The following is a 72,089-nucleotide window of genomic DNA, read 5'->3' as shown; positions in this document are numbered from 1 at the left end:
ATAAAACATCTTTTGCTTACAGTAAAACTACATGATGCTACAGGAGTCAGATGCGTGTGTGTGTGTGTGTGTGTGTGTGTGTGAGAGAGAGAGAGAGAGAGAGAGAGAGACTCAGAGAGAGAGAGACACGCACACAGAGAGAGGTAATTTGAAGTTTCAGGTCTGTTTGATTGCCACTCTTTCTTTAGCACCTTGCCCACAACGGGCCTCTGCTTCTTCAAAGATGGTGCTCCTTTGCTATCCAACCATAGTTTGCTTAGTATGCCATAGAGTCTAACTTGATTCCAAGGGGCTTGTACAATGAGTCTACGCATACTTCCTGTATCTTTCCAGCGAAATAATCAATGTGCACATCTGGCTCTGGCCCAAGGTCTTTAAAGCTAGGTGTCTTTTTTGGCATCCTCTCTTACTGTCATTACCATTTTATTTCTCCTAGCACCCCTTATTTATACATTGTGGTTTGTAGTTATAGGTGTTCCATAGACTCATCAAAATAGCATACCCCTTTCTGTTTTATGTTCTCCTTGTTTGCTTCAGTTCATTTTATAGAGGAAAAAGAAAAAAAGTTATGTTAACTTTTTCCATCTAAAAACTGGAAGAGCAGTGGCTTATGCCTGTAATCCTAGGACTTTGGGAGGCTGAGGCAGATATTCTTGAGCCCAGGAGTTCAGGACCAGCCTGCAAAACATGGTGAAACCCTATCTCTACAAAATAATAACACTAATAATACAAAAATTAGCTAGGCATGGTGGCATATGCCTGTAGTCCCAGCTAGTTGGGAGGCTGAGGTGAGAGGATCGTTTGAGCCCAGAAGGTTGAGGCTACAGTAAGCCATGATCATACTACTACACTCCAGCCTGGGTGAGAGAGCATGATCTAAAAAAAGTAAAAAATAGATAAAATAAAAAATAATAAAAACTGGAAGAAGCCTCCTAAGTAATAATGCTTTGACCATGAGGAGCTGAGTACTATCATGTGTGGTGGCCCATTTTCTAAGAGTGATGCCAACTTCAAGGCCTTTACTCAAGGTCATGTCCTCCAACTCCTAAAAAATATTAGATGGAGATGAACATTATAGTGAGGAGCTCTTCAAACTGTGTCTCTCACTCAAGGCAATTCTTATCCTTTATTCAGGAACCACATTTATAAGCTGAGTACAAATTATCAAGCTATAGTCATTTGAAAATGTTAGTCTACTTGTGTGTCCCTTCAAGATGATCAGATCAGCCAAGTCACAAGGTAAATGAGCAACACTCTGATAGTCTGGCCTTTTTTGTTTGTTTCTTTAGGCATATTTATTGTTTTGTTGTAATCTTTGTTGGTTATTTAGAGCAGATATGATCACCATACCCCAAGTATTCTGGAACACGTGAGTCTCTCCCATGGACATTTGTTCCATTTCATTGCATTGACTAGGGACTAACTAGGGGACAGGGTTGAAGTTGTGATTATATAAAAGATCCTTCGATTGTGTACATTCCATTTGAAGACAGCAATTAGACACATAACTAAAATAAGAAGAAAGTACCTAATCACTAACTAGTAAATTTATGTGGTTTAAATAAGAAAATTGCCTGATAGGTAGAAAACCACTAATACTAGCTGTTTTATTGATATTATTTTCTATCATCATCGTCATCATCATCATCACCATCATCATCAGTGCAAGGAGGTAATGACATAATTCTATGAATTGACAGAGGTGGATGAATTTGATTTGTTGCTAGATTGATTCCATGGATATTGACAATGACCACAAATATGGTCCTTGGATAAAGGATAGGTCCTTGGATAAAGGAAAATCATTAGTGGACACACAGGGAGAACTGAAAGTGGAGAAGCAGGAATGTTTATTGTGCTGCTCTGTCAGGGTGCATTGTGGCAAAAAAAGAAAAAAGAAAACCAAACCTGTTTCAGTATTGGGGCCCATGCATTGACCTTTTGGTTCTGTTTTATTCTCTCTATTTAGCTCACTTCAACTTGGTGTGTTTTCTTTAGCATTGCGTTTGGCATCAGCCTGGTCCCAGTATAACAATTTTGAGAGGATGAGAGACATGGATGGAAATAACCCCTCTAAAGTTACTATGACTTTCTCCCATAATGTATTGTAATGTGGTGGTAATGATAGGTACACTAGCTTCTGTACTTGAAGTTAAAAGAAAATTCAGTTCTGTTTTCTTTTCACCATCCACAAACTGTTATTTGTAATAACAGAGGGAAGAGTTTTCTATAGCTAGCCTGTCAGTGGTTCCAAACTGGAAATAACATCCAACCACTAACTGCTGTTTAATTTTTTTTTCTTTTTACTTTATTTCATGCATAACTATGTTTGCACAGCAGGGCGGCAAACATCTGAGGAAATGTCACTTGGAATAGCAAATAAGCTAGCAGTGCCATTATCTCTGCCTAAGGTTTTACCTTTGGTGTGTGTAGTTCTTATTTACTTTGGTGGGTTAATAGTCCCAGTTCACCAGAAAGACTTAATTTAAATAAAATGAAACCTGCGGAAAGATAAAAGGTAGCAAATGGCACTACTTGCCAAAATGTCAATTTCATACTTGTGGTACTTTATTTCTCTAGAATGGAAAGCACTTCTAAGAGAAACCCCATCACCAAGAGCATTGTTGGCCGCTGAATGACTGAGGGCAGGAGGGAGGCCTGGTGAGAATTCAGCACAGGGCGGGGCCAGCAGAAGCCTAGATGCTCAGTGTATAATCTTTATATGTAACTAAACCCCAGACAGACTTCTTGTGTTTCTGAGGGATGCTCCTGTTTTCTCTCAGGGATTTCTATTTTGGGTGGTTGGCACAAAGAGACGTCAGCGGATGTTGGCAGAAACCATGTTTCTCTCCAGCTGCTCCAATGGAAATCATCATGTTACAGTGAGTCATATTTTTTCCTTTGCCAGTAGGGTTTTATACACCATCATCCCTACTCTAAGACATGCCTAGTGACCAGGAGCAGGAGGAATTCTTGGACCTCTGAGTTCATGGCCCTCTCCTTAAAGGAAGGGCCCAAACTCAAAGAAAAAGCTAGAGATTAAGACAGAATCATACTACTTCCCTCCATGAAGTTGATAGTTTTCTTGTATCAGAGCAGGATAGGGGCACAGATAATGGTATAGGGGTTCTTTTCTGGCACCTTCTATCATATTATTTGCCCTTTTCCTCTCCAGCTAACTCCTTGTACCAGAGAGAAAAGCAAAGCATTTAAATTTATAAGTACTGATATAGTTCCAAGTCAGCATTTTAACTACTTTGCGTTTCAGTTTACACATCTGTAATACGTGAATAGTAACCACTTCCTCAGGATTGTTGAGAAGATGAAATTAGATAATTGAGTTTAGTGCATGTAAAATGTTCCCAGCAAAGTTCTGCTGGAGCTAAGCCTTTATAGATCCAAGATTTTCAACCTAAGATTTACCTCCAGAAGTATTTTGCTGGGAAAATTTTACATGCACCAAACTCAACTGCTGTATTCATAATAGTAATTTTTTTGTATAATATCTTTCTTCAAAGATACAATGGAGTATCTGACGAAAATTCAACTCAGGTATATTTCTTTACCCATCTTTCTTTATGCAAGCATGTAATTTCTTCCTATGATTTACTAGGCATAGGCATAATGACATTTCAGAATTATGCTCCAGTTACCATGATGGCGACAAGACTGGATGATGTAGCACTTAATCAGGCGTAGTTCTGCCCTTTTAAATAGCTCACAGTCTGATAATATAATTTAATAAAACTATGTGTAATTCAAAATAAACTAGCTGAAGTAGGGTGGAGGGGAGTGGTGAAGTGGGATCGAATAGGGGTTTTGAAGGAGCTAGTCTTTTGGATGGGCCTTGAATTACTTGGGGGCAATACATGTAAATATATAGATATAGGAAGAAGCATGGAGATTTGGGGGAGTAGGTAAGTGGCTGGATACACAGGGCATTTATTCTTTAGGTCTCTATTGAATTTTAGTGAGCATTCTCAATGAATGAGATCCATGAATTGAGACTCAATCAGAATTTTGAAATAGAAGGAAACAGTGAAAATGCCAAATTTCTAGTAGTCATTCTGAGTTACTTTACCAATCACTAGTGCTTGACTCAGAGCAGAGGACACAGGTTAGCTTATGTCCCAGATAAGGAGGTTTTGCTAACCTTATGCAACTTTATTAGATGTGATTTAAGTGGGTAGACCTGGAGATCCACAGTACACATTTTAAACCATTTCATTGATGTTCAGAAGGTGATTTAGACAGGTTTCAAAGAGTTATCAAAAGAAATCAGATCAATCCTGCCTATCCTAGAAGTACTTAGAAACCTGAGGAAAGGAGCTAAGATGACAGTTCTTTTCTGAAAAATGCAGAGAGGGGCTATGCATTCTTTGGTGATGTGCTCCAGAAAAATGTTAACAAAAGGATGATTTTTACTCTTAAACCATCAACTGACTTTGGCCTGCAAAGCACCAGATGGCTTGCATTACTTGTAATGTGCTTTGGTGTGTCTCTGATGATAAATATGAAGGGTCCTTTAAGATACACAGAAATATTAAGCAACTAAACATGCTTTTTCCCCTCCCTTTGAAAATTTAAGGAGTTGAAAGAAACATAAAGGCCTTTTAAACATAGGAAAAGTTATGTATGGTGAGATCAATTTTGCTTCCACTACAATAAGCCAATGACGACCTCTTCTTAGGGGAAAGAATAATTAAGTTTGAGCTCCAAAGGTTAGAACTCTAGCCTGGCACAAGAAAACAAAACTGAAATCACCTTTCACAATTCATCCTCAGTTCTCAGTTTGTGCCTCAATGGTCTCTCACAGTTTTGTTTGTTTTGTTTTGCTTTCCACCAAAAGTCATCATGTAGCAAGACAGGTTTTTTTCTGTTTGTTTGTTTTGCTTTTTGTTTTTTTCCTGCTGTAAGCCAGGCATATTCTTATCACCAATTCTTCCCTTACTTATTCCGGGTGCAAAGCCTTTCATAGCCACTCTAGTTAATATTGATGTCTACTCCCTCCGACCTCCTAATTCCAGGTCTCCTGCTACCCAACCACCCTATTTATGAGCTGAAACCCAATGCACACAGCTTCTGGGGTGGGTGGTCTTTAAGTACAATCTGATCTCATAACCAATGATGTATGTGCCCTGTAAATACCTTATTTAACTGATGCTGTCTTCCCTTAACATGAAGCAGAGAGCCTGGTAAAAAGTGAGAGCCCTGCAATATTTTCTGTTTGGTCCCTATGGCCAATGGGCTACGCTTAGAAATCACCGCTGTTTTCAACTGAAGCAGATAGCATATGACAAAGAGTTTCCCAGCATACTCTCCAAACTTGACCTGCCTCATAATTGTAATGTTGGTACAAAAAATTTAAAGAATCCCTTTATTTGTTGACTGAACAAGTATTTTATCCCAGGCTCTGTCCTAGGCTTTGGGGATAAACTAATAGGACAATACAAGTGATAGGCGTAACCAAAATTTCAAACAGTAACTATAAAAAAATGATATAAAAGAAAATAAATGATCCCTATTACTTTTAACCTTTGTCTTCAGATTCCTGGGCCCGAGAACACTCTGCTTTTAGAAGAGCAGCAAAAGATTGACTTAGAAAAAAAGAAATAGGTAGAGCAGAGACAAATTATTTTAGGTGAATTCTGTGGTCTGTGAAATTGATGGCAAACAGAAAATCGGGTCTTCCCTTCAGGAGCAAAGACCACATAGACTAGAGCAGAGGAAATTTATCTGAGCAACCAAAAATACTCCTCAAAATGAGGATGGTCCTCAAAGGCAGAGTGTAATCAATCTACTTCTGAAGTAGATCAGTATGTCTGGCAAAGTAAAATAAGATGTAAGTCTTTGTCTTATCCTTTCTTCTCTGAAGTTTCCATCTTCCAGGGAGCCTCGGGACCTGGAATCATTTAGTAGAATAATCTCAGAATTCAGGGCCACACTGAACTGGGTTTTGCCCCGGCTGCAAATCCCTCTTCTACTACTAGTAGTTGTGCAGCTTGGGAAGGTTATTTATTATCTCTGAGACTCATTTTTCTCATTTATTTTTAAATAGCAGGTACTAATATTTAACTTACAGAATGATTGCTCTCTGTTTCTTCCAAGAAACCAGAATACTAGAACTTATGTCTGTAATGGAATTCCAGGAACCAGATGTCCCCTAGAAAGAGGGAGGGGCTAATCCATTTTTGCAGAATGCAGACTGAAGAGAAGGCGTGAGGGTAACCAGGTAACCAGGGGAAGTACCATGCCCTAGGAGGCAAACAGAGCACGAGCACTAAATACAAAGTCAGAAATCAAGGAAAGGTAAACCAGAGATTATGGGTTTGGGAAAAGGGACCTGGAAGCCTTGCAGTTGCAACAGAGAGAAAGTTCTGTACCTTCTGTTTCAAGCAATCATGAACATTGATGGTTGAGAAGGTGAAGTACAAAGGAGAGTACATGATATGACACTCAAAACTACTTCCTTACCTACAGAGTTGCTGGTGCAGCCACTAACATTACAGACAATGTAAACATCTTTAGAATTTAAAATACTTTTACACACATAATCTTTTGTGAAGTGTGGCCTTGGATGGTGGCCCAGATATCATTAAGGTTCAATTTCCCTCCATCTATAGTATGGAGTATAAAGTTCAGAAATTCAACTTGATTTTCCCAAGCTTCCACAATTAATATGATAAAAAAACTTCATAGTTGAATAGAGTATCTTGTGTAAGTAGAATATTCTTCACACAATCAATCGTTTTGCAAAGCTGAATAGCAGAATATCAGAAGGAGCTATAAATAAAATAAAGATTTTTGAACCACTCAAAAATTGCTGAAATCTGTGAGGTTAGAAATAGGAACCTATATTTAAATGATCACCTCCAGTAATTTTGAGACGGCTGCCTTGGAGTAGAGGAGAGTCATCTGGCTACAACTGTTTTACTCCACACATGTATCTGCACCGTGAGACCATGTTATAGAGACTAATTACTCACCCAGTTAGAGCTAAGCTGGGGCTGTAAAAGCTTTGAGTTTCCTTTTTAAAAGGCTATAAAAGTGACCTTGTTTTCACTCCTGTTTTCCCTGACATCTTTTTTTTTTTTTTTTGCAGTTATTATCCAATATTTACTTTTAATAATTAAAAATATATTTTAAAAAGAATTAAATAGTGTACAATCAATCTAGCCAATTATTTGATATAGAACCTGGGAACCTGATAAATAAGTACAATCTGATATTTTAATTTCTCACTTAAAACATCATGTAAATAGCAAAAATCTTCTAAATTCTATTTCCAGCATAAAAGGCTAAATGGCAAAATAGTTTCATAACAGATCTTTCATTAAATATACAAGTAACTCAAAGAATTTAGGTAGTACAATTTCTTACTAACTACGACAACAGGTAGTGAAACTTCTCACTTGAATTCTGGAGATTAACTGTGTGACCCAGGATGAGGGACTTATCTTCTCTAAGCTTCTGTTTTCTCACCTGTTAAATGGAAAACATTGTATCTGCCTCCCAGTATCCTAGGTAGGATTAAAATGGATTGTATTATAAATGTGCCTATGACTAAATTGGGAACATAACAGGTATTTGACAAAATTTAACTGTATTTGATCCACCTTTTAAAGATACTTGCAATAAAATCATTTCTTAGTGACTCTTTTAGTTACTGTATTTGTCTCATCCATAAATGAATGTGGTGTTCAGAAAAAAAAAATTGTCACTACAATCTCTTACAAAGCTAATGTTCTGTATATTTACTATTCTAGAAAATTTTTCATGTGATCTCTTACCAAAATTACTTTCGAGAAGCTGTATTTTGTCACTGAAAAGTCAATGGGAATTCCTAGGTAATCAATAACATTATCTTAAGAACTTATTAGATATAATAGGATTTGCTTGCATCCAGTGAATTCCAATGTTAATAGGAAAACATTAAACCGAACTATGGTAAAAGTCATTCTTTGATAGAAAAGGAACTTCAATATCTTGTATGGCCTTTTGTTTATTCTTAGAGGGCAGGAATTACTGTGCTATTGTCATATTGACACGCTAGTTAATGAAAATCTTCAGAAAAAAATAGGGGAACTAGAGTTGTGTATTTATTCAATATTAGGTGGATTCTGGATTTGTTATCATAACAGTTTACTTTTACTACAGTACATATCACGGTGTCTGATACAAAGTAGACAGTTAACAAAAATGTATCAATAGAATTAATAAGTGCATTTTATTAAATTCCATTAATTGGTGTGATAGAACAGAACAAACATGAACTTGAAGTACTCCCACTTTAATTCTTTCATTCTTTCTTTCATTTTCTGTCTTAATTTCTTTTCATATTTCTCTCCCATTTCTTTCTCCTCCTTTTCCCCCACCAGCTGTTCAATACTGGTCTGGTCTCTGCTGTGATAGTGGGAATCACAAAAGTGACCTCCAAAGACCATGGAACGCCAACAAGCAGAAGAGGACCAGGAAAGTAACAGGGCCTCGGAATCGTATTTTCATCATTATCAATAGAACATGACAGACTCTGAGCCAGTCTCTGATTTGGGCATTCAGTAAAAGGAAATTCTGCACGAAGAGTTATCTGCATAAAAACTCTCCTACAGGGAGTTAAATCAGCAAGCAAACATGGTCGATAAATATTCCCATCCCGTTGTTTGTACAAGAATGTAAACCACACCTAAAAGCACATTCCTTATTTTGTAGGGAAATATATGACGATGCACACTTCATCCCACTGTGCCAAGACTTATGCTTACATTTAATTTCAGTCTTCTTGTTTTCTCCCTGTGCTGCAGTATGATTTCACAGTACATCCTCCCATCTGTTGAAACAGAGAAATGCTTGCATTTTGGGCTGAGATGACTAATATTCATGAGGAATGAATCCAAATCCAAACTAAATGCACATTTTTGCATTTGTCCAAACGTAGCTATGAATTATCTCAGGCTATCAATAGAAGAAGAAGAAAGTTGCTATCTGTAAATCCCTATTTGTTTTCCCAAATTGCAACCTTGGCAATGGGTGTGACAGAAATATGTTCAGTATTCATGGTAGCCTAACCTGCCAAGAGAGATAAAGCCACTTTGAAGTCCAGGGACGAGAAACTATACAGATTTTTACCCCAAACGGGCCTCAAGCCCTTCTCAGAGAGAAGTGGGCTAAAACAGCCTGCCTGTTTCCCAGCCTTCAGAATCAAGGAGATGGAGTCTGCTGGCTCCAGGAGGTAGCAGATTTGAACTTAGTAAAGGAAATGCACTTTAAACCACTCTGGCCAATAATGATGATGGTGATAATATCAATAAAATATTAACAGTAACAGTTAATGTAGGAATAATAGCTATTATTAATGCTTACATTCATTAGGTGATTGGTGGATTCCAGCACTGTGCTGAGTCCTGAGACATGATTCTATTTCCTGACAACATCCCTGGGATGAAGACTGCAAAGCTCAGGTGGTTGAGTGATGAGGCTCACACAGCAAGGAGCAGGGCTAAGGTTCTGACCTCAACTCTGTTTCCCTCTGAAGCCTCTGCCATTTATTTACCTTTCTATATTACCTGTGCTGCCTCTCTGTTTGCGTTGTTACCTTTCTGCGATGAACCCCACCTTGGACCTCCTTTGGGGACAGCTCCTCCTAAAACACTGTCCACAGCAGCTGACCTCACCAACAAACAGCCAACACATACAATTAATGTCTTCTGGAGGCCAGGTAGAAAGAATGCCTTGAAAGAGATATGATTCTGATGCAAAATAAACTGCACGTGTGAAATCCTTTAGCTTTAGCAAAATGTGCTCACACGCCTTCCCTCATAGGAGTTTCTGTCATTACAGATGGGACTTGGGGGACAGGAGGTTTTCAGTATGATGTCACAGGAGCCGACTCTGGCATTTCTTCTCGTCTTAAAGTCTGAAAGTAATTATTTTTTTCCCCAAAGCAATAATTAGTTTACTCAGCCAGATTTTCTGAGCACCCACTTTGCACTAGTCTTATGCTAGACACCACACATATATTTCCATTAATTCTAACAAATATATTAATTTTTTTTGTTTTCTATTATTTTGCCTGATGAGAAAAATTAGATAAGATGCGTTAGGTACATGCCTGTAATCCCAGCACTTTGGGAGGCCAAGTCGAGCAGACCATCTGAGGTCAGGAGTTTGAGACCAGCCTAGCCAACGTGGTGAAACCCCATCTCTACTAAAAAAAAATACAAAAATTGTCCAGGCATGGTGGTGTGCACCTATGATCCCAGCTCCTCAGGAGGCTGAGGCAGGACAATCACTTGAACCTGGGAGGTGAGGTGCTACTGCACTCCAGTCTGGGCAACAAGAGTGAAAATCTGTCAAAAAAAAAAAAATACATTAAGTAACTTGCCCAAGGTGTTAAGTCCTATTAAAGCAGTGCTTCACGACCAGAGGATATTATCATTCCCCTTCTCCCAAAAAAACTTGACAATGTTTGGAGACATTTATGTTGTCACATATGGAGGGGCAGGGGACAGGGTTCACTATTGGCATCTAGTGGGTAGAGGCCAAGGATGCTGTTAAACATCCTACAGTACACAGAGCAGCCCCCCATTTTATATATTTAAAATAAATATATTATTTATTTTTATTTATTATTTATTTATATTTAAAATAAATATATAAAAAATATATAAAATTTTTTATACTGGAAAAAAATTATCCAGTATAAAATATCAATAGCACTGAATTTGAGATACCCTGGATTAAACTGAGTGATTTGAGACCAGATTCTGCAACCTGGCCCCTTTGCCTGATGACATAGATTCTCTTAGATGGACAGACAGACTCAGCTTTGAATCAGAACCTCTGGCTGCTCTGCCATGGCAGTGTCTGCTGCTCAATGTCCTGCCACATGCAACAGCCTGGGAGCTGGGGTCCTCCCTGCTCAGCCAGCTGTGTGTTCAGAATGTCCATGACTTAGAGCCCTGATGCTGCTGCAACTCATAAATCTCCCTATATTCCCACATTTTATAAAAGGTGCATCAGGAAACATTAATGGCCCAGGAACTTTGGGGTTCTAAATACTCAATATTCAGAGAACCCCCTTGCTGAATGAAATTTTGGCTTGAGGAATGGCCACAAAGTTGGCTTCTTTTGACTGGTTCATGACTCAAGGAATAAGGAAAAGGGATTACTCATTTCTTTTCTGGAATATAGGCCAATTTCTTTAGGGCAAAAGACTAAGGAATTCAGAGAAGCTTCTCTGAATGGAAAGAAAGGTGGAAAGCTGGCCTGTGTTTATGGACCATCAGGACACCGGGCAATTTTAAATCAAGAGTTACTATTCAGTTATTTTAAATCAATAGATGTTTGCTGGAGCAAAACTTAAACTGATAGTGTAAAGACCTGGGATTTGGACCTTTGCTGAGACTTAATCCATTTTCTTATTCACTGAAAAATTATACTGTTAAAGCACTATTGCATGCATGTCAGACTCTGAATAAGATTTGGGCTATATACAAGTTACAATTTTGTGGGAGGGAAATGAGAGAGAAATTAATATTAAAATAGGACAGAAAGATACCTAGTTATGGCAAAGAGGAATGGGAGCCAGTAGGGGAGGGGGCAAGGAAAGACATTTCAACAGAGAGAATGGCATGTGGAAAGGCCTTAAGGCAGGAGGCAGCACAGGAAGTTTGAGAATTGAAAGAAGTCCAGTGTAATTGGAGCACAGAAAGCAAAGAGAAGAGATGTGAGAGTGAGCTGAAGAGAAGTGGGCAGTGGGGACGGCAGGCAGGTTCTACTGAGAGTCTAGCTACCCACTGAGATCAGTGCAGCACCACCCAAGGACACTAGATTCCATCCGAATTTCAGAAAGCAGGGAAAAGTACAGAGAGACTGATTAGGACATTGCTGCAATAGGGTCAGAGAAGGGCAGATGGTCTTTTGACTAGTTCTGTAGCAGGGAATATGCAGACAAGTGGATGGATTTTGTACCTACTTTGGTGGAGGGAGGGCGAGGAGTCAGTGATGGATCAGCTGTGACAAGTCAGGGAGATGGGGTGAAAGGATACTTGCCAGTCTAAGCGACTGAGTGGGTACCATTTCCCAAGACTCTGCAATTCTCATCTTCCTCATCTGTAAAGTCAGAAGAAAATTCTTATCCTTTCTCCCTTACAGGGTTATTTGAAGGACCGTGTGATATAACAAATATACGAGGGTTTTCTGGACTATAACTGATGATAAATATTTAATCTACAAGGTGACTGCTTATAATCATTATTGCAGCATATTCATCTCCATGGCTTTGTTATCAGTCTCTGTGTTCTGTGAAACACCAGTGCTAGCTCAATGATATCACCTTGGTGCCTTACAGCTTCCCGATTTCACAGTTACAGGGAGTTTACAGAGAATATAAAATGGCAAGGGGGAACAGTTGTGGCTTCTTGTTTCTCTAGCGTAAACTTGGCTTTTAACTCTTGAAATCTACTCTGATTGCCATGAGAAACCCTGAACCAGCCCAGTTTCATTGCTGACATGCTTGGGAAATTGGGAATAGACAATGGAAACTGTTTCTCTTGCATTGTTTTACCAAGTTGCCAAAGAATGGCTGCGCCTCACCGATCTCAGCCTGGTAATTATCCAAAAGGCTCTGGGTCACTAAAACCATAGGAAAGAACCTACTGGCTTGCTGCTGCTCCAGGGCTCCAGGGCTCCAGTGCTCCAAAGATATGGCCTTTTATATCCCTTTGCAGCCTCAGAGACTGTGACAATGATTGAATGAGCCCAGCCCAAGTTATAAGGAAAATGTTTTAGGACCCATATCAGGAGACCTAGGCTCAGCCCCAGCCCTGCCACTTCTCAGGAGACCTAGGCTCAGCCCCAGCTCTGCCACTTATCAGTTATGTCACCTTAGGGAATTCACCATGAGAAGTACCAGTTTCCTTGAGGATTATTTGAGGACAGAGTTAATTGATCCATTTTAGAGTTGTGAGAAGAAGATAAGATAACTAATACAGTTTGTAAATTGCAAGATGAGAAAATTCCATAGTTGGATAAATAAGGTGAGTGATATCAGTAATAGTTCCATGGAGAATAAAGACATAGATCGATCGATCGATGATAGATATGTGTCTATACACTCACAGATATGTTTCTCACTTGGGTGAGGGGATAATATTTGTTTGGAAAATTATATTAAACTAGAAAATTAGTGACTCATTTGTCCATCAGTAAACGTTTTAAAACTATACTCTCCATCTGTGAAAGTACAACTAACATAACCTGACTGCATCTTAGAATGCTCCAGAACCAGAGGTTACTCATCTTGGAGATTCCCAATCCTGTGTACTTTTTAGGAGGGGTCACTGAGGGCAGCCACCTTCTGGATGAAACCTGACTTGTTCCTGGTAATCCAGTGAGGCAGGGGTGGTTTGGAGCTGAGGCCCAGAGACCTCTGAGTCTTCGTTCTGAACTCTTTTTACTCAACCACATGCCCTCTCAGGAGTCTTTCTATTTCCTGCCAAACAGCACAACCCTCCTTGGGAAGGCGAGTCAGGGGCCCAGACTGCTGCTGGTGATGTTGGGGGCAGTAGGCTAAAGGCAGGAGGGAGTATTTCACATTTATTGCATTCACTGCTCAGGCCAGGCAACATTACAGATGCAATTCATGTAATTGGAATTTTTTTTTCCTTTGAAAATAATGACCTCAGCATTTAGGGTCATTACTTTGTACTATTCATAGTTACTCAGTTTTATTTTGCTTCAGTTGTGAAATCAAGCAAACCAGCTCTATCACTTTTCAACAGAACAAGGAAGCCAGTGAGTATTAAAAGAACTGTGGATTATTCCATTTGATAAGAGAAAGTCCTTTCTGGGACACCAGCTAGTCACCCCAATTCTGTTTTCTCTTTGGTGGATGAAAACAGATGTCAGGGAAAGAAGATGAACATAGTGGCATTCTCTGTCAAAACATCTTGAAGATTTTTCAAACATTTTGGGTTTGTTAAAATTCAGACTGCATAGTGCCAAGCAGTTTTGCTTAATTTCTAAACCCCTGAGTATTTAAAGGGAAATTTAATCGGTGTTTTTCTGAATCATTTCATTTAATTCATCAGTGTGCTGTTTCATAAGAGCCATTTGGTGCCAATAAGGTTCATCTGTGCCAATTTAGGAATTTTACTCTGGAAGACTTCAAGGTCTAAGACCAGAAAACACAGCAGGGACCTGGGTGTTCTAGACTCTCACAAATCAAGAAGTAGAAAAGGCTGCATATCTTATGGTTCTAACTCCCTGAATTCTCTAGATGGGAAAGGTCTTGCTCAAGTTAATTCCAACAACCAGCAAGAAAAGTGGACTCTCAATTCCTAAATCTGCCAAGGCATTGCTCTCTTTGTGTTCAGAACAACTTAAAGGCCTGTGATGGAGAAAAGTGAATTTACACATTTAGCAGCGACTTGCTTGTTAGTATGAATGTGTTTTTTTAAATAAATATAATACGTAGCAACTAATATTTCTAAAATATTCTGCTGTAATTAATCAGCATAACTGTGCTGCATTGCTGTGGAAAAGCTTTTGCTACCTCGGAGGTAGAGCCCATGTTTCACAGGACAGAGTGGGATCCTAAAGATGAAAGTTTACTGATGCTATCCCTCCCCACCTGCTCTCCTCCCACAAACTCGGTGGAAACCTCCACAGTCAGCTTGTTTCTGTGCATTAAAGGCCACAGTTCAATAGTTCAACACACACACACACACACACACACAATTTGTAATGCTACCTGTATATTATAAGGACATTTAGAACTGAATATTAGGAATAGGCTAATTCTGTGAGTCTGACAGCTTTGAGTTGATTGTACAGCGAAGATACTGGGATTTAGTGAGGTTAAGTAACTCATCCAAGGTCACCTAGCTAATAAGTGGCAGAACTGGATTTGAGCAGGGACATGTAAAAAGTACCAGTTATTTCCATTTGCCATTCTGCTTTCTGCAAATAGCTGTGGTACTTGGTTCTAAGTAAAGAGAAGTAATGCAGTCACATGAATAATGTTCAAACCTGATTAAAGGGAGCTTAGGTATAGTTTTCAGGTGAAGAACTTTTAGGCTCCTTTAATATACAGATAGAATATGTCCTTCATTTTTAGGTAGAATTTCTACAATAATGCAAGTGTGAATCATGAAATTCCAGAATACTAGATGATTAAGTGTCTCATAGGACACATTAAGAGGCCTGATTAGGACTGAATTCTTGCTGGATTCTTCTTGCAAACATCGGCTCATGGACTATACTCACAGCTCAATTCTCAATCCCAATAAAAGTTGCATGCTTATTTTGTTCACTTTTTCATTCCCACATTTATTCATAGATTCAGTCACTTATACTTTCATTTATCCATTCACTTACTCCTCATTCATTAATTCACTCGTTTGAAACAATCAAGAACAATTTCCCAGTGTGAATAACACTGAACTATGCTAGCTCTTCAGAAACAACCAATATTCATAAAGTATGACTTTGTCTTCAAAGGGATCATTTCTTTATACATTAAGTACTAAATGCCTGCAATGTTCTAGTACTTGGTGAGGTACTAAGGATCCAGCAATGAACAAAGACAACTGTGGCCACCATCTTCGTGAAAAGAATTCCATTGGAAAGGCAAGTCTGTTGCCCACAAATGTGTAAACAATGGCAGCAACAAAGAGACCAAGGCTTTGACATGAATGAATGTCTGTGATGGTGAGGGCCCGGAGAGGACTTCACTAAGCAGATGAAAACAAAGTTGGACTTCAAAAAGCTGCAATTCTAGAATGACACTGACATCTCAGGGAATGAGTTGCCCCACTGCCACTTCTCTGATGGTGACCACAAAGGCTGGAAAGAGCTCCTTTGTGCGGAGAAGGAAAGTGGCTGTATGCTCCCTCATAGCAGAGAGGTAAAAGCAAGGTTCTGGGGTAAACTGCCTGAATCTCAACAGTATCATCTGGACCTAGTCACTTCGTCACTCTGTACCTAAGTATTCTCACCTTTCAAATGGAGCTAAAAGTGATACCCACTTTGCAAGATGCCTGTAAGGATCAAATGATTTGAAAAATGCAAATATTCATCTTCAGCAGTAAAGCTTTTATTACATTTAAGTGATTGTTTTTCATATTATTCTCATTATAACTCTTCTTTGGAACTTGCTTTTTCTATAGGAAATGTACGTGAAGCCCCTACAGGCCTTCCCTAACCTGGGGATGGTTATGTTGTAGAATATTATTATAATTCAGTTAGAAGTCATATGTAGAGGATTTTCCATTGAAGCAGCATGCAAACAATGTCCAGGCTTCTGTGACAACCCATGAGATCCTGTAAAACTCCACAATCCTGGAACAGAAAATAGTTCCAGAATTAGAAGTGGGGCCAGTAGCTGGCCACTTTCAAGGGTGGTGCCATGGGAGGACCTGGGGTCATGAACAGGGTGAAGCAGCGGTTTCTGTGGTTGGCAGCAGCCCTGTCACGGGCGTGGGAGCTGTTCAGCCAGAACTACACCCACGTCAGTGAGCTGCAAACTTTCTCTTGCTTTGGTTTGTGATGACAAATTTCAGGGGTAGCATCTGTTGTTCATCAGGAATTCAGGGAGATGAAGATTTGTTCTCTTCCTGTAAGACTTGGGATCTGAAAAGCATCACCTCTCTGGACAGATTCACAAGCCTAGTTCCTAAGTAGTTTGTCAGGTGAATGCTTCCATGCTTCCTCTGTAGGCCCATAAGCACCACAAATGCAGGGACCTTGTATGTTCTGTCCTGTTGCAGCTTTGATGACCAGCATAGGTTCTCACACATTATAGGTCCTTAGTATATATTTGGCAAATAAATGTTAAGTAAGTTCTCATTTAGCTACCATCAGCCTTGTAATTATAAGGAGACTTTATCAGCCAAGTTATAGAGGAAGGACATTTGCCATGTTCGGTGCACATTAGAGAAATGGGTGACTTGCAGGCCCTGTTCTTTATCCAGTGGATGCTTAGTAATCCTCGGAATTAATCTCAGACAGCTCCTCTTCCAGAAAACCTTCTACTATACCATCTGCCTCCAACAGAAGCTGGGATGGATACTTTGAAACTATGCTATGATTGTTTCTGTCATTGCCCTGCATAACTTTATTTTTTGCTTATATCATAAAATGGGAACCCCCTGAGATTTATTCCTCTTTGTAAACCCAACATCTAATCCAATGGCCGGTACAAAGTGCTTAAATGGTATAGGCAGAATAATATCTGCCTCTGCCTGCAAAGATGCCCTTATTTTACTCTCTGGAGCCTGTAAATATCTTAGGTAAAGTAGCAAATGAAATTAAAATAATAAGAATATCCTGGCTTGGGCCCAATATGATCACAAGGGTCTTAAAAGTGGAAGAGGAGACAGCAGAGAGTGATGTGATGTGAGAAGAACTTGCGTCTCCATTGCTGGCTCTACAGATTTAATATTGCTCTTAAATTATGCCCTCAGCAAAATGAGAGAGAAACAAGCAGGACTCACCTGTCAAACACTGGTATAATCACTTGTGAATTCCTGGAAAACCAAGTGAAAGGGACCTGAGAGATTGGAATTTATTCTTACATGGGCATGTGGGAACCTGAGAATTATTCCCTGGGATACTATTTCATGGACCCATTAGGTTATTAATAGTCATTAATAGGTTATTAATAGTCATTAATAACCTATTATTGACAATTAACTAGTAAATAATTTACTAGTAAATAATTTATTAATTAGTAAATAATTTACTAGTAAATAATTTATTAATTAATAATTAATAGGTTATAATATCTAAAAATACCTAGTGGGCAATAACATAATAATGCGTACTGTAACTTTATAACATACTTTAAAAGCAGGACGTGTGATGCCTCCTGCTTTGTTCTCTTTCTCAAGATTGTTTTGGCTATTCTGGGTCTCTTGTTGCTCCACATGAATTTTACGATCTTTTTCTATATCTGTAAAAAAAATGGCATCGGGATTTTTATGGAAATAATATTAAATCTGTAGATCAGTTTGGGTAGTATTTCTCCTTCATTTTTGAGGATAGTTTTACTGGATGTGGAATTCTTGGTTGGCAGTTTTATTTTCCTTTTGACACTTTAAATGTATCACCCTACTGTCTTCTAACCTCCATGGTTTCTGATGAAAAATCAGCTATTTATTTTATTGATTAATAATGGGTCCATGAAATAGTATCCCAGGGAATAATTCTCAGGTTCCCACATGCCCATGTAAAAATAAATTCCAATCTCTCAGGTCCCTCTCACTTGGTTTTCCAGGAATTCATAAGTGATTATACCAGTGTTTGACAGGTGAGTCCTGCTTGTTTCTCTCTCATTTTGCTGAGGGCATAATTTAAGAGCATACATTTTTGGACTGTGGAATGATACAAATGCCTTCAGAAAGAGTGTTAATGCCATCAGGGTAAGTGCCATAAGGAGTTGCACCCTCTCCAGAGACTATACCTTTTCCTTAACAAGTGATCCTAATAAAGAAATGTTCTATGGATCGATGAGTCAAGGGCAGGACCATCTATGTCTGCCATGATGTGGCCAGGCTGACATTTTTTTCATGTCATTGCCACACATGTCAGAGTGAGCAATTTCCCAGGCCACTGTGATTCTTTAAAATGAATTGGCTTCTCCTTTCTAGGATCATGCTTAATCAATGTATTGAACTCTCAAATAAACATGACCTCCCTTCACCACAAAGATGCTGTCAGGTCCCTGTGCTGAAGCAGTACTGTCAGCAAGGCTCACATTTAAAGCCCTGAGTCTGGCGATGCTGGTATTGGTAAAACTCCTGCAGATCCTTGCCCCCAACTGAGGTGCTTCTCCAAGATGTGTGTGTGTGAGGGGTGGGGGTAATGATCCAACAATTCTAGGGTTGAGTAAGTCAGGTCAGATCACTGAACCCCATTCTGATCAGGCTCCTGAGGTGCCATTCACATTGCCATCCCTCCTGGACACCAGCTAGCACAGAGGGCTACGACAGGACAGCTTTCAGTATCTCAGACTTCAGGACCCAACCCAACATTCCAGATCAACCTTCCACTCTTCTGCCCTTATGTCAGTGCAGGGACCGGTTGGACATCCTCAGAGTAACTTTAGTTTCCAAGGATTTCAGTGTTGTTGATCTAACTCAAACTGTCTCTCTACCTTTGAATCTGAAAAAAACTAGAAGCTGAGTCTGTATTTCTTCTTTTCTACACGACCTTGCACTCCTTATGCAAAAATCCTCCTAAACTCTGTGTTCTAACTCACTGGAGGAAGCAGCTTCTACAAAGCTCTCCCACTCCTGTCCCCCCGCCGTCACACACACAAACACAAATACAGACACATAAATATACACATACAGCTCACAGAAAAGTTCGTGTGCAATCTTTTGTGTATATAATTTAAAGAAAGCCATTCTATAATAAAGAACATTTTCTAATATGTAAAAACAAGCGGTTTTATTTAATGGCAGATTCTTTTTTTGAGTAAGTCATCCTCATTCAATAATGCTCTACATACGTGTTGCTAGACTGATTGTTGAATGTGTAGATGAACAGGGGAAACCCCAAGGATATTGGGAGAATTGGAAGAAAATGGAGCTCTTTAATGAAACTCATTTGGGGAAGACGATTTGGATTGCAGAGGGGTGGATTCAGGGATTTGTTTCTTTAAGTCTTAATCTGTTTTCTTTTGCTATAACAGAATGCCAAAGAGTGGGTAAATTGTTAAGGAAAGAAGTTTATTTGACTTGTAATTCTGGAGACTGGGAGTCCCAAGATCAGGCAGCTACAGTTGGTCAGCTTTTGGTGAGGGCTTCATGCTGTGTTATAACCTGGAGAACAAGTAAGAGGAAGTGGGCACGTGCAATAATGAAACATGAGAGGAAACCTTGCTTTATAACAACCTGTCCTCTTTATCTCAAGAACTAATTCATTCTCACAGAGTAGAAACTGACTCACTACCATGAGACTGCATTTATCCCTTCATGAGGGCCAATCCCTTGTGACACAAACACCGAGTACAGGTCCCACCATCTCTCAACACATTTATACTAGGAACCAAGCCTCAACAAGAGTTTCGGTGAGGACAAATCATCTTCAAACCATAGCACCATCTATATTGATAGTCAAAATGTCAGTCATTCAACAACATGAGTAAATTTGTTACCCAGGAAAGGGGACAGTTCAGTGGGATAGGGGAACCAGGAGCAGTGACCTAACTGACTCCAGAGAAGGGCTAATAACGTGCCAAATGGCTCACTTTCTTTTGCACTCTACTCTCCCCCAAGTTAAAAGATATAAATGATTGACTATCAGGATAATGAGAAGCAGATTTGCCTCTGCTAATTTCCAGGATATGGAAGGCCTTTAGAAAAAGCCTCATAAGACATTACTGAGTGTTAACAAGACTCACCTCCTTGATAGAGGGCATATGTAGGATGCAGAAGGACAAATCTGTGCGCCAGTATGGTGGATGCCGCAAGAAAGGACAGAACTTCACAGATAATACCTGTAATTTTACCATGTGGTCTGTTAGATGAGGAACCTTCTTCTTTTATTTTATATGTCAAAGACAGGGACCAGTAAAATGCAGTCTATCCTCCTTCAGTCTGTAAATGTATGCCTCCTTTCTTTAGAAGAGGGCTGGGGCCTGTCTAGAATATCTGTCTCTCTCTGCTCTGAATAGAGTCATGGGGTGCCTGTTAGAACGCTAAGACTTCTCTGAATGAACAATTGAGTTATAATTGCTGAGGGTGCATAGAAACAGTAATTGAATGCAAAAATCAGCTTCATGAGATTAACTTAGTATAATCCAGAAGCAAAAAGCAAAAGGCAAAGAAGGTTCTCCCTAGAAAGAGACCTGCCTCTAGATCATGAAGCAGGGCATGCAGAGAAACTTGACTGAGCAGGGAACAGTGGCAAAGACAAGGAGTCTGGAACCTGGACTTCCTCTTACTAAACCTCAGGAGCTCCTTGTCAGAAGGTGGCATCTGCCTGCCTGCCTGCCTGGCAGAGATACAAGATACACTACAGGGGCTGACCTCCCTCAGAAATGGCTGACTGATTTGCTTGGCCAGGACGGTGTGGAAATAACTTCTCCAGGTAGCTGTGGTGGAGACTGAACAGGGCCATAGCACCCCACAATTATAATGGTTGTCTTGTGGTGCCAAGTGGATACAGGGACCTATGTCAGTTATCAGGGACCTCTGACACATAGGTAAGATTAAAGGGAAAATGAACTTTGCCTTATGGCTATCTCATAGCATACAAAGAATAAGAATGCATATAGAGTGTCACTGAGTATCAGGATTGGAACTGGTCTTAAAGATCTCATCCTCTGGCAGGGCACGGTGGCTCATGCCTGTAATTCCAGCACTTTGGGAGGCCGAGGTGGGCAGATTGTCTGAGGTCAGGAGTTTGAGACCAGCCTGGCCAACATGGTGAAACCCCATCTCTACTAAAAAAAAAAAAAAAGGGAAAAAAAAAGCTGGACATGGTGGAAACCGCCTATAATCCCAGCTACTTGGGAGGCTGAGGCAGGAGAATCGCTTGAACCTGAGAGGTGGGGTTGCAGTGAGCCGAGATCATGGGGCCACTGCACTTCAACTTGGGTGACAGAGTGAGACTCCATCTCTAGAAAAAAAAATCACATCCTCTACATCTTCCATTGTATGATGGAAAAACTGAGCTTGAGAGGAGAAAACACTTAGACTACCCCTTTTGTTAAAGTGTGTGGACTGTTTGGACTTTCTGAACAGTATTTGCCAATGCCCCTAAGTAGGGTTACCCTCAAAGTATACTTTTTGCTTTAGTCTGTTCTCACATTGTTATAAAGAAACACCCTGAGACTGGGTGATTTTATAAAGAAAACAGTTTTTAATGGGCTCACAGTTTTGCAGGCTGTACAGGAAGCACAGACGCTTCTGCTTTGGGGGAAGCCTCAGGAAGCTTCCAATCATGGAAGGCAAAGAGGAATCCGGTGCCTTACATAGTAGGAGCAGGAGCAAGAGAGAGAGGGAAGAGGTACTACTCACTTTTAAATGACCAGCTCTTATTAGAACTCACTATTGCAAGGACAGTGCCAAGTGGGATGGTGCTAAACCATTCATCACAAACCTGGTCCCACGATCCAGTCAACTCCCACCAGACCCCACCTCCAACAGTGGGGATTACAATTTGACACAAGATTTGGCGGGGACACAGATCCATACCATATCACTTTGGAAATGCATTTTATCCCTTAGAAACTGATTCGTTGTTGCAATGCAACAGGCAAGCAAAAGGCCAAGGGATTGAAAATACACTAAGATGTATTCTACGCCATCAAGTTTCTTGCAGTATAAAGGAGTGATAAACTCTGGCATGGAATAATAAATGCTGTAGAAGAACATGTGTATATTTAATTTATTCTTACAAGAAATGTATGCGACGTCTATATTTACCAAACTAGGATCATGGTAATATTCCTTACAGTTGGAGCTTTCAGCTAAGATATTTTCAGATGAATAATGTATTACTATAAATAATTTAGATGCTATAATAAGAAAAGTAGCATATGAGGCAAAAGAGAGAAAATAACTTTAAGTAAATTTAACTTTTACTCTTATAATGAAAAAACTACATTGTGAAAATTTTAAATATATTATGAATGTTATCAGTTTTACATATAGCTTACTTTTCTTTGAGTAGGCCAACTCATAGTGCCTAAATTAATCATGCTGCAAATTAGTGTTACCCTCTGTCTTAGTCCATTTCTGCTGCTATAATAAAATGTCATACCTTGAGTAGCTTATAAGCAACAGAAATTTATTTTTCATCATTCTGGAGGCTGGAAAGTTCAAGATCAAGGCACCTGCAGATTTGGTGGTAGAAGGGGTAAGTGGACTCTCTGTGCTCTCTTTTATATAGAAACAAAACCCATTCATGGAGGGAGGGTTCTACCCACATGACCTAATACCTTCCAAAGACCCCCTCCTATGACCATCACCTTAGCGATCAGGATTTCAACATGCAAACTTTCCAGGGGACACAAACATTCAGACCATAGCACCCTCTATGAATTTTTGCACGCAGAAAACATTCTGGAAGTGATTATGTGTTATAATTTGAGTTTGTCTTCCCTAAAACTCATGCAGAAATGTGATCACCAATTTGGTGATCTTGGGAAGTGGGGCCTAATGGGAGGTGTGGGGTCATGGGGATGGGTCTCTCATGAATGACTCACTGACATTCTTTTGGTAATGAGTGAGTTCTCGCTCTGGGGAAAATGGATTCGTTTTCACAGGGATGTTGCTTTGAGAGTGGGATGGTAGAAAGCCAGGACACCCCTTGGGCTTTGCCTGTTTGCACATGTCTGCTTTCCCTTTGACCTTCTCCAGCATTTTAAGACACAGCATGGAAAGTCCTCACCAGAACCCAAGGAAATATTGCTAACATGCTTCTTTTACTTCCCAGCCTGGAGAATGTGAGCTAAATAAGTCTCTTTTTTAAAAAAAAAAAATAAATAAATTATCCAGCCTCTGGTATTCTGTTATAGTAACACCAAATAGACATGACATTAAGTTAATATAATGAGAGTAATCTGCAGTTGGTTAATTATTCAGTAAACCAAATCAACAAATATTTTTTGTAGCCCACTGTGGTGTGTGTGTGTGTGTTAGTGAGGGGATGGGTGCTGATTGAGGGGAAAGATGAGCTGAGTGTGTGTGTGTGTGTGTGTGTGTGTATGAGAGTGTGTGTGTTGGTGAGGGGGTGGGTGCTGAGTGAGGGGAAGAGCGCGTAAGTGTGTGTGAGTGTGTGTGTGTGTTGGTGTAGGGGTGGGTGCTAAGTGAAGGGAAGAGTGAGGTGTGTGTGTGAGTGTGTGTGTGTTAGTGTGGGGGTGGGTGCTCAAGAGGTGTGTGTGTGTATGAGTGTATGCGTGTGTTGGTGTAGGAGGGTGAGTGCTGAGTGAGGGGAAGAGTGAGGTGTGTGTGAGTGTGTGTATGTGTGTATTTGTGTGTTGGTGAGGGGGTAGGTGCTGAGTGAGGTGAACAGTGACCTGAGTGTGTGTGTGTGTATGAGTGTGTGTGTGTTGCTGAGGGGGGTGGGTGATGAGTGAGGGGAAGGGTGAGCTGAGTGTGTATGAGTGTGTGTGTGTTGGTGTGGGGGGTAGGTGCTGAGGGGAAGGATGAGCTGAGTATGCGTGTGTATGAGAAAGTGTATGTGTATTGGTGAGGGAGGTAGATACTGAGTTAGGGAAAGGATGAGTTGAGTGTGTATGAGTGTGTGAAAGAGTCTGTGTTGGTGAGGGGGTAGTTGCTGAGTGAGGAGAAGGATGAGTTGAGTGTGTGTGTGTGTGAGAGAGTGTGTGTGTTGGTGTTGGGGGTGGGTGCTGAGTGAGAATGATAAGCTGAGTGTGAGTGTGTGTGAAAGAGAGTGTGTGTTGGTGAGGGGTTGGGTGCTGAGTGAGGGGAAGGCTGAGGTGTGCATGTGAGCATGTGTGAGTATGTGTGTGTCTTGGTGAGGGGGGTGAGTGCTGAATGAGGCAAAGGATGAGGTGTGCATTTGAGCGTGTGTGAGTGTGTGTGTGTTGGTGAGGAGGGTGGGTGCTGAATGAGGCAAAGGATGAGGTGTGCATTTGAGCGCGTGTGTGTGTGTGTTGGTGTGGGGGGTGGGTGCTGAATGAAGGATGAGGTGTGCATTTGAGCGTGTGTGAGTGTGTGTGTGTTGGTGAGGGGGTGGGTGCTGAGTAAGGGGAAGGATGAGGTGTGCGTGTGTGCATGTGTGAGTGTGTGCGTATGTGCTTGTGTGGGGTGTGGGTGCTGAGTGAGGGGAAAGTTGAGGTGTGAGAGTGTGTGTGTGTTGGTGAGGGGGGTGGGTGCTGAGTGAGGGGAAAGTTGAGGTGTGAGTGTGTGTGTGTGTTGGTGTGGGGGATGGGTGCTGAGTGAGAAGGATGAGCTGAGTGTGTGTGTGTGTTGGTGAAGGTGGTGGGTGCTGAGGGGAAGGTTGAGGTGTGCATGTGTGTGAGAGTGTGTGTGTTGGTGTGGGGGGTGGGTGCTGAGTGAGGGGAAAGATGAGGTGTGGGTGTGTGTGTGAGAGTGTGTGTGTTGGTGTGGGGGGTGGGTGCTGAGTGAGGGGAAGGATGAGGTGTGCGTGTGTGTGAGAGAGAGTGTGTGTGTGTTGGTGTGGGGGGTGGGTGCTGAGTGAGGGGAAGGATGAGGTGTGGGTGTGTGTGTGAGAGTGTGTATGTGTTGGTGTGGGGGGTGGGTGCTGTGTGAGGAGAAGGGTGAACTGAATGTGTGTGTGAGAGTGTGTGTGTTGGTGTGGGGGGTGGGTGCTGAGTGAGGGGAAGGATGAGGTGTGCGTGTGTGTGTGAGAGTGTGTATGTGTTGGTGTGGGGGGTGGGTGCTGTGTGAGGAGAAGGGTGAACTGAATGTGTGTGTGAGAGTGTGTGTGTTGGTGTGGGGGGTGGGTGCTGAGTGAGGGGAAGGATGAGGTGTGCATGTGTGTGTGAGAGTGTATGTGTTGGTGTGGGGGGTGGGTGCTGAGTGAGGAGAAGGGTGAGGTGTGCATGTGTGTGAGAGTGTGTGTGTTGGTGTGGGGGGTGGGTGCTGAGTGAGGAGAAGGGTGAGGTGTGCATGTGTGTGAGAGTGTGTGTGTGTTGGTGTGGGGGGTGGGTGCTGAGTGAGGAGAAGGGTGAGGTGTGCATGTGTGTGAGAGTGTGTGTGTGTTGGTGTGGGGGGTGGGTGCTGAGTGAGGAGAAGGGTGAGGTGTGCGTGTGTGTGAGAGAGAGTGTGTGTGTGTTGGTGTGGGGGGTGGGTGCTGTGTGAGGAGAAGGATGAGGTGTGCGTGTGTGTGAGAGAGAGTGTGTGTGTGTTGGTGTGGGGGGTGGGTGCTGAGTGAGGAGAAGGGTGAGGTGTGCGTGTGTGTGAGAGTGTGTGTGTTGGTGTGGGGGGTGGGTGCTGAGTGAGGGGAAGGATGAGGTGTGCGTGTATGTGAGAGAGAGTGTATGTGTGTTGGTGTGGGGGGTGGGTGCTGAGTGAGGAGAAGGGTGAGGTGAGCACAGATCAGAATAAGGCCCAGAGTGCTGCTGAATACAATATTATGAGGCAGCCTCAGTGATCTCCACTGTCATGTGTGACTGCTAACGAAGAGATCTCATGGCCAATGCCACCTTAAGGTCTCCAGACGAGAGGGACTGATGTGTTTACACAGGTCGTCACACCTTTGACCCCCTTCTCTTACTCTGCCCAGAGCAATATAAAGTAATCCCTGTATGTTGGGGAAAGCCTCAGCCCTCATTCTCGAAAGCCATGCCCTTCATCCTGTATGTAGCACACATCCTGACCCCACCTTGTCAGCCGGTATGACCCTCAAGTACGGGAAAATAATAGGCTGAGGAAACAGGTTATAACTTCCCAACATTGGCTCCATGTGGAGCTGAGATCATACTCTGCCCTCACGTGGTTAAGGGAGCCTTATTAATGTCAGCAGAAGAACAGGACATGAAAATTACATCTCCACGTATGCTGGGAAGCTGAGGAGTGAGACAACACTCCCATAATAGCTCTGGAGGGGCCCTTATAAGCTGTTAAAAACTTATTTTCATGGAAGCAGGGAGAAGATGAAGATTGGTGTATTTTTAAGCTTCTTCAAAGTTGCTTTCTCAAGCAAAATCAGAGAATAAGTCTCATTTTGTATTAAACTCTCTCCTAAATTTTAGTGTTAGACTTTACTATTGATACTTAAATCAATTCTATATATACATTTGTTTATATTACGTATATATGAATGTAAATATCTTCCTTTATATATTTTAAATTTTAGTGTTTGGCTTAATTATTGCTTTTTAAATGATATATATGTATATTATATATACAAATATAAATATCTTCATACATATAATATATATAAATGTAAGTATCTTCCTTTGCATTTCAGAAAACTACATTGGCCTTCATCTTGCTGTCCCTAAGTGGCTGCCACTCATAACATAGTCATAGTTTTAAGTTTATTTTTAAAGATAAATTTTTTCTTACACTTCTGGAAACAACTACCACTTTGTAATATAGCACAATCCTATATAAACTGATATATGTTACACAATATTTTATAATCTATACACACACACACATAGCATCAACATTCTTTAGTATTAAAACATACTATAGAATTGCCTGGTAATTAGCAAGCTAAATGAATTTGAGAACCACCAGACAAACAGAATGTTGGTTCAAAGAGTTGTCCCTCCAAATCTCTCCACTTGGTCCTGTCCAGCTTAGCTAAAAACACGGGTGACATGGGCATATTTGCTGTGTGCGCTGGTGTTATGTATCCACTGACTGGGGTGACTATCAGCAAAATTGTCTGCAGGTGCATGCCTTTTCTTCCTTTCAGGCTAGAGGGAGAAAGTGACTCTGCTTTAAATTTGTTCCACGCACACAGACTGTGTGTGTTTGGTGGTTGGCTGATTTATTGATTCTTGAACTCAGAATTGCTGTGGGTTGATATATAACTTAGGGGTCTTGGAGAAAGTAAAGCCTTAAACCTAGAATGGACTTTCAGAGATCCTTTGATTTAGAAGAGACCTGAAGGTCTCTAGCAGCCAGAAACTCATCAGCACCTCATGAGAGAATCAGCAGGACATAAAACGGTGAGTCCTGGCCAGGCGCAGTGGCTCACGCTTGTAATCCCAGCCCTTTGGGAGGCCGAGGTGGGCAGATCATGAGGTCAGGAGATAAAGACCATCCTGGCTAACACGGTGAAACCCCATCTCCACTAAAAATACAGAAAAAAAAAATTAGCCAGGCGTGGTGGCGGGCCCCTGTAGTCCCAGCTACTCCGGAGGCTGAGGCAGGAGAATGGCATGAACCCAGGAGGTGGAGCTTGCAGTGAGCCGAGATTGTGCCACTGCACTCCAGCCTGGGCGACTGAGCGAGACTCCGTGTCAAAAAACAAACAAACAAAAACTGTGAGTCCTGCATCCCTGTGGGTCATCTCTGTATCTCTGCCTTGGGTGTTATTCCAGCTCTTTGGCAGTTCTACTTAGTCTCTTGGCAATTTTTCCTTGTTCAGTCTTTAATTCTGACTTGTGCCATTGCCCTGATACTATGACCATTAGATTTTTGCAAAGGAATCTTTCAAGCAGTGTCAAAAAGGGCCAGAGACCCCATGGCACTACTGTAATCATTTTCTTTTGTTTTCACCAGAACAGGTGCAGTCATGATTGCTGCTCTTAGATAAGATATGAATCGCACTTAGTGGGAGTAATCAGTATGTGCACATTCCTCTTTCTGGTTTCCCCAACAGATTAGGGAAACGTGTGCCTTTGCAGCTCTGAAAAAGCAAAACTGTGCTATGATGAGTTGCATAATAAATGGAGGTCATCACTAGAATTCTTCAGGAGAAGGGGTCATAATTAAATAGCTCTCAGCATTGTAATAGAAAAGGAAAGTGGAGTGTCCTTGACGCAATGGCAGCCTTGACATTCTCCACCAAAGTTTGACTACCGGCCATGACTGCTCCTCTGTTTTTGCCCCTATGCACAAATGACAGCTGTCAGCTTAAAGACCTAGAACTATTAGGATTGCTCCAAGCTGAGGGTGAAAGAAGTGCAGAAAGCACCTGTAAATTGTTAGGATAGTACGTTTCTAAAAAATGAAGGACACGTAAAGCGGATTGGCGAGTCTGTTCCTTAATGTCTTGAAGTTTTCTCTTTGCTATTAATCAAGGTGTGGAATGGCCTAAAAGGAGGAAGCACCTATAATTTTGACAGACCGTAAAACAAGCAAGAGTTCACCAAGCTGAGTGAGCAATTTTCTCAGTTTTTCTAGTATAATTTTGTTTTAATTCTCAAAAATAGTCAAGGTTAAATTTCTTACAGTGAATTTGAATTTTTAAAAATTAATGCCTTGACTTTTGTACTTTCTCTTTTACAAAAGTAAAAAGCTGGTTTGGGAATTAAAGAAAACTTGGGATCCTTAGGGTATGGAAGGCTTTGCATATTGAGAAGCTCAGGCTTGATTAGGATATCCTGAAACCCTACAAGCAGGACAAAACTGTGTGCTGTCGGGAGCCCTGAGGTGTTTCATTCCAAGGCTGATAAGAGTCAGAAACATCAGTCTTATCTAGTTTCTACTTGGAGAATTCACTCTTTCTTGCACCATTGTTTTAGAAAGGTCTTTTTCATATTGACCTAAACTCTATCTTCCTATTGTTTTGTTCCTTGCTTCTCATCTAAAAGCCCCAGGGTCCCTTCTACCTAACAGTAGGGGACATGCAGAGGCTGCCTTTTCTTCTCTCCACCTCTCAACTTTCTTTTCTTCCTAGGCACGCCAGTCTTCACAACTCTTCCATGTAGGATGTGCTTTAACCCTTCTTCCCTCTCATGTCCTCTCTTCTTTAGACCCACTACAGTTTGCCTAGAGAAATGTTTTTCCTAGAATAGAATATGATACTCCAAATGAGATGAACACGTCTCATATTCTAAAAACAAGATACTCAAAAACTAGGCAGTCTAAATATGACTGTTTAAAAATGTTAAAATCAGTAGGATCTCACTAATCATTACACAACTTTAGAATTTTCTTCAAGATCATAGTATACAATACCAAATAAGTAAAAGTGATAAATTGCAAATGCACATAGACACATGTAGATCTATATGTGCACGCATGGTGGTCCACTTGACAGAAGATCCTTATAAACTGCATTAGGTCTAGAAGCTTCCAAAATGCCTTGAGTTCAATTTATGAGGTAGACTTTCTTTGGAGGTCTACAAGGCGTAAATAACTATTGATTAGCTTTTTAGAGACAGGTTTTTCGTAGAACCATGAGCAAGGGCATTACAGAAATGCCCCCAATGGGGTCATTTTGAGCTGACCTGGGACTACATAAAAATGGGAGTATTGAATGCTTAATGTCACATTTTATTGCTTGGTTCAGCTAATTTGTCTTGTGGGAAGCAAATGTTTTTGAAAGCATTCCAGAGCCTTTGTAGTGTTAAAGCTCATTACCTTGGATTTCATATGAGCCAAAAAATATACAACCAGCTAAGTGCTCTGAACCTCAGCAAAATTTCGTGACTAGAAATGGAAGCAAAGCTGTGTATACCATGTCATGCAAAAATGAGATGAATTTAGCAATATGTATTTTTAGTAATAAAAGGAAGTATAATCAGTTTCAGAAAGATTCCTTTGTTATTTTTAATGCTGGACAATAAGTTAATGAACAGATTTAACACAGATAGAGTTTATCTTCTTTAGGGAAATTACGTCATTTTTCTGTTAATACTGAACCCTCAATTCTGGTGTTTTCAGTGAGTTTGAAAAAAGACTGTGAATATTTTAGCAAGGTAGAGTACTTTGTATATGCCAGAATATATTTTTCAATCATCTACAATAGACCCAGCCTTCAGTCAGGTTCTTTCTTGTAAATAATTAAATTCTTAACTCTTAAGGAATTGTTTATTCCATTTTACAGATAAGGAATACCACTATTCTCCTAAAGAAAAAATAATCAGGGATAAACAAAAGCCAGAAGAATGTTGTGCCTCCATATGGCCCTAAAGATACTAACAATTTGATCCTAATCTACCTTGATAGACCTTGTTTTCCACTCATATCCTTAAGGTGTTCTAATACTAACTCATTGCGCCTGGTAGCAGTCATCAGTTTGTGTATTCAAAATGTTGCGAGTTTGTTCTGTCTGAAATATTCTCTTTTATTGACCCTGTGTTGAAATGATCCATCTTTCAACCATCTGAATGGTTCTTTTTACAGGCAATACTCTTCGCCTTTCCCTGACTTGAGAATGGTTTCTCTGTCCTCTTAACTCTTTGTCCATAGATGCTGAGAGAATAGTAAAACATTTTACTACAAATGGGGTGAAAAAAAATCAAAATATGAAATAAAAACTTTAAAATGTTCTTCTTATTCTGTAAATAAACTGTGTATTATGACATTTTACCAAGTGATATAAACTGGTATGCAGATTATTCATAGAAACATCCTTCTAATTCATTATTGACATTTTGACACTCTACTTGTGACTATTATTTTGATACAGTGTCACTAGTTAAATAAAGACCCTGTTTGTAACTATATTTTGATGAGGAGATGAGCACATATTTTCAAAAGCTTTTCATTAGGGAGCCTTTAGGTGATTCAGCTAAATAAGTAGTTTTGTTTGTTTGTTTGTTTTTACCGACAGTTCTATTGTTCATGGTACCAAATCCTTTATCATCTTCAGCTGAACATATGTAAATACATGCATTACTTTTTAACCCATATTTTTATCTGAGATATTAATATAATAAATATCTCTTTTATGATATAGGTCATAAAAAGCTTTTTTTGGAATGTTATCTTTATAAACTTGATATTTTGCTTGCCTTTATAGAGATTTGCAAACTTTCTTGGTTAAATTCAAGGATACACATAAATTAATTATATTTTTACCTTTTGTCATCAAACTATGGTCACATATTCATATATCAAACATTTTAATAACTATTTCCCTTGGAATATTATATGTTTTTTCAAATATTTTATCATCTTTGTTTCTATAATATCTTGCTTCTCTTTCATGGTTATTTTGTCAGTTTCTCTAAATGGTGGCTAAAAGATTATATCCGGCAAATATTGAATTTAGAAATCCATTTATTAAATTGTCATTTTCAAATTGTGGAATTTATCTAATTTCAGCATTTTTGAGTGCTTATTTAAGGTGTGATTTAATTTCCAAAGGCTTTTGTAGCTCTAGCACTGTAGACTGTTTTTGAGAGTCAAATGTTCTTTCAATAGTCATGATTTTGATTCTATCTGTATCTATATATCTCTCCTCTCTAATGTTCATTTGATCCATAATCAATACAATTTATTAATTTGTATTTTATTGTATTATATCTTCCTCCAGAGCAATGACTTAGATGTATCAAACAAAGACATCCGGAAATATTTCTCAAACTACGGGTGACTCTTCTACCTTTCTCCACAGCCATAGCAATTCCTATACAGCCTAACTTTTTTTATGTGTGTGACAGGGTCTGGCTCTGACACCCAGGCTGGAGAGCAGTGGCACCATCATAGCTCACTACAGTCTGGAGCTCAAGTGATCCTTCTGCCTCAGCCTCTCAAGTAACAGGGACTAAAGACACATGTTGCCATGCCTGGCTAATTATTTTATTTTTACTTTTTGGTAGAGGCAGGGGTGTCTCCACATTTCCCAGGCTGGTCTCAAACTCCTGAGCTCAAATGATCCTCCTATCTCAGCCTTCTGAACTGCTGGGATTACAGACATGAGCCACCACACCCTGCTAAGCATAACCTTTTAATCTTTAGTTTCTTCATCAATGAATGAAGGGAAATATCTTTTCATATATTTGTTATCAGAAATGAAATTGTATGTAAATATAAATTATGTATAAAAGCCTGACATACATTATTAAGCTGCCCATAAATTATGCTGTAATTATTATCATATGTAATGTGCAATTATTGTTTCTATATGTCTGGTACTTTTGCTCCCTTGTTCTGATAGTAGAAAAATTTTCTTTGGGATCTGCTCCTCCCTTGTTGAATCCATGAGTTTTTGCGTGCTTCCAATTCCATTACCCCATTTTTGAGAGGCCATGTGAGCATAGGACTCAGATCCAGATAATAATAATGTTCCAAAACTCTGGTGAGAGTGATCGATGTGGGAATAGGAATATGATCCATGCTATAGCAATGAGTGTTTTCTCTAGGACCCTCCTAAATAGATCAAGTAGAAAAAATTCCTTTTCTTTCTCAGAGGATTATCATGGACATGATGATTATAGACCTAGGGTAACCATGTCCTCTGCATTATAGGGACACAGGAGAGAATAAAGCTGACACCAGGATATACATTGACACTGGGGAGAAGTAGTGAAGACAGCATCCTGGAAGAGGTGAGACTACTGTCCCTGAAGTTACTACAACTCTTCCATTAGTTTTGTGAGCTTCCATCTATTCTTACATGAATATTTACTAAAGTAAGTTGAGTCCAGCTTTTGTCATTTCTACCCAAGTGCTTTTCTGATAAGTATGTCAGCTTGTGTAATGATGAGCAACACTATAAGAAAAAGCAACAAGGCAGACCCATTTCAAGTAACCGTGGTGGTGTTAGCAAGCTTTAGATGTGGAAATCTCTCTACAACATGAGGAACAGCTACAGAGCCAAGAGAAAAACAGTGTCACCAACAATGTCTTTAAGCTGTTTTAATCCTTTAAAATCTTCATGAATTGTTGCAATATTTTTGTGCTCTCCCACATTGTTGCCCAGTGCTCTTCTAAAATGTTTCTTCATAAATTTCAATCATTCTAAAGAATGTAACTGCCAGTATATGATAGTAAAATGTGAACATTAGAAGAATCCAATTATTCAGTGAATTTTATCCATTGGAACCTTAAAACTCACAATTTGACATCCACTAAAATCCTTAAAAATATACTAGGTATACATTTATTAAGCAGTTAAGGCTGGGCACCATGGCTCAAGCCTATAATCCCAGCACTTTGGGAGGCCGAGGCAGGTGAATCACAAGGTCAGGAATTCGAGACCAGCCTGGCCAATGTGGTGAAACCCCATCTCTACTAAAAATACAAAAATTAACTGGGCATGGTGGTGCATGCCTGTAGTCCCAGCTACTTGTGAGGCTGAGGCAAGAGAATCTCTTGAACCCAGGAGGTGGGGGTTGCAGTGAGCCAAGATCGTACCACTGCACTCCAGCCTAGGTGACATTATTTCTTTCATAACAAATGAAAGAAATAAACAATTGAAGCATGTTCATACATCCTTTCTCTCTTTCAAAAGTGTTTCTTTTCTATATCTACCAAAAGATTTTATCCCAATATACTGAACTTTTATGCTTAAAGGCTGTGACTGATCACCCTATCCTACCACTCTTAAACAGAAGAATATATAAAAATTGAGATAAGACTTTTAGTTATTTCTAGTATTTTTCTATATTTTAAGTGTTTTTCTTCTGGTTTGAGTTATTTTTTAAGTCAATAGTAATATGCAATCAATAAAAATAAATATTTTTGATAAGTACTTATACAGTATGTGAAAAATAAAATTTTGTTGAAAGTGTAAAAAGACGGAAAGGAAAGAAAACAGTGAACTTTAAAGAAAGGGAAAAGATTAGACATAGATGTGGATTTTGTCTCATTCGACAAAATCCCCTACGTGCTTCCACTCTGAGGAAGGTCATGTAAAACAAATCCCTGGGATCTTGGAGAGAGTGCATGGCAGTAAGAAGATAGTGGGACACAGCTGCAGAATTAGGATTTTTTGTATATATTTTAAATGTTTTATTTTTATGGGTTTAGGGGTGCAAGTGCAATTGTGTTCATGGATATATTGCATAGTGGTGAAGTCCGGGCTTTTAATGTACCCATCATCTGAACATTGTACATGGTATCTAATAGGTAACATTTCACCTCTCACCTACTTCTCACCCTCCCACCTTTGGAGTCCCCAGTGTCTATTATCCCACTCTGAGTGTCCCTGTGTACCCATTGTTTAGCTCCCACTTAGAAACGAGAACATGTACTTTTTGACTTTGTTTCTGAGTCATTTCACTGAGGATAATGGCCTCCAGTTCTATCCATATTGCTGCAAAAACATGATTACATTCTTTTTTATGGCTAAGTAGTGTTCCATGCCTATGGTTTTTATCCAAACATTCGTTGATGGACACTTAGACTGATTCTATGGCTTTGCTGTTGTGAATACTGCTGCAATAACCATACAAGTATCTTTTTGATAGAATGATTCCTGTTGTATTTTGACACCAATCAGAATGGCTAGTCTAAAAAGGAAAAAATATATACATACACACACACACATACACACACACACACACACACACACACACACACACACATATATATATCATAGCCAGTCAGGCATGGTGGCTCATGCCTGTAATGTCAGCACTTTGGGAGGCTGAGGCAGGTGGATCACTTGAGGTCAGGAGTTCAAGACCAGCCTGGCCAACATGGCGAAACCCTATGTATACTGAAAATACAAAAATTAGCCTGGCATGGTGGTGGATCCCTGTAATCCCAGCTATTTGGGAGAATGAAGTCAGAGAATCGCTTTAACCCGGAAGGCAGAGGTTGCAGTGAGCCAAGATCACTCCACTGCACTCTAGCCTGGGCAACAGAGTGAGACTCTGTCTCAAAAAAAAAAAAAAATTATAATTTTAATTTGCATTCCTCTGATGATTTGTGATGTTGAACATTCTTTCATGTTTGTTGGTCACTTTTGTGTCTTCCTTTGAAAACTGTCTGTTCATGTCCTTTGGCCAATTTTTTAATGGGGTTACTTGTTTTTCTCTTGCTGGGTTCTTTGAGTTCCTAGTAGATCCTTGGTATTAGCCTTTTGTGAGATGCATTGTTTGCAAATATTTTCTCCCATTCTATAGGTTATCTATTTACTCTTAATTATTTCTTTTGCTGTGCGGAAGCTTTTTAGTTTAAGTCTCGTTTGTCTATTTTTGTTTTTGTTGTGTTTCCTTTTGAGGTTTTAGTCATAAAATCTTTGCCCAGACCAAGGAACTACAGGAACTACAGGATGTTAGAGTGACATAAGACTATAGAAACCATCTTTCACCTAATTCCTTCATCTTGCTGATCTTGGACACTAAGGGGAGTGAATTCCACACATGGAACTCACGTGGAGTCACTAACACATGGTTAGTGACAGAGCTGAGCTGATTACCTGAGTATCCTGGTGCTGCTGCTCTCCCCTACCACATACCACACTGTCCAAGAATGATTGCTTTAAGATGGAGCTTTTCTCTGCAGTGAAGCTGATTCTGTGCCTAGGCTTAGTTTCTGGCCATATAGGGGCTTGTCTGTTCCTCAAAGTGGAATAAGAGGGTAGATTTAGTGAAACCATCATGTTTGAGACCCCAGAGTCTAATAGTGGTTAAAACGTCAGCTGCACAGGCTTGTGGAAGCATTCTGCATGGAAGCCCAGGCTTCATGCAGTGCAGTGGGTGCCATTTCAGACCAAGGGAGTGATGTAAAGAAGCAACACTTCTTCCATGTTGAGTTTCTATCTAACTGTGGCCTTTGTTCATTCAACACACTTACATTGAACCTTCTCCATGTGCCAGGCCTGATGCTAACCCTGGGTATACAATGCATAGAAATGATTGCTGCCCTCAAGAAGCTCATAGTCTGGTGACAAAAGTGTAAGCGCCATGTAAAATCAGAAGTCCCTTCATGCTATGGAAACAGAGCCGAGTGCACTTCTCAATTCTGGGACTATAGACACCTTCATGGTCATTGATGCTAGAGAAATAAGCATACAGCATCAATTTCTACAAGTGCTGAAAATGGCCACTAGCAACTTTATTACATTTCTATCTAAATAAGACTGAGGTACAGGAGACCTGGGTAGCAGGCTTCTGCTGTGTGCCAGTGCCCCTCTCTTCCTCTCTTAGCACATGATGTTTATCCTAGGAAAAGCACTTACCACACTGAGCTGCAATTCCCAGGTCACCTATCTACTTCTTCTTGACTACAAACCCATGACAGCATGGATCCCATATTTGTTCTGCTTATCTCCTGAACAAAACACGGCTCTGCATAAAAAATAAAGACTCTGGGAATGTATGTGGAATGGTGTCCTCTTTATTCTTAGACCAGTCCCTTCAGTGTACTTATCAGTAAAATGAGAGGGTTGAATCCTGCAGTGTCTTCCCTGATGTTCAGTACTGATATTCAGTAGTTTAATGAGATATCAGAGGTTATCACAGACACCTGTGCATGTGTATGTGTGTACCCATGTGTGTTTCAGGGTGGGCTCAACTAACTGGCAGGCACTTATGGATGTGCAAGTGTGGGGAGGGGAGTACTTCTAATGCTTGCACAAGAAAGTGCTATGGAGTAGAAAGACATGTGAAAAGGGACAATCTTGAACTCCCATAGGAGGGCAATATAACCAAGAAAAAAATCACATAATCATTCATGAGTTCATTTGTCCAGTCTCAGGCATTTTTATCCTTGGAATGACAAATAAGTGATTGCTGCAGATTTTTTAAGGAGAAAGATCTGAATTTGAGTCCTATATTTGCCATATATTTGGGAAAGTTTATTAATTCAAGTTTCTTACATACAAAATGAAGCTAATAGTACCTGTTTCATAGAATGGCAGAGAAGAATCAGTGAGAAAATATTAGTAAACCACCCATTACAGTGCCTGTCACACAGGATATACTAAAAAATATTATTGTTATTTTTTTAACTGTGGAATTTCTTCTAGAGAGTAGCGCTCTAGGCCAAGGTATGCCTTTGGGAGCAGGACTCCAAAATTGTGAGCTTGCCTGGTTTTGTCACCTGACCTGAACTCTGAGCTACAGAAACCAGGTCTGTTGTACAGTCCACCTCGATGTGAAGAGAGAGCTGGTGTTCTCAGCCCAAACACAAAAGGAAGTCCAGGTCACTCTGTGGTACTGTCTTGCTGGGCACTTGTTGTTGACTTGTATGTTCATGAGAGGGAACTCATCCTCACCTCTGTGCTGAACCATCCCTCCTTCTGAAAGCCACACTTCACTCTCATCTGCCTCCTATATAGCAGCCTAGTTGTGAGTTTCGCTTATTTTGTGTCTTCTAAATGTTTCATCAATTATGAAACACCCTTCTGAGATTTATGACCTGACATCTTAAGCCAAGACTGACAGAGAGTCTTACTTACAAGATTGTCTGTGTGTGTATGTGAGTGTTTTATGCACATATGTGTTTCTGTCTATGTGTGAATGTATGTAAAAACTCTCTGATCTGCCTGGGATGGTGCCAGAGCTTTTGCCAGGGGCAGACCAGAGGCTGATTCTGAAAACTTCTATGTGTGCCGGGTCGGTGGGGCAGGAGGGAGGTCCTTGCACGCAACTCCCATCTCTAGACTGAGTATCAGTTATGATACCCTCTGAAGAAGCAAATTGGGTGGAAAGTTTAATCACTTTCACACTCGCAGAAGCACCAATGCACCAAACACTCATTTAAATAAAATAAATGCATAAAGACTTGGAGCATATTATCATGTTTAGACTAAACCATTACAAGCATATAGACCAGAAATTTTAAAAAGTTGTTGTTCCTGAAAAATAAGATTGATTTTGGACTTTCAAAAATGTAATGTCATGAACCAGACATCCATAATTATATTATTTGTCTTATACAAATGAAAAAGAATAAATTAAAACTGGACATGTTGCAACGGGACTGTTGACATTATATACAAAGCCTGCTTATTGTCATAAGATACTCTTAACCTTCAAGCCAAAATCTTTCAAAACTATTAGTGTTAAATCTAGCAGCTGTTGTCAGAGTTCTCCTGTTCTCTGTTTTATGCATTGTGCTTTATTTGAAATGTTTGTTATATTTGTGTATATAACTTTCTGTGAGCTGTTCCTTGAAAGCTCCAAGGATTAAACATGAAGGTTGAGCCAGTTCAAAAGGAACAAAGTTAAGAAAATTAAAGAAAACTTGCTAAAATGAATGTTTAAACCATTAAAATATTTAGCAAGCTTTGCCTGGAGCTATTTCCTTTATGTAAAGCATGATGCATTTCTTTTCTTTCTTATTCTCTCTTTTTGAAAACAAATGAGGTTAAGAAAAACATACTTCTGCTCTGAAGGATTTTTTTTAGCATTAGAAATTTAATATCTAAATATTTTATGCAAATAGATATGCTTGATTGAAGCAGAAATATCTCAAACATGCCAAGCATTTGGACCGGCGGTTTGTGACTGTATTAGTCAGATGAAGGAGATGCAGAGCTGAAGGGATTGTCTTCTTTGAACTTGGACCAGCCTATGACTTTACTAAGTCCTTAGGACTTAACTGTGTGGTAACAGAGAATATAGTTCTTGTGTACTTTTGAAAGGTAAAAGAGAGGGTAAACTTTGCAGAATTCAATGTAGATATATCAGGCATTCTGATTTTATTTATTTAGTATGCTAAAGGAGGGTATTTGATTGATTTTTTTTTCACACAATAAAATACCCAATCTAGCTCTCTCCACTATTCCATGGCATTTAAAGTATTCTCCCTGTTCAGAAAGGCCAGGCCTTTGATTTGTCCCAGCAGCCATCCACCCATCCATTTGGGGAAAGTGTGGTGTGATGTAAAAGCACTAGCTTCAAGTCAAACCATTTTGTGTTCAAATGACATTTACTAGCTGCGTGACTTACGAAATTCATTTAACCTTTTGAGCCTTGGTTTCTTCATCTCTAAGATATAATACCTACTTCTTTGCGACAGTTTTTAAGAATTCAATGAGATAATGCACTTCAAATGCTTCGTTTAGTACCTGGCTCAATAAATGTTCAGAGGAAATATTCAGCAAGAAATATTTGTTGAATACTTACTGGAACCAGTTACTTCCTTCATCCCCTCAGGTCTAGGAAGCCTAAACTAGAATAGGAATCTTGAGAGTTGTCCTTTTGTAAGATCACCAACCACCTTTGCCTAGTACAGAAGGTACCAGACTTTCTTGAAGGACAGTGTACTTAAGGGTCTCAATAAGTTTTTCACAGTACTCATAGACCAAAAACATACTAATATATATTTCCCCTTAGTAAGTAGTTAGTTCCAAAGAGCTTGATAAGCATTTCTGCCTCAACAGTTTAGTAGTCATTTGAAAAAAATAAGAATATACTGAGCATAACAAGGGAAAATAACATTTTTATTACATTCTTTAAAAACTACAATTATGGCTGGGTGCAGTGGCTCTTACCTATAATCCTAGCACTTTGGGAAGCCAAAGCGGGTGGATCACCTGAGGTCAGGAGTTCAAGAACAGCTTGGCCAACATGGCAAAAACCCATCTCTACTAAAAATACAAAAATTAGCCAGGCATCGTTGCACATGCCTGTAATCCCAGCTTCTCAGGAGGTTGAGGCAGGAGAATCACTTGAACCCAGGGAGCAGAAGTTGCAGTGAGCTGAGATCATGCCTCTTCACTCCAGCTTGGGTGAAAACGAAACTCCATCTCAAAAAAAAAAGAAAAAAATTCTACAATTACTCACTAATGAATGTACTCAGTGAACCCTGTGAAACCACAAAATTTGGAGTCAGATTGAATGCTGACACTCTTGTTTCCTGTTTCACATTAATTTATATGCAGTGTGTGCTTTTTATCCTCAACCACCAAAACAATTCTTGGTGATTTGCAAAAATATAGCATCACTGAAAGGGATGTGATATAATCTAATGTTAAAACTGTGCCCTACCTCAAGTCAGGACTTCACATGATGCAATACAGATGCCAGTGTCCCTGGCTGTGTTCCCCTTGAAATTAATTTTTTCAATTAAGAAAATTTAAAAGCCTGTGGCTTCCCTATAAATATGCTGCAACATCCTAGGGAACCTGGGCACACAGATTGGAAGCCTGTTGTATTAGTCCGTTTTCATGCTGCTGATAAAGACACACTTGAGACTGGGCAATTTAGAAAGGAAAGAGGTTTAATTGGAATGACAGTTCCACATGGCTAGGGAAGCCTCACAATCATGGCAGAAGGCAAGGAGGAACAAGTCATGTCTTACATGGATGGCAGCAGGCAGAAAGAGAGCTTGTGCAGGGAGACATCCATTTTTCAAAACCATCAGATCATGTGAGACTTATTCACGATCACGAGAACACCATGGGAAATACCTGCCCCCATGATTCAGTTACTTCCCACTGGGTCCCTCTCATAACATGTGGGAATTCAAGATGAGATGTGGGTGAGGACACAGCTAAACCATATCGCCTATAATTCTAGAGTACCCTTAAAACATTTTTGTGTTGCTTCTGCAAATAAATTGTCTTATTCTAGCCCCAAATTTGAATTATCAAAGAGGACTGAGGTGCCTGTAGAAATATTGAAATAGTAAAGACTAGATCCTCTGTGCACTCACATCTATCTAGACACTCAAGGTACAAAGGCCAGCCTCAGCTATGTGTATCACGGATCCTCTGACCAGGCTCCAAAGACAGAGGTCAAAGGGAGCAGGAGTTAAAGAAATACAGCCACCCACCAGCCTGCCTGACTGCTTGCTTAAGTAATAGCCAACTGGCTTTTTTACAGAAAGACCAGCCATTCTACCTCCCTTTTCAGAATTTTAATAATATCTACTGCCCAGTAACTTGTAGAGTCGTAGAGTGCCACTCATAAAGTCACCAACCAAATTTCTCCTGCTCAGAGCCTGGCGTTATATTTAACTGGCTGTGTCTAAGTTTCCTGTTTCTAAACTTCCCTGGGCACATTGTCAAGACTGTACTTTCCCATGCAGCAGTCTACCCTGCCCTTCACAGGCCCACCCCTTACACTGTGGCTCCAGTAATATTTCAATTAGCAACTTTCAGAGGTGCCAAAGACGCAAGCCCTCAGCTTTAGTCTGTTTACTCTTACACAAATGAATGTACATTTTTGTGCTTCAATTTAGAAATTACTAGAAGCCTGGAACTGTGCTATATTCTGTGGGTGCTAAAGGGAAGGACTCTGAAATACTCTCTTGCCCTTAGAGGAAAAATACTTAGCCGTTTCTGTTTTGCCGCTTATTGAGCTTCAGTCTTACTTTCCTTGACAAATGCAACTCCCATGCTTTATCTTAAGTTTGTCATACAGTGTGTGAGAGAGGGGGAGGGTAAAGAGGAGGCTATCTGGGGATGCTGGCTTCTCCTTCAACTCTGAACTGGGAACTACACACAATGAATGATGGAAGACCGAGGACAAGGACCCACACTCATCTCTGTTTATGTAGATCCCCTGAGGATTTGCCAAGAAGAAAAAGGCTCTTGGCTTCTCAAAGCTTTGACTTGGCATCTTAGTGGGAGACCAGTCCATAACGTCTTGCCCTTCTGGTGAATATCTGGAAAGACCTTCCTCCACTCGAATGTGCCAGGATAATTCTCCCCTAGCCCTCAAGTTAAACGTGTCTGTTTCATACTTCTTTAAAGAATGCATCTTATATTCATGCTACTTATTAAAAGTAACATAAATTATTAAATTTTCAAAAAGAAAACAATGTTACCCATAATCTTGTCAAGATAGAATATTTCCTTTCATTCTTTCTTTTGAAGTACATTAGAAAAAAGAAAAAGTTGAACTCTCTGTATATGACTGTCTTGCCTGCCATTTAGATCCTGGCACTTCTAGGGCTCTCAGGTTCAATGGTAACATGACCCAACTCTAACCTTACTCACTCCCCTCACCTGTCCACTGAGCCATCTCCACTCATACACGCAGAAAGTTCCTGTCTAACCCTGTGAAAAGAGTTGCACTCTCCAAATGGTTTCAGAAAGGGAAAGCCTAAAAAATGGTGTGGAGAAGAGTAGAAAAAGTCTGGTATAGTCAAAAAGCAGGAGTCATCACATTAGAGGGACAGCATTTATGTTCCCTGGATCTTTTATTCCCGAACCAAGTTGGAAATTCAGGTGAAGGCACAAAAGATCGTTTGCACTATTCATGCCAGTATGCTCAATCTGGTTTCAGAAGCCTAGCAAGAATAGATCACAGATTATATTTCTCAATACATTTTTGTAGGCCTTGTAATAAATAAAAATTCTTTCTAGATTTTGGCAGTAGGCTGAGATTCAATCAGATCTAGTTTTTGAAGCTGAAGTGGGGGTGAAAGTGATTGGGGACAGCACATGAGATTCATAGTGATGAATCAATACAAATTAAACAAGATTCAAAGGCCATTAATTTTATATACTTCTTTAGTAAGAATTAAGCTATTTAAGTCTAGATGATGGGATATATTGCAAGCAATTTGATTCATTTATTAGAAGTATAAGGATCTGAAAATTGTTACAGATGGCACCTAAAGCCTATGGATGACAGAAAAAAAGAGTATGTGGCCTATAGGAAGGATTCAGGCCATCCTTTAACCCTTCATTCATCACCCATTTGGCAGCATTGCTACACAGGTATTGAAAATAAGGAAACAGGCCGGGCGCGGTGGCTCAAGCCTGTAATCCCAGCACTTTGGGAGGCCGAGACGGGCGGATCACTAGGTCAGGAGATCGAGACCATCCTGGCTAACACGGTGAAACCCCGTCTCTACTAAAAAATACAAAAAACTAGCCGGGCGAGGTGGCGGGCGCCTGTAGTCCCAGCTACTCAGGAGGCTGAGACAGGAGAATGGCCCGAACCCGGGAGGCGGAGCTTGCAGTGAGCTGAGATCCGGCCACTGCACTCCAGCCTGGGCGACAGAGCGAGACTCCGTCTCAAAAAAAAAAAAAAAAAAGAAAAAGAAAATAAGGAAACAAATTTGGATCTCTTGAGATTTGTATATGTGATGTGATTTATGTATTTCAACATTGCCCCATCCATCTCACCTTGCTATTCTCTGTACAGGTAGTTAGGATGTCCTCCTTTTGCAGATGAAAATTTATTATGAAACCACTGATGAGACTAAGTAGGTACTAACGTAATCATTTACTAGTTCGTTGATTCTAGATCATTAATTTATATACTTATTTATCTGGCTTTTGGTAAACACTATTTCAGAACCTGTGCTAGGTTTTGAAGATGAATGTAAGCAGTGAAGATGAATGTAAGAATGCCAGTAAATGTTTCACAGTTGTTTTTTGGGAGGTGAGGGGCGAGCCTGATTTGTAGTATTTGCCAATTTCTGCACTATAAATTTCACTGTGGTTGATTTTGAACTACTAATATGCCATCAATGAACTTAGAGGTGGGATAGACACATACAATTCGCCCTTGCAAGTTATATATGTTGTCCCAGTACACCACTGGACAACAAGGTTTAGAAAAGAGCTCCTGTGTTTGAGTTGCACATGGTGTTAAGCCAACGACAGAATTGTAAATAAGTATTTACAATATCTAATTAGATAAATGCTGTAATAAATGCAGAAGAGACCACATTTATCCACAGAGTTGTGGAAGTACAATTTTTCTATAACAGCTATAAGATAGGCTTCACAGAGTAGGTGATGTCTGAATTGAACCTTGAAGAATAAGTATTAATTCTTCTGTCAGTCAATGTGAGGCAAAGGCTTCTCAGGCTGGGGAAAGGCATGGGCAAGGACACAGAAGTGTCCATAAGCATGGTATGTCAAGAGAACTGTGAGTAGTTTGTTAAGACATAAGGTGAGTGTGTCCTGAAGAAGTCTCAGGAAAAGAGATGTCAGATCATAAAGAAATTTTAAATTGTGTAAAGGGGTCTAGACTTGCTTTACTATAAGGGAACATAAAAAGTTCATTTTTTTTTTAAATCACTTTACTTATAGTAATTTGACAGTCAGAAGGACACCACAGGAACCCAACTGAGAACAAGAAAGGCTAGGAATAAGAAGGAAATAAGCATGTGACAATCAAAGTGTAGAATCAACTGGATAGACTGATCTAATAGAGACTTGAATGTAGTCCTCTACTTTCTCTATTCCCCACTGATTTCTTATCTCCCTCACTGTACTGTATTCCACATACAGTGTCAGTTTCTGGGGTGACTCTGGCCAGCAAATCAACCCTTCCTGTCCCCAGTTTCCCCCAGGTAGTGGACTGTGGAGGCAGTCTCCCCTTTCAGCAGGCTCTATCTCTGTTACTGAGTGCTGCAAAATTGGTTTACTCCCTCCTTTGAAAGGCCTTGCAGGCCCAGGGCCACACTGCAGAAAACATGTGGTTGCTATTTCATTTATGCTTTATCATTTTTCATTCTGACATTAAAGCTCCTCTGCAGCAGGGTGAGAGCGCTGTGCATTGTAAGGCGTAATGTGAACCGAGGGCTCCTGCTTCATGCCAGAGGAAACGTGATTCAGAAACAATTTGAGGGCAACTGCAAGGTGATGTGGCCCAGAGAACCAGAAGCTATTGAAACTTTAAACATCATTTCTGGACAGTATAATATGTTCTGCAGGGCAGCTTGGAAAAACAGGAAAACCCTCCTTGGCCAATCCTTGGAGAATTAGAAATCTTTAAATATCATATGGAGCAAATATTTCTTAAAGAGCCCCTAGCCCTTATAGTCACACACCCAAATGTTGAGCTGGAGGCATCTTTATCCCATGGGCCCATGAGAAAACAGGGGCCATGGAAGGAGCCCACCTCAAGTCTTCCATACCCTCATGGTCAACATGGGTCTTCTGACTTTTCCTACCCTATAGCAGATTTATCTTCAATGATTAGTTTGTGCCAATCTGTCCTTCTAACCTAGAACCATTGAAAGATCCTTTGAAAACAGAAAGACAGCTGTCCTATTTATCCTTGCACAGTGAATTCATTTTGTGTTGGCATGTATCTCTCCCACTAGTGATGTATTAGTTGATGGTGCCTAAGCATAGTGACTGTAAGAGAGCTAATGCTCAATAAATATTGCTGGAAGAGTCAAAGAAAAGGGACAAAAAGAACAGCAGAGGAGGAAGAGAGTATGAGAAAACCATGAAGGAGTGAAGATTCTCAGCTTGGGATTATTACATAAAGAAAAGAAGAGCTATTATGCATTCTGTAAACAGATGTGGTTAGAGATAAACATAACAGCAATTTGTATTTATTGAATGGTACTTTTAAAATCTCAAATTCTGTCATTGGTTTATCAGTGAAAAATTACATTTTAACTGTGCACCATTAATAATTCATAGCAAATACCAAAGGTTTTGAAAATTCAGTCTTCAAATACCAATGACTGTAACCAAATGTAATTGCTACCATTTCGTGGGATTCAGAACACCGCTCCCTTCTTTTCTCTGCTTTTCAATCATAATAACCAATACCTCTGACCTTGGTGAGTAGGTGGGAATACAGCATGACTCATTGTGATATGTGAAATGAATTTTTATAAAGAATGCCTCCTCTCCAATTTCTTAAAAATAACAGTTTCAGATTTACATAGAATTTGTACAGGTAGCACAGCAAGTTCCCACAGAGCCATTCCCATTTTTCCCAATTATTAATTTTACATTAGTATGGTACATTGATTAAAATCAATGAACAATATTGACACATTATGATTAGCTAATGTCCATACTAAATTCAGATGTTCTTAGCTTTTGCATAATGTGAAATCCCATCCAGGATGTCACATTCCATTCTGTGGTCCAGACTCCTTAGGCTCCTCTTGGCTGTGACAGTTCTCTCTCATTCCAACAGAAGTAAATAAAAAACATGTTTTCTGTGCTTAAAAGTAGTAAATAAGCTTTCCTGTCCAACATGGACCTGTGCTTATAAACACATTTTTCACAAATATAAAGTTGCAAATGTTTATCCTGTTACAGGCAAGCATACGGTTCTTTCACTCAAAAGAGATGAATACGTGCTGAGCCCCAAAATGATAAACATATTTTAGAAAGTACAAAAAGTTATGAATGTGCTGCTAAGGAGTAGTAAACAATGCATGTAGGCAATGCTGTACCAGTTAATGTACCTTTGACTGTGGCAAATCAGAAGATGAGGTTCGCAACTGCCATTCAGTGGAATGTAAGGCACCCCAAGAGCTCCCAGGATCCTAATTAGTATGTATGCCCAATCTCTGCCAGGCTAGAGACAGCAGTAACCCCCTGCGCTGCTCTGGAGCTGCTTGTGGCTTTGCACACACTGAATGTAATGGGAAACACTGGCGGAGCACAGAAGGAGGCCAAAGCAATGAGAGTCCAGCCAATTCCTGAGCAAATGGCATATGGCTTCCTCCCTCATCCTTTCTTGCTTGCTCACAGTTGCTGCCTAGCTTGTTGAAGGAAATACTTAAGTGAAAGCTGTTTAAGCTAGCTGGAGTTTTTATGCAGTTTCTTTTAGTGTTGTCTACTCTTCAGTATCCTGTACTTAAGTTATGGTTTTACAATTAAAGGGTAGCTCCTCAGAATGAAACACTCATTCCGAGCCCATTGGAGTATTTCTTAGGGGTTTTTTCTACCAAGTAACCAAAGCTAGCAAGGAAGGCCCTTGTCATGCATTGCCTTCAATCTGTGAAGATATAAGCCTAGAAACACCAGAATGGGCAAAGGGGATTTGGAATAGAAGTGAATGGAGTTGACACACAGAGAGAAATAGACAAGAGAAGAGAAAATAAACAGTACTGGTATCAGCATCCAGTATTTAGCTTACCTGGATCCCATCGCTCCTGAGGCCAGCCCAGGCATTGCTCTTTCTGAAATTATGTCCCATTCCCCAGTGTTGTTGCTTCTTTAAAACTTTCTGTTAGATTTCTTTTACTTGACTGATATGTTTAGTAAAAATACAAAGTACTTAAGCATTTGCTTTTACATTATTCTTTCTAATAACACTCAGAGTCTTTTTTTCCTTCTAATGCTTACCGCAATTTATGATGGTGTATTAATTAAATAGCATTTTCCCATTAGACAGTGTATAACATGAAAGAGGGGACCATGCCTGTGTGGCTCACCACTAAATACACAACACTTGGCATGATGCTTAGAACAGAGTAGGCATTTAGTAAATGCTGATGGATGAGTAAATGAGTGAATGCATGAACTACACTAATACCTCAGTTAGTATCAAAAGCGAAAATGGACTTTCAAAAATCTCTATAAAAAACTAAATCAAAGAAGGATATGGAAGTTGTTCTCAATACCCAAGAATTTAGGCGGCTGGTGATTATGAATAAGTAATTCAATTCCAACATTTCCACCTTATTTCATTTGGTCATTGTGTCAAATACTCTGTAGGGTTCTTAAGTTGTTGATATCTCCATGGTATTTTATGCCTTGTTTTTGAAAATCAAACCTCTTTGACTTGAATCTGGCCATTGTAGCCAATTAACATGAGGATGCCTATGTTAAATAAGCAGAAATTAAATAATTGGCCTGGGGATGTTTCCCTACTTTAATTTCTTAGGTAAGAAACTGTCCAGCCTGGCCAACATGGTAAAACCCATCTCTACTAAAAATACAAAAATTAGTCGGGCATGGTGGTGGGCGCCTGTAATCACAGCTACTCAAGAGGTTGAGGCAGGAGAATTGCTTAAACCTGGGAGGCAGAGGTTGCAGTGAGCAACCACTCACTGAGATTGCGCCACTGCACTCCAGCCTGGACAACAGGGTGAAACTCCATTCAAAAATAGGAGAAAAAAAAAAAAAAAAAAAAAAAAGCAGGCGCATGCCTATAATCCCAGCACTTTGGGAGATTGAGGCGGGCAGATCACAAGGTCAGGATTTCAAGACCAGCCTGACCAACACGGTGAAACTCCATCTCCACTAACAATACAAAAATTAGCCAGGCATGGTGACACGCACCTGTAATCCCAGCTACTCGGGAGGCTGAGGCAGGAGGATCACTTGAACCTGGGAGACAGAGGTGGCAGTGAGCCAAGATCACACCACTGCACTCCAGCCTGGGCAATAGAGTGAGACTCTGTCTCAAAAAAAAAATAAAAATAAAAATAAAAAAAGCTGCAACCTTTTTGTATGTAAAAAAATCGAAAGCTAACTAAGAGTTTATGTTTTATAACAGCTAGGTCTCAGCCAATCATAAGGGTGTCAGCCAATCACATGACACCAGCTCATCAGATCATGTCCAAATGAGGCAAATGCCTAGCTGTAAACAATCAAGCTTTTCTGTATTTTACTTCCATTGTTGTGTGTAAACATTCATTGCCCACATTGCAGAGTAGAGCTCTCTCTACATCTGGTTCTGGGTGCTGCCCAATTCATGAACTGTTCTTTGCTCAAACTCTGTTCAATTTGTCTAAATTAACACCTGCAATTTGGATATAAGGTGTGAATGGTAGGATTCTTTTTATTGCACAGGGTACTTGGGTAGCCAAATGAAAAATCAGATTGTTCCCAGAATAGTGCTTTATACAAATACATTATAAAAGTGTGAGAGAATATGACTTTTATGTGAAAACCACCTCTACCTCTAAGAACTAAACCAGTAAAATTAAATTAGAGTGGATGGGATATTTCTGCAGCAGTCCCTTTAGGGGACTAGGAGACAGAGTATCTTCTGAACCACAGCAGTAGGTGTAGAAATCTAATTGAAGGACGTAGTCTAGGGCATAGAAAGAAAAACTAGACATAAATGTTGCACCAACATCATGGAAGAAAATTTGTGTATTAGTTTGCAGTAAACAAAATACTAAAAACTGGGTGGCTGAAACAAAAGAAATTTATTTTCTCACAGTTCTGGTGGCTAGAAGTCTAGGATCAAGGTATCAGCAGTGTTGATTCCTTCCAAGAGCTGTGAACGAGAATATGTTCCATGACTCTTTCCTGGCTTCTGGTGATTTTCTGGCAATTTTTGACATCCTTTGCTTATAGACGCATCACTGCAATCTCTGCCTTCATCTTCAAATGCCATATTAAATTAGGGCTCATCCTAATGATCACATCTTAATTTGATCATCAGCAAAAACCCTATTTCTCAGAGGGTGACCTCAGTAGGTCAGTAGGGTACTGGGTCTAGGACCTCAATATGGGGATTTGGGGGACATAATTTCACCAATAAAATATGCACCCACAGAAGAAAGATGCTTTGCTTCCAGATTTTTAGAGGAAAAACAAAAAATTGTCCTACTTGTGACTTCCTCGTGGTCCAGGGGAAAGGGTGCTCAAGTGGACTGGGCTTAGCATTGATAGGTCTATTTCTATAGTAAAGACTCATCTCTCTCTGTGTTGAGCTCTGGCTACATGCTTTCAAAGCAAAATTCTAAGAATGATTTTAGTGTTTCCAGTCTTGGAGAGTATGTGCTCACCGGATAGTATAAGCATTCTTACACATTCAGAAATTTGAATTCTCAATGTAAATCAGTGAGTCATTGTCTAGCATATATGTTGATTTCTATGAAATTTATTTAAGGTAAATCCATCCCTCTGAGTTTAGTACCTCCAGGTACTCTTGTTGAATCTATTTTCTGCACATGTCACATGCTACATGCAACCCTGATGAAATCTTGTCTTAATTAACACTAATTATAATGTGGTGTAACTTTTTATGCTATTTAAATAATATTTACTAATGTTTGACTATTATTGTTCATATTATTCCTAGCTCTCGCTATATATATTTTATATATGTATATATATTTTATATATTTTTATATAGAGAGGCATATATAGGCATATTTATATATATATAGGCATATTTCATATCTCTATATGCAGAGACTATACAAATACTCAGTACATAATAGGTGCTGGGATTTTTTTCTAATAATAATAAATGTACTATAAAACATGATTTTTTTAAGTTACTGTTAACATAACTTTTATTAACTCTGAAAAAAACTCTAAATGTGCTACCTTTCTTATTTCTGATGCTTTTAAGTTATCTCCAGTCATTGACTTGGCTTTTAGTTTCCTTGATATAAATTCCTTCTTACATTTTCAAAACACTCCCAAGACCTTATATAGCCTCTTATCAGTTTAGGTAGGTGCTCTGAGAAGGAGCCTAGAGGAAGTTACCACATTTTATATTCCCATAGCATTCTGACCTTACCCTTTATGAAGACTCATCACCCTTCTAAATTATTTTAACAGACTCATTGAGGTGTAATTGACATAAATAACCTAGACATGAATAGTATAATTTTATACATTATAACCTAGACATAAATAGTATAATCTGATACATTTTAACATGTGTATATACTTATCGCCACTATCAAGACAAGGAGAATATTCATCACAAACATTTCACTGTATTCCTTTGTAATCCTTCTCTCCTTCCCCTCCCCACTCCTGCTCATGTCCCCAGGTAAACCCCAATGTGCTTTTTGATATTGTTAGCTTGCATTTTTCCAGAACGTTATATATATGAAATAATACAGTATGTACTCTTTTTGGCCTGGCCTATCTTTTTGCATTCTGCACAATTATTTTGAGGTTTATCCGTGTTGTTGAGTGTATGTTCATTCCTTTATGAGTAGTATTTCATGGTATGGATATGCCACAATTTGTTTATCCATTTGTTTGTTGATGGATATTTGAGTTGTTGACTACTTCTGATTATTATAAAGTTTCTGTGAACGTTTGTGTTGAAGCATTTCTATAGATATGTAATTTTATTTCTCTTCAGTAAATACATAAGACTATATGTAGTCTTAATGATATAGCTTAATGATATAGCAGCTGCATCTATATATATATATATAGAAGCTGCCAAACTATTTTGCAACATGGCTGTTCTGTGTAACATTCCCACCAGCATTGAATGAGAGTTCCTCCGTTCACTTTTCAACACCTGAGATAATCAGTCTTTTTCATGTTAGCCATTCTAGTAGGTATCTCATTTTCATTTTAATTTGCCTTTCTTTGATGATTCATAATACTGAACATCTTTTCATGGGCTTATTTTTATTCATACATCTTCATCAATAAAATATCTGTTCAGATTTTGTATTGATTTGCTTGTTTCCTTATAATTGAATTTTGAAACTTTTTAAAAACTTGGAATCAAGTTCTTTATCAGATATATGTTCTTTATCAAATATTTTCTCCAAGTTTGTGGTTTTCTTTACTTTTAAACAGTGTCTCAAAAAGAGAAGTTTTTAGTTTTGATGATACCCATGTTATCAATGTTTGAAATAACATAAATAATAACTGAAGTTATTAAAGTTTGAAATAACTTAAATGTACTCAAAACCACAAAAGTTTTCTCCAGTGTTTTAATCTGAAAGTTATGATTTTGGTTTATAAATTAAGGTATAAAATCAATTTTGAGTTAATTTTTATACATGGCAAAATTTTTGAATTAAAATTTTTTTGTTTATTTTTCTGATTTATTAAAAAAAATTCTTTTCCCACTGAATTGCCTTTGAACCTTTGTGGAAAAAAAAGGTACACATATATGTGTGGACCTATTTCTGAATCTCCTTTTTTTTTTTTTTAATTGAGACAGAGTCTCCCTCTGTCACCAGGCTGAAGTGCAGTGGTGAGATCTCGGCTCACTGCAACGTCTGCCTCCCAAGTTCAAATGATTCTCCTGCCTCAGCCTCCTAAGTAGCTGAGATTACAGGCACACACCACCACACCCAGCTAATTGTTGTTGTTGTTGTTGTTGTTGTTATTTTTAGTAGAGATGGGGTTTCACCATGTTGACCAGGATGATCTTGATCTCCTGACCTCATGATCTGCCTGCCTTGGCCTCCCAAAGTGCTGGGATTACAGGCGTGAGCCACCGCGCCCGGTCCCTTTTATTCTATTATTCCATTTGTCTGTATTTAGATAAATATTACACTGTCTCAATTCCTGTAGCTTTATAATAAGGTTTGGAATCAGATAATGTAAATCCTCCAACTTTTTTATCTTTTAAAAAGTTGTTTTGGCTTTTCTATGTAGGTCCTTTGTATTTCTATTGGAATTGTAGAATCAGCCTGTCCAATTCTATTAAAACAAACAAACAAACAAACAAAAACCACATGTTTAATTGAAGTTGCATTGAATCTACAGGTCAATTTGGGAAAAATGAACATTTTAACAATATTCAGTTTTCAAATTATGAACACAGTGTATCTCTGCGTTTATTAGGATCTTTTAAAATTTCTCTTAGCAATGTTTGGAAGTTTTCAGCATATAGATTTTGGATGTTATTTGTCAGATTTATCCCTTAGTATTTCATATTTTGGTGATATTGTTACATTTTTACTTCAATTTTTAATTGTTCAGTGCCCGTATATAGAAATACAATTAGTTTTTGTGTATTGATCTCGTACCCTGTAAGTTTACTAACTCATTCATTCTAATAGCTCATTTTAGTATGTTTCATCGAATCCTCTACATAGACCATAATGTCATCTGAAACTAGACAAATTTACTTCTTTTTCAATCTGGATGCTTTTTTATTTTCTTGCCTAATTTCACTGGGGAGAATCTTTAGCAGTGTTAAGGAAAACTGATGACCATTCTAAGTAACACCAGGATTAGTTCGGTGATCTCATCAACTTAGCTTCCACAGAGCCTCCTAGTTCCTGTTTTCTAGGTGTCTTTCATCATGTCAGTCAGGCAAGTGAAAAACTTTGCTGAGAAAACACTGTTCCTACTCTTCCCTCAAGGCAATGTCCAACTTAAACAAATTGCCCCATGCTTGATACACACTTGCCATTCATGTCCTCAAGCTTCTGAAGGCCTGTCAGCAAATGAATGAACGGAGGTCACGTTTATACTTACACTGTCAACAGTCAGCAATTGTTAGGACTGAATTATTCTCATGGCTAGTTGTTAAATCATTAAGTCTTAAAAGTTTATTCATCCTAACAGTGCTCAGGACAATCTACTTTTGTTTTTCTAAATGACGAATAAAATGTTTTCAAATTTCAGGGTCTGAATGAACCTAACAAATTATCACCCTTCTAAAAGGAACTTGTAACAGAGCCATGATTTATAACTTTGAAGATGTCAAACTGCTTTGCTAACAATAAATACTTACTGACTTCACATTAGTTGCCATGTCCATCAACGAGGAAACAGAGAGGTGAAGCGAAACTCACTATGTCTCATGGTAAGGGGTATATGAGCTAAATTGCTTTCAGCTGCAAGTTTCAGAAAATTCCACTTCTAATTACCTTAAATAATAAGGAAATGTACTATTTTTCACAAAAAGAAATACAGAATAATAGCAGTGAGTACCATTATCCCACTCATTATGGAGCTTTTCTCAACTGGATCTCCAGAGAATTTAGCCCTAATGCCTTAAGAAATCTATTGCATGCAATTAATTAACTTCTATGCATCTGTAGTGGTACTATTTACCATCACTCTTGAGAGAATTAACAAAATATCCATATCTTTGTTCTGTGATTCCAAAGCAGAACCCCAATTGAAGAAAACTGAGTAGTTTGGCTTTCTCCCCGTTTCACCCTCAAAATGACTTCCTTTATGGTTATAAGATACACCAGAGCATCCTGGCATCATATTCACAAAAGACAGCTTTCAGGGATGAGGGAGGGAGGGGAGGAGGCCTTTTTCATTTAACTATTTATTAGAAGTGAGGGAACAAGAAGCCCCATCAGACTTTTCCCTACATCTTACTATATTGGCCCAATGAAAGAAGTAACTGCAAATGTGATAGAAACAGCAAGAAAACTCACATTAGAAATGGAGCCTGAAGATGTGACTGAATTGCAACAATCTCATGATAAAACTTTAATAATTTCATGATAAAACTTTTAACAGATGGGGAGTAGCTTCTTGTGGATGATCAAAGAAAGTGGTTTCTTGAGATGGAATCTACACCTGGTGAAGATGCTGAGAACATTGTTGAAATGACAACAAAGAATTAAGAACATTACAGAAACTTGCTTGATAAAATAGTGGCAGAATGTGCAAGGAGTGACTTCTGTTTTGAAAAAAAATCTACTGTGGGTAAAATGCTATCAAACAGCATCACATGATGTAGAGAATTGTGTGTGTGTGTGAAAGGAAGAGTCAATCCATGTGGCAAGCCTCAATCTATGGTACTATCGCCTTACAAAATGTATTTTTTAAATAGTAAAACTTCAAAGTCAAAATTACTCCTTGATCCATGAGTTGCAGAATGGACATTGTGTTAGCAGGCATGAAAACAACATTGGTCTCCTCGTGCATCTCCATCAGTGCTCTTGAGTGACCAGGTGTATTGTCAGTGAGCAGTGATATTTTGAAAGAATTTTTTTTTTCTGAGTAGTAATCTCAACCATGGGCTTAACATATTCAGCAAATCATGCTATAGACAGATGTGCTGTCATCCAGGCTTTGTTGTTCCATTTATAGAGCACAGGCAGAGTAGATTTAGCATAATTATTAAGGTCCCTAGAACTTTTGGGATGGTAAATGAACATTGGCTTCAATTTAAAGTCACCAGCTACATTAGCCCCTAACAAGAGAGTCAGCCTATTCTTTGAAGCTTCTAAACCAAGCATTGACTTCACCTCTCTAGCTGTGAAAATTCCAATATAAGGATGTTTCATCCACATTGAAAAATCTGTTATTTAGCCACCTTCATCAATAATCTTAGCTAGATTTTCTGGATAACTTGCTATGGCCTCTATATCAGCACCTGTTGCTTCACCTTGCACTTTATTTTCTGAGGAGGGCTTCTTTCCTTAAACCTCATGAACCAATCTCTGCTGGCTTCCAAGTTTTATTCTGCAGCTCCCTCACCTCTCTCAGTCTTCATGGGATTGAAGAGAGTTAGGACCTTGCTCTGGATTAGGCTTTGGGCTTTTGTTTAAGAGAATGTTGTGGCTGGTTTGATCTTCTATCTAGACCACTTAAACATTTTTTTAACCATATTAGCAGTAAGGCTGTTTTGCTTTTGCTTTCTTATAGTCATTTCTTCACTGAAGTAGCACATTTAATTTCCTTCAGAAACATTTCCTTTGAATTTACAATTTGGCTGTTTGTCACAGGAGTTCTAACATTTGAGCTATTTTGGCTTTTGGTGTGCCTTCCTCACTAGGCTTATTTATTTATAGTTTTTTATTTAAAGTGAGAGATGTGCAGCACTTCCTTTCACTTGAACACTCAGAAGCCATTTTAAGGTCACTAAATTGTTTAATTTCAATATGTTTGTGTCTCATGAAATAGGAAGGCCCACAGAGAGGGAAGGAGATGGGGGAACAGACTGTTGATGGAGCACCCATAACACATACATTTATCATTCAGTTTGCAGACTTCTGTGAGCATAGATCATTTTTGCCCAAAACAATTACAACAGTAACATCGAACATCACTGATCACAGAGCACCATAACAGATATAATAATAATGAAAAGCTTGAAATATTATGAAAATTACCAAAATGTGGCACAGGACATGAAGTGAGGACATGCTGTTTGAAAAATGATGTAGACAGACCTGATTGAGGCGGGGTTGCCACAAGCCTTCAATTAGTAAAAATGTCATTTCTGTAACGTGTAACAAAGTGGAACACAATAGAAGTAGGTATTGAAAGGTTTAAGTGTAACTTTAAAAAATCCCAGAATCTATAACTTAAATACATCTAGAAAGGTTGTCAGTAATGACTCAATCATATGTACTTTATGAAGCCATACAAATGTATCACTAGTGATTCATATTTGCTCATTTTTACCCAGGTACTTTATATTTGTTTTCTATATGTTTCCATCTCTTCACTTATTTATTTGGCAATATCTCAATCAGAATTTAGGTACTAGACAACACTCTAGTTTAAGAACAAGGAGACTCATTGGTGAATATTACCCAGCTTAGAAGAATCCTTTGAATGTTTGAAGAAACAAACTCTGACTTAAGCAGACCCAGGGCAATTCAGAGACTTTTATTATCAGGAAAACACTGAAGTGAGAAATTGCTACTACTGCTGCCAGCTCCAGAAGTGGCAAACTGGGTGACCTAAATTATATTAATTCTTAGGAAGGCAGCTACTCATCACTAGGACATCTGCTGATGCTGCTGCAGACAATTGTCACCACCACCGTTACCATCACCACCACAATAATCACCATCATAATCATCACCATCTTCATCATCATCCTTGCAGTTTGAATGCTTAGAAGTCTGTAGATTTCACATGAGTAAATCTAAATGATCAAAGCTAAATGACATCTGAAAGCTTACCTGCCAAGGAATTTGGGAGTGTCATTTTAGGTTTCAACCTCTCCAGTAACAGGCCAAGTAGAAGGAAGTTAGCTATTGGTGTCGATTCCAATTCATCATCTTCCATGGTTTATAACACAAAGGATGTTGTAGCAATTGGAGATGTCAATAAATGAAAAAACAAAGCAATTATCCCAAGTATACCTCCAAAACAAATGAAGCATATTCATTTTCCATGTTTCCACATATTTTTAATAATGTTTTCTTTTAAAATATTTGACATTTTTAAGTAAAAATATTTCCCATAGTAAAAAGTCATAAAATATAGCAATATATTATCTAAAGGTGATAGTCCACTAAATTCACATATCCCTAATAATCGCAGATAAATTTTGGTGTTTTTTCAGATATTTCCAATGCAGACTATGGAGAGAGAGAGACAGAGATAAGAAAGAGAAAGAGGTGAGTCGTGAGTGCAGTTGTAAAATATACATGCTTTTGCAAAGCAGAAATGAAATCATGCAGGACAGGCGTTGTGGCTCACGCCTGTAATCCCAGCACTTTGGGAGGCCAAAGCAGGTGGATCATCTGAGGTCAGGAGTTTGAGACCACCCTGGCCAACATGATGAAATCCCGTCTCTACTAAAAATACAAAAATTAGCTGGGCGTGGTGGTGGGAACCTGTAATCTCAGCTACTAGGGAGGAGGAGGCAGGGAAATCACTTGAACCCGGGAGGTGGAGGTGGCAGTGAGCTGAGATCGTGCCATGGCACTCTAACCTGGGTGACAAGAGTGAAACTCCATCTCAAGAAAAATAAAAAAGAGAAATAAAATTATACAAAATGGATTATTATGAACCTTTTATTTCTAAATTAACAAAATATTTTGGGCATTTTTTTATGTGAGTATATGCATAAAATCTACCTTATTTTCCTCATTTTTAATGGGACATAATAATCTATTGCATGATTGTATTATAAAAGATTTATTTGTTATTATTAGACTATTTGAGTATTCCTTATGTTTTATTAGTATGAAAATATAAATAATTTACAATGAACATCATGTTTCATAGAATAAAAAATCATGGATATTTGTTTGATTTATATCTCTAATTTCTACTCAAAAATTAATTTTTATTATGTTCCTACCAGTAGTAAATAGCAAGGTATTTTCCTGATATCCTTATCAACATCAAATTTTGGCAAAATTGATTATCTTTGTCAGTCTCTATGTCAAACATGCTATTATTTCATTGTTACTTTAATTTATATGTATTTTATTAGTAAGGAGGTTGACGTTTTTCTATGTATCTATTGGTTGTTTGTATTTCTTACACAGTGCTTTCCTGTTTATATTCTTTGCCCATATTTTTCCTGGGTCAATTATTTGCCATTTGATTTTTAAGAGTTGTTTATATTTTATATTTATCAGCTCAATGTTTGATCATCTATGATGCACGTATGTTTTTTTCTGTTTGCCATTTGTCTTTTCACTTCATTATGTTTCTAATGATTTAAATTATCAATTTAATCAATTTTGCATTTTATGTCATTCTTAGAGTCATCTTCACCACTCTGAGCTTTTATCCATATATATTTTATTTTCATTTTCTTTGATCAATTTGAGTTTATTGTGATGTGATGAATGAAGTGGGGTTTTACTTTATTTTTTTCCCTAATTAGCTGCTAGTTTTCTGAATATCATTTCTACTCTTTATCCTCCCCCAATAATTTGTCGTGCCATCTTTATCATTTATAAAATGCTTTCTGGATTATTGAGTCTAATTTGGACTTTCTTATGTTACATTGTTTTGATTACCTTAATGTGTAGACATTAAGGCACAGTCTCATTCCTTTATTAGTCAACTTTATCTATTGCAAATTGAAGTGTGATCTACCCCTACATTTTTTTTCTTTCTTTAATTCAATATCTCCTAAAATATTCTATTCTAGATTGAGATTTAAAGTAAGATTATGTAGATTTATCTCCTTAAGGCTAGTTTGAACTTCAACATTCCAGTTTAGGTTTTTTTTTTTTTTTCCTGTCAATGCTTAGTGTCATTTCTCTTAAGGATGTGAAATTTCTTGCTCTCATATATATGTGTATACACACACACACACACACACATATGTGTGTATATATATTTTTGTTTGTTTGTTTGTTTGTTTGAGACGGTGTCTGGCTCTATTGCCCAGGCTGGAGTGCAATGGAGCGATCTCGACTCACTGCAACCTCGGCCTCTCGGGTTCAAGCAATTCTCCTGCCTCAGCCTCCTGAGTAGCTGGGATTAACACCCAGCTAATTTTTGTATTTTTAGTAGAGACATGGTTTCACTGTGTTGGTCAGACTGGTCTCAAACTCCTGACCTCGTGATCTGCCCACCTGGGCCTCCAAAGTGCTGGGATTACAGGCATGAGCCCCCGTGCCTGGCCAGCATATATCTTTTCATAATCCCTATCATCTTCCCTAGTACCTTCCTCCATTATAGAAATAAATGCAGAGATACAGTGTGGGGTGAAGAAAGAAATAGACCATGTTTGCTTTTCGGTTCTTAATTTTCTTGCATTTATATAAACATGGCAAGAGAAAAAATAACTAATAAGGATTTTTCTCTGTATCAAGAACATAATTTTTTAATGTTTTAACTTTTTAAAATTTTCTTTTTCATTTATTTTTCTTTTAAAAAATTTTTATTTTATTTTATTTTATTTTAAGTTCCAGGGTACATATGCAGGACGTGCAGTTTTGTTACATAGGTAAATGTGTACCATGGTGTTTGCTGAATCTATCAAGCCATCGCCTAGGTATTAAGCCCCACATGCATTAGCTATTTATCCTGCTTCTCCCCCTTCCCCGACCCCATGACAGGACCCAGTGTGTGCTGTTCCCTTCCCTGTGCCCATGTGTTCTCACTAAAAACATAAAATTTTAAAAGAATCTTTTTTCATTTAGAAGATGAAAATTCTATAGTTTCTTAATGATAAAAAATATTTGTTAACTTCTAAAACTAATTAAAATTGCTTATAATTTGACTCTGTATTATATACTATTTAAAAACATAGCACCTTATTTCCCAGCTGAGATTATCTCTAGAAATACAAATATCTTATTGCCTGTCTTTTGAAAACGGAATAATACAGTAATGTTTACAAATAATAAGCTTTTTAGAGAGTGCAATAAAAGAGTTCCACCCTGGCTAAGAAGAAGTTACTGACTGCTGACTGTGAGCAAATTTTGTTTTAGGGATGTCACTATTATTAAAGAATTAGGTTAACAAGTTCCCAGAGACTTAAACAGTTTGGGTTTAGCTAACTCCAGAGAACTGGGGATTTAGGAGATATTCTAAGATTTAACGAGTACTACCACTGCCCTGACCTTTAAAATTGATGTACAGCAGAAGCCATGTAAGAAGTCTACTGGATTCATTTACTAGATAAAAAATAATTTGTCTTATCCTTCCTGTGCAACTGAACACTTTTCTTATCCAACTAGCCTTGAAATTTTTATCCCAGTTTTCTGCTTCTATTGTATTGAATTTGTACTCCAACAGGCACAGATAAGGAATAACAAAAGGAAAGAGTTTGTTCATATCATAGATGACCACAAAGACAGAAGTTCTTTCTCTTTATGATACATTAGGGTTTAGAAAATATGCCTCTCACATATCCTTCTTTTAAAAATGCCTGATCGATGATTACAATTTAATAATTCAAGATTGGAGTTAACATAGTATTAATGTAATGATGTCCAGTGCTAGAAGCAGAAGGCATAGCGTATAGGCCAAATAATAATTGTAAATTTGGTAACAATACATAGAGCAAATACCAGAATTTGCTTTTGAGAGAATACATGTCCATACAAACACACACACACACACAGACACACACACACACACACACACACACAGGTATTTACCAACAATAACTTGGGTTCCTAGATTAAAAACAATATTAACAAAAATTCAGGACATATTCAACTAAAATTTTTTAGAATTAATGATAGCTTACAGTTACTAGAATAATACAAAAAATCAAAACCAATAGTTTTCTCATGTAAATGCATAAATCAGTTTGAAGACATTTGGAAAATAGTCTATTTTTACTAACAATAAAAACGCCTACAAAATATTCAGCCTGCCAAAAATATGCAAAGAATACAATAAAACTTTAATAACAATTTTAAAATAATTTTAAAAAAAAAACACCTTCTGCCCCTGGATGAAAACACTGAGTGTTATAGATACCCATTCTTCTTAATTTTTATTCACCACGAAAAATAAACAGGACAACTAGTTGGGGAAAATACATAGTTAAACTTCTAACTCATTTCATATGTCACTATTAATTTTAAATTAATATAAAATTAAATACAAAAAAAGAAACCTGTGAATAAACTATAAAAAAAAATAAGTAACTAGGTACCCAATTTTGAAGTATGGAAGGCTTTTTACACACACACAGGCACACACACAAAGAAAATGACAACCAATTAAATAACAGCAAAATAAATAAATTATAATAAAATTGATGTATCTTATCACACAAAAAAAATTCCATCAACATATATTGCATACAAAAACTCCAAGGCAAAAACTTGGGAAAATATTTTTGTCAAAGATTAACCTTAACACATTAATATTCTAAGTATCTTTAGAATTAAATTTTTAAAGTTTCTTTTATTAAATGGGCAAAACAATGAAACAGAAAATGAAGAACAATTTTTAAAACACTCAAAATACATATGGAAACAAATTTAATTCCACAAACGTTCTTAAAAAATTAGAGATAACCATTCTTTGCCTGTCATATTAGCAGAGATTGACACCATCTGTTGAGGTGGATGTGTAGGCAAATGCAGACTCCTGTAGGCCACCTAAGGAAATTTAAAATACCTTAATTGTGTGACAAATTGGCATTGTTCATATAAGGTCTTAAACCTGTTTAGATTCTCTGCCCTGCTTATTTCACTGGGGAGAAAAATGGTTAGCACTCTGGACTCTGACAAATACGTAGAAGTATTTCTTACGTACCCGTTTGGTCACTATGTGAAAATCCAGCAAAAATCCAAATGCTCAAGAAGAGAACAATAGATAAATAAATTATGTACTATTCAGAAAATGTGTATCAGCTGGATTTAAGAATCGTGTTTTCAAAAATGTTAAAGATGTGACTAAGGAAAAAGACAGCGGTAAAAGAGTTATGAACCATGTCAATACTGCACTCTATGATGAGGGACGTCTGCATTAAACCAAAACAACATATAGGTTAAAAAAAAGGGGGGGGGCACTTTTATTACTGGGTGGTGAGATTACTAGGGATTTTTATTTTCCATACTATTTCTGTGTTCTCAAGTTTTTGCCTAGAGCACTTTTTTAAAAGACTTGAAAGCAGCAACACTCAAAAATGTAACAGTTATCTCTATATTTTAGAATTAGGTTAGATTTTTGTATCTCTACATAGGGAAATAATAGGGTCCCTATGTATGAGAATGCATCTCATGAATATTTTTAAATAATATCTAACAACTTAGAGGTTCACATTTTGCTGTAAGAGTAAAACAAATCTCAAATATTAGGCAATTGCATGAGGATACTTTATTCCTCATAATTTTCCCTTTTTTCCAACTGTTTCAGATCTCTCAGTGTCATGTCATGTTACAGTGGAGCAGAGCCAGGGTGCGGGGAATCCAATCTGTGGAATGGAACAATCTGGATTCAGACCTTGTTTTGTCAGTTACCATTTAATTTCCCACAGGACCATTACTTATCCACATCAAGCTTTTGTTTTCTCATAAGTGAAGTTGGGATAATACTTACTACATTGAATTATTTTAAGAATAAAATGAGATACATGTAAAAAACATATTGTAACTGCTCGATAAATATTAATATTAGCCATTGATAGGTTTGACTCTGCATCCCCTCTGAAATCTTATGTAGAATTGTAATGCCCAATATTGGAGGTAGGGCCTGGTGGGAGGTGATTGGATTTTCGGAGCAGATTTCCCACTGGGCGCTGTTCTCGTAATAGTGAGTGAATTCTCCTGAGATCTGGTTGTTTGAAAGTGTGTAGCACCTCCCGCCACCTTCCTCCCACTCCAGCCATGTAAGATGAGCCTGCTTTCCCTTCATTTTCTGCCACATTTGTAAATTTCCTGAGACCTCCTCAGAATCCAAGCAGATGTCAGCATCGTGCTTCCCATAGAGCCTGCAGGACTGTGAGACCATCAAATCTTTTTTATAAATTACCCAGTCTCAGATATGTCTTTATAACAGTGCAAGAACGGACCAATACAGCCATTATTTTCACTTTTAAGGGTACTATTAAACCCGAGCCTCTCAAAATTGTAGTATTCTGCTTCAGTTACAATTACTATATAGAAAAACATCTGTGCGTGAAGGCTTCAGCCGCACCCCATGAGTCTCCCCAAGCTTTGTAGTTTATGGTGCCATCTCAATGAGAAACTTACTTTTTCCCCTGAAGAATGTCTGAAGTGAGCCTAGCCTGAGCTGGTGGGAGTGAGGGATGGAAAATACTACCCTGGTAGACCATACGTTGGAACCTGAGGAACTTTGTATTGCAGAGAGGGCACTGTTAAGTTGAGTCATGACTCAAGGGAAGAAAATAATCACAGTGAGCAATATTGTGCAAAGATCAAGTGCTTTCTAACAGTGAGCCTCCATTACCTAAAGGTTTCATGGTATCATTTAAGTGTCGGTGTTCAGATGAGAAAGCTAAGAACGAAAAGCAGTAGCCAACAAATATTTCTTCCCTCCAATGAGGCATTGTGCTTGGGGAAACTGAAAAGAGAAGGGAAGAGGGAATCTTAGAGAAAGAGTAGGCGCTGTCTTTCTTTAAGATGGAGTGTAACTGGAAACAGCCTCCAGCCAAGGTCAGGGTCAAGAGTAATAGAATCCTGGCAAGATGTGCTAGTTTATCTTCCCCCATGAACACTTGCCAAACAATATACACAGTGTCGCGCAGCACCGGAGAGTGTCTGATGCATCTCCAGAGTATTTATGAGGACTTCTGTTTTGAAGATAGTTTCTTAGGTAACAGAGTGAAAACATGTATGGATGAGCTCTCATTTATCAGTGCCTTGGCTTCCTGTGAAAGTTAAACAGCAAGAATCTTGATATTTCGTCCTGAGTAAAGCAAGTTCTTCAAAGGGATGTATGGGGTGGGGGCTCTTTGAAGATGGTGTATGTCCAGCAGACTTTGCAAAAGGCCCAGCATCTGTGTAAGTTACGCAGAGGTCCCGGCCCAGTGCATCTTGTCCCAGCTCTCATAGAAAACAGCCAGCAGCTGCAGGCTTGAGTGAAGCTGTTTGTGGTGGGGCCTTGAGCCCCCTGGCTGGGGAGTGTGCACTGTTTTGCTTTACTTATTGCAAGCACCTTTGGATGTCCCTGAGTTTTTCAAGCTTCATTCAGCTGCTCTGGTGGCCAGAAGCTGTGCAGTTAGATGAGAAATTATCTGCTTTTTAAAACAATCCTTTTAGTTCTGCAACATGAGCTGGCCCCTTGTTTCCACAGAACACTTTTCGTCAGCAGGGAAAAACAAGGAAATTCCCTAGGAATGAAGGAGAAAGTTGAAAGGCGGCAACCCCAAACACCAGAGTCCCCAAGACACTAAGCCAGGATGTGCCAAGGAAAGTGCTTTTGGGGAGGATTAAAACAATTATTTAATAAGATACAATAAAACACTTTCCTTTTCACTAAGATGCCAATAAAAATCCTTCAGTTTAGTATTTTAATTATAAAATGATACATCTTTAATTGATAACTTGTAACTACAGGAGAGTAGAATGATCCCACTATAGAAAGATATAAAAATCTGATCTATTTCCAAAATGTAGAGATAATAGTTATGTTTTGAAGTGTTACTTTTCAAGATTTAAATATATATATATATATGTTGTAGGCAATAAAATTGAGAACACATAAATACAGTCATGCATCCCTTAATGACGAGGATGTGTTCTGAGGAATGCATTATTAAGTGGTTTCGTCATTCTGTGAATATTATAGAATGTACTGGTACAAACCTAGATGGTATAGCCTACTACACACCTACCTATTTAGTATAGCCTATTGTTCGTAGGCTATAACCCTGGGCAGCATGTTTCTGTATTGAATACCATAGGCCATTCTAACACAATGACAAGTATTTGTGTGCCTAAACATAGAAAAGGTGCAATAAAACTAGAGTATTGCAATCTTATGGAATCGGGGCCATATATGTGGCCTGTTGTTGACCAAAATGTCATCATCCGGTTCATGATTATAACCTAAAAAATAAAAATCACTAATAATCCCACTACCTAGCAATAAAAGTTGCTATTGTGCTCCTATATGGTTTCCATTTAATGCAGACATCCCCATTAGAGAGTGCTTTAATAAAATGGTACATAATTCTTTTGTCACTACCCTTTTCCTTAATTACATACTCAAAATTTTTGAAACCATTGTTTTTAAGTCTAGTGGCATATATTGCATTTTATGAATATTACATAATACGGTGGGTTCCCATAAGACAAGTAAATAAATAGCTTTGGGGCTCTTGATTTAGTCATAGTGTTAATTTCCAGAGATTAAGTGGCCATTCTGAAAACATAGATACTAAGTCTTAGTAAAATTAAAATACTTTCTTCTAGATAGGAGACCCAAAGGTCAAGGGAGCTGATCATCTACTCCCCTTCACCTAGCAATCCCCCTGCCAGTAGGCCAGGTTGTACTTAGATACTAGTGGCTTGGTAAATGGTTCCCAGGATAAACACAGTACACAAAACTCATAAAGGGCCAGTCTTGTAGATCAAATCAACAGGCCAAGTAAACTCACCTTGGAGTGGAAAGAGAGAAGAGATTGCAGATGGGGTTGAGGTTACCAGTCACAGGTTTCAGCTGCTTGATCCTGTCATCAGGCTTTGGACTTGGTGCTTTTACCTGCTCCGGCTTTCTGAATCAGGCTCACAAGGGACATGCTCACGGAGAAAGTGCACATTTGGAAGCCATTTGCTTTTACAAAATGTTTACTATTCCAGCCCCTGACAGTTATTGTTACTGGAGTCATTACTGATGGAGTTCAGAAAGAGAAGGGTTGCCTTTGGTTTCCCAGAGCCCGCATTTGGAAATGTATGTGCATGAGGGGGCAGAGATAGAAAACAAATGCGAATCCACCACTAGCATTGTTACACCTTTTCTGAAATATTGGATTTCTCATCACATTCCGGAATTTGAGAGTTTTAAAAAGGCAAAGCCATAGGCAGTATTCTCTTTCCCAATAAAGATAACGATTCATTTTTTAAAAAATGTTGTGGGTAATTCTCCAACCGTGATACAGTTGCCAGAAATAATCTCAAGTTGATTATTGCTTTGCAGATTATTCCTGATGTGTGTATCTTGAAGAATCATCTGGTGGGAGGATAGGTGTGAGTAATAAGAACTAAATTTGTCTTCAGGGAGTTCCAAGTTCAATAAATCACCTCATCATGTCATATCCATGGATAAGAGCCTTTGCTTTTGCAAAATCAGGACAATCAGTACCCACTTGCCTAAACCTCTCTTTTTGTTCATTTTTTAAAAGTATTTATTCCAGAACAAAAAGAGTAGAAAAGGTTAATTGGTTCACATTTTATATTTGCCCATGGTTCATTCTGAGTTAATTTTTATATAAAAATTATGTTAAGGTATATCGTTTGGATATGTATGTTAATTGTTCCAACACTGTTGAAAAGACTAGTCTTTCTTTGTTAAATTGTTTCTTAAAACTTGGTCAATAATTGATTGACCATATTAGAGCAGGTCTATTTCTGGAGGCTCTATTCTGTTTCATTTATTTCTTTGTCTGTATTTTCACTAGGTTAGATATTGTAGCATTAGAGTAAATCTTGTAATTGGGTAGAATGACTACCCCAATTTTATTTTTCTTTTCCAAAATTGTTTTGGCTATTCTAATCCTTGTGCCTTTCCACATAAAGTTTAAAATCAGCTTGTCTATATCTACAAAATGTCTTTCTGGCACTATGCTTGAAATAGTTTTAAAACAATTGACAAGTTTAAGAGGAACTGACATCTTCACTATACTGGATCTTTCAATACATGAACATATATGTCTTCTAATTATTTGGGTCTTCTTTAATTTTTTCATCAGTATTTTGCATTTCTCAGCATGTAGATTTTATACATATTTTGTGAGATTTATAGCTAAGTTTTTGGGGGGAGCTATTGCACATAGCATTGTATTTTTAATGTTGAATTCCAATTATCATTAATGCTAGTAGAAATATGATTGATGTTTATGGATTTCGCTTGTACTTTATGATCCTGTTTTACCACTATATTCATTCAAGGAACTAGATTTTTTTGGTAGATTTTTAAATATTTTTTATATAGATAATCATGCCTTCTGCAAATAGAGATAGTTTTATTTATTTATTTTCAATATGTAGGGCTTTTTTGTTTTAATTCTGGCTTTGTTACATGGCTAAGACTTCCATTCCTATTTTAAATAATAGCGGTGGGAATATGCATCCTTGTCTTGCTTCCAGTTTTAGTGAGGAAAGCTTTCAGTGCTTCATTTTGTGTGAGCTTTGTTGCTAGCACACTTTTCACTATTAGAAGCAAGAGTTTATGTAAGATTTTTAAGTAATAACCGGGATTCATATTTCTTCCACAAGTTGTCCTTGAATGGTTTGTTGACTGAAACAATGAGAAATGGCAGTTATCCAATCATTATACCAGAAATAGCAGCCAAGCTCAAACATGTGCCAGCAAAAACAATGATGCCACCACTGCTACCTGGCCTACAACAATTGTACACCATGGATTTCAAGATGCGTTCAGATTCTAGAAATGTTAAGAGGTGAAAATATGCATCTTGCAGCTGATAACATGTAGTATGTTTCTTATAATAAGCTTTTAAAAATTAACCCCATTTCAAAAATCAGATGGTTGTAGATGTGTGGTGCTATTTCTGAGACCTCTGTTCTGTTCCATTGGTCTATACATCTGTTTTGGTGCCAGTACCATGCTGTTTTGGTATATTGCAGCCTTGTAGTATAGTTTGAAGTCAGGTAGCATGATGCCTCCAGATTTGTTCTTTTTGCTTAAGATTGTCTTGGCTATGTGGGCTCTTTTTTGGTTCCATATGAAATTTAGTGTAGTTTTTTCTAATTCTGTGAAGAAAGTCAATGGTAGCTTGATGGAAATGGCATGAAATTTATAAATTACTTTGGGCAGCATGGCCATTTTCATGATATTGATTCTTTCTATCCATGAGCATGGAATGTTTTCCCATTTGTTTGTGTCCTCTCTTATCTCCTTGAGCAATGGTTTGTGGTTCTCCTTGAAGAGGTCCTTCACATCTCTTCTAAGTTGTATTCCTAGGTATTATATTCTCTTTGTAATAATTGTGTATGATAATTTGCTCATGATTTGGCTCTCTGTTTGTCTATTATTGGTGTATAGGAATGCTTGTGATTTTTGCACATTGATTTTGTATCCTGAGACTTTGCTGAAGTTGCTTATCAGCTTAAGGAGTTCTGGGGCTGAGACAATGGGGTTTTCTAAATATACAATCATATCATCTGCAGAGATAATTTGACTTACTCTCTTCCTATTTGAATAACCCTTATTTCTTTCCCTTGCCTGATTGCCCTGGCCAGAACTTCCAATACCATGTTGAATAGGAACGGTGAGAGAGGTCATCCTTGTCTTGTGCCAGTTTTCAAAGGCAATGCTTCCAGCTTTTGCCCATTCAGTATTATATTGGCTGAGGATTTGTCGTAAATAGCTCTTATTATTTTGAGTTATGTTCCATCAACCTGACAAAAAAAAAAGCAATGTTAAAAGGTTTCCTTATTGAATAAATGCTGTTGGGAAAACTGGCTAGCCATACGGAGAAAACTGAAACTGGACCCTTTCCTTACACCATATACAAAAATTAACTCAAGATGGATTAAAGTTGTGAATGTTAAGACCTAAGACCATAAAAACCCTAGAAGAAAACCTAGGCAGTACCATTCAGGACATAGGCATGGGCAAAGACTTAAAACACCAAAAGCAATTGCAATAAAAGCCAAAAATTGACAAATGGGATCTAATTTGACTAAAGAGCTTCAGCAGAACAAAAGAAGCTACCATCAGAGTGAACAGGCAACCTACAGAATGTGAGAAAAGTTTTGCCGTGTATCCTGACAAAGGGCTAATATCCAGAATCAATAAAGAACTTGAACAAATTTACAAGACAAAAACAAACAACTCCATCAAAAAGTGGACAAAGGATATGAACAGACTCTTCTTAAAAGAAGACATTTATGCAGCCAACAAACATGAAAAAAAAGCTCTTCATCACTGGTCATTAGAGAAATGCAAATCAAACCACAATGAGATACCATCTCACACCAGTTAGAATGGCAATCATTAAAAAGTCAGGAAACAACAGATGCTGGAGAGGATGTGGAGAAATAGGAACGCTTTTACACAGTCGGTGGGAGTGTAAATTAGTTCAACCATTGTAGAAGACAATGTGGTGATTCCTGAAGGTTCTAGAACTGGAAATACCATTTGACCCAGCCATCCCATTACCGGGTATATAACCAAAGGATGATAAATCATTCTAGTATAAAGACACATGCACACATATGTTTATTGCAGCACTATTCACAATAGCAAAGACTTGGAACCAACCCAAATATCCATCAGTGATAGACTGGATTAAGAAAATGTGGCCCATATACACCATGGAATACTATGCAGCCATAAAAAAGGATGAGTTCATGTCCTTTGCAAGGACATGGATGAAGCTGGAAACCATCATTCTCAGCAAACTAACACAGAAACAGAAAACCAAATACCACATGTTCGCACTCATAAGTGGGAATTGAATAATGAGAACACATGGACACAGGGAGGGGAATATCACACACTAGGGCCTGTCATGGGGTGGAGTGCCAGGGGAGGGATAGCTTTAGGAGAAATGTAGATGACGGGTTGATGGGTGCAGCAAACCACCATGGCACATGTATACCTATGTAACAAACCTGCATGTTCTGCACATGCATCCCAGAACTGGAAGTATAATTAAAACAAAAAAGAAAAAAAAAAAAAAAACTCCATTTCATGAGCAATATCTCAGGTCATAAAAAGATCTTTTATAGGTTTTTTTAAAGTAGTGAATAATATTACATTGTAGCGTTCTGTCATAATGTATTTAATCAGTATTTTCCATAGAAATTTTATTTTGTTTTCAGATTTTTCTATTTTATATGATCCTCTAATAAGCATGTTTAGCATTAAAGTGTGTACTTACAACTATATGACTATGAGAACCAACTAGGAATAGATTTAGTCCAAAGGCAGTTTTTCTAATTTTTAGGAAAATTTTCCTTCCAAGGGTTTAATTTTATGCCAGGAGAAAGTTAAATGACCCCTGAGAAAATGAGTAAGGGTGGAAAACATATCATCTTGTATTCGAAGGAGAACTTCAGTTACCATATCATGAGATATTAAAAAAAAAACTTTAAATGATTAGATTTTTTCTTGTCTATTTGCGCAAGGGTAGAGTATATGTAGATTATTCTTTATTTTACCATAAATTTGATAATAGGATTTTTAAATATCAATTTTATAAAAATCTTCTTGTTAATATATTTCCACTGAGGGCTATTGCTACACATTGTAAGCTAAAATGGAATGCTTACTGGATGAAACATAATGATTTTTTTTATCTGAGACAGAGGAAAGTAATTTAATAGGGAAAAAAGACTGTTGAGTTGTAAAAAAATTGTAAGTTTTTTTCACTTTTACTCAAATTTGTAAGCCAGTGTAGTCCATGAACTTAATTCCTTCATTATACGGGTAACTATGGGAAAGTTTAACATGTCTTGGATAAGAATCTCAGTTGTAGTTGGAATTAAAACAAATCGGTGTTGCAATACAATTTGCTCTGATGTTTAGCTTAGTTTAGAAACAGAAAATGTTAACACAGTAATTTCAAACTGTTGATATTGGTTTGTGTGTTGGGGGCCAGCACTGAAATTGATATAAACAAAAAGTACTTACATTGGATTTTTAATTCATTCTGTCTTGTGGTTCAAGCTGCTGGCTGGTTAAATGAGGAAGTAAGAGGGTAGAGATTAGGAGTAAGTGACAGCCACACTTATGCATTTCATAGTAAGTGTAATTTTGAAATTACCTAAAAATTAAATAAAGAAATTACATATTTTTAGAAAGAAAAATATACACAATGCAATGTTATATTGTAGAGAAAGCCTTAGACTGATTTAGGATTTCTCCCACTTATCAGCTGTGTGACTTAGCACGTTTTCATCTATGAAGCAGGAATCTTTGAGTAACAAAGCTGTAAAATTCAATAGATGATTGATGGGGAGGTTTCTATTTTGAATTCTTTTGTTACATTCTGCATAATTGAGATATTATTAAAGAAGGGCAAATACGATTATCTCTGCCTCTTTGATATGATCTTGAGGAAATAATTTAACCTTTATAAGCCTTGTTATTTTATCTAAAATATTAATACTTCATAAAGGCATTTTAAGAGTCAGATAAAATAATTCTGTGAAGTGTCAAAGGTTCAGCATAAGAAAACAAGATTAGAACACATTCAGGTGAATTTTCATAAGCAGCATCCCTCATTTGGTCAGTGTAGGGTAATGATTTGCAAATATTGGCCAGACCCCTCTCCAGAGCAATGCTGGAAGGCATTATTTTAGCTCAAGACTTTGCAAAGACCATCAAAGGATGATTTGAAGTGATCTAGAACCCTGTTGTGGCATATGATTCTAGACGCAACTCTGTATGGTAAAATGTATGCATGTACCACCCTTAGTGACATTCAGCTATCTCTAGGTCATGGAGGTATTAACAACAAAAACCTCCTACCAGGCAGAGAAAAAGTTTGAAGAGAAAAGGTTAGGTTGTAGTTATGTCCTCATTCTCGTGCAGGTCTTCATTTTCTATCAATGAGTACTTCTTGAATACCTAGGAATATTCATAATTTCTCATGTAAGTCACTTAATTGTCATGACTATTTTTATCTTTCTGGATTATTTTATTTGAACTGATTGGTTGCCAAGTTGTCCATAATTTTGTTTGTAATTTTCCTTCATCAATTGTTTAAAATATAACTTCATCACCTATACTGCCATGCAACACATAAGGACATGTTGGTCAATGACAAACTGCATAGACAATGTCAATATCTTATTCCATAAGATAATGGAGCTGAAAATTTCCTATCACCTAATGACATCATAGCTGCCATACATCATAGCATAATGAATTACTCATGTGTTTGTGGTGATACTGGTGCAGACAGATCTCCTGCACTACCAATTATATAAAAATATAGCATATACAATTATATACAGTAGATAATACTTGATGATAGTGGTGATAAATGCCTATGTTACCTGCTTATGTATTTACTACACTACGTTTTTCATCATTATTTCAGAGTGTACTCCTACTTGCAACAGCAACAAAAAGTTAACTGTAAAAAAGCTGCAGGCAGGTCCTTCAGGAAGGATTCTAGAAAAAGGCATTGTTGTCACAAGAGATGCTAGCACCATGCATATCATTGCCTCTGAAGACCTTCCAGTGGAATCAGA

The sequence above is a fragment of the Macaca mulatta genome, chromosome 13, assembly GCF_049350105.2.
Source record: "Macaca mulatta isolate MMU2019108-1 chromosome 13, T2T-MMU8v2.0, whole genome shotgun sequence".
NCBI classification, from domain to species: Eukaryota; Metazoa; Chordata; class Mammalia; order Primates; family Cercopithecidae; genus Macaca; species Macaca mulatta.
Note: the sequence above shows the minus strand (reverse complement) of the source record.